This window comes from Molossus molossus, unplaced genomic scaffold, assembly GCF_014108415.1.
Source record: "Molossus molossus isolate mMolMol1 unplaced genomic scaffold, mMolMol1.p scaffold_m16_p_19, whole genome shotgun sequence".
In the NCBI taxonomy this organism is placed as follows: domain Eukaryota; kingdom Metazoa; phylum Chordata; class Mammalia; order Chiroptera; family Molossidae; genus Molossus; species Molossus molossus.
In genome coordinates, this window is record NW_023425354.1 from 29,855,205 (window position 1) to 29,926,040 (window position 70,836).

Here is a 70,836-nt window from a genome sequence, read left to right on the forward strand (position 1 = left end):
AGAAGTGCTCGGTAACTCGGTGGTGACGTAGGTCGGTCAGGGTGGGTTAACGGGTGCAACAAACAGGCCTGAGAATGAACAAGAGTCGACAGAAGGCTGTTCCGTGTTCCTGCAGTGGTCTCAGGAAATACCAGTGGGGCTCATGCAGAGAACAGGTTGCTGACAGCTGTGCCGTCCTCAACCTGGCTTCCCAGACCGGGTGGCATGTCAATATAAGGGGGTGGCAATTCGGAGTCAGGTGTGGCCTTCCTGCCGTGGGGTCCAGGGGAGTGTGTGGTCAGGGAGTAAAGGGGTGAGAGATGGGGAGGAGGAGGCTAGGAAGGAGAAAGGGAAGAGCGAGGGGCAGGCCTGGAGTTTGTGGAGGAGAGAACAGAAGAAATGGAGAAGGGGAAGGGAAGGAGTCATTGACTGACCCGATTTCTATCCTTCTCCCAGGGCCCCCAGGTCGTCCAGTGTCACCTGGCAGCTTAATTTCCCAGAGGTCTGCCCACTCGGGGCCCAGCCCTCCACACCCTTTGTGCAGGGAGAGGCCTAATCTCCTCTTTCTACTTTGCTTTCCTTCCAGGAAGGAAGTGGTTCCAGATGCTGTGGGTGGGGCCTCGCTCAGCTGTGCTCACTCTTCCCAGATTTCTCACGATTCCTGGTGACAGAGCTGGCACCTCTCACCAGCCTCAGACAGGGGCAGAGCCCCGCACCCCAGGAAATCTGAGTCACCCAGGGCTCTAGGTGCAAGACGGATCTCCAGAGAGATGCTGCCATAATTCCATTCCCCAGGCCTGTCAGGCACCCGCTGTGCGCCCAGGGCTGGCACCAGGCCTCGGCACTCAGGAGCTGGCGGGTAGCCCCGGGGAATGAGATGCACTCTGGAGAACTTTAAACCTGGTGAAGGAGGCCCAGGGAACGAAGGGACGAGTGCTGCTCGGAGGGGGTGGGGCTTGTAATGGGTCAGGAGGGAGAGAAAGGATCAGACAGATGTTGATGGCTGGGAGGGGACTTCTGGGGGAACAAAGAGCACGTGCAAAGGTGGAGGGGAAGGGAAATGCAGGCTTCACTGGGGAACACAGACCCATCCAGTTTAGCTGAAACAAAAGGAGCGACAGGAAGTCGTGGGGACGCTGAGGCTGGGTAGGTAGTTGGGATTAGACGGAGGAGGGCTTGTATGGGAAGTTTCTGTTTCATTGGCAGACAATGGGGAGCCCTGCAAGGTTTTTGAGCTGAGGAGGGATAATAGGTACCTGGTGGTCTGCTCTTTATGTGGGACACACCTGCCCAGCGGCCCGTGCCCTGGAGTGAGATCCCCCACAGCGGCACTGACCGCGTGCAAGGGCCCGGAAGACTTGGGAGCAGGAGACGCTCTTCTGGTCTGGAGAGTCAAGGCAGGCTCGCTCTTCAAGGACTGAGGTCCTGGAGGGAGAACCAGAGAGGCCTGGGCTTATCCAAACCTGTAAGAATTTTTATGAGTTTGTTTGAGCCAAACTGACAATTGCCGGGAAGCAAAATCTCAGCGGATTGAGAAAATGCTCCAGAGCATGGCAGTTGTTGTTTTCTTAATCCTCACCCAAGGATATTTTTCCACTGATTTTTAGAGAGAGTGGAAAGGAGGGAGGAGTGAGGGAGGGAGAGAGAGGAAAAGAGAAACATTAGTTGATTGGTCGCCTCCCACACGAACCCGGGACCCTGCAGTCTGTGGCAGTGCTCTGACTGCTGAGCCAAACCGGCCGGGGCAGAGCATGGCAGTTTTGCACCTTATTTATTTATTTATCCTCACTTGAGGATATTCCGTGGAAGGGAGGGAGGGGGACAGAGAGAGAAACATCGATGTGAGAGAGACACCTCAATTGGTTGCCTCCCACATGACCCTGACTGGGGCTGGGGATTGAACATGCAACCCAGGTACATGCCCTTGACCGAAATTAAACCCACGACTCTTCGGTTTGTGGGCCAAGGCTCTAACTGCTGAGCAAACCGGCCAGGGCTGCACCTCATTTTATACATTAGAAGCAAAGGAGGAGGTGTAAAGGGGGGTACATGAGGTCCAGGGGTGCTAGATTAGGGAGGCGGGAGAAAGCAAAGTGGAGAAACCTCAGGATTTGTGGGTGTAGGATGGTTAACAGTTAACACGAGAGCAACGAGGGGATTTGTGGTCTCTGCTCTGGTGGGTGGTTGTGCTTTGAAGGGTGGGGGCAGGAAGGAAATGACTTTGATATTCCAAAGGTATGTTATCACAGGTGTAAAAAAGACAACAGACAGGCTCAGTTAAGGTAAAGACTGACCTTTGTTAGAGAAAAACGCTGGCCCAGGTCATGACTACCCCCTAGGAAGTACCTTAGTTAGAAAGTTAATTTCAGACCATCTTGTGGTTACTTTCGGTCTCTGAGTCTGTAAGAGGGTCACCCAGGCCTCCCTGAGCTTGTCAGGGTTCGTATGTGGCTCCTTTTCTGTACACCACACTCAGCTTCAGCACCCACCAGCTGTGGGACTTCGGGGCCACCTTGGTAAACTCCTCTGGGCCTCAGTTTCCTCAAAGTGACATGGGTTAATAGCACCTAGCACTCATGGTAAAATTAGATAACCACCTTGGCTAATTTATCACTTTGTTCAGTAAATATTAATTTTCTAAATACTGGGCAAGGGGAGGGGGAGGGGCAGAGGATCAGCTATTCGGTGCTGCTGACGGCTCAGCCTGGAGAGGCCACCCCGGTCCTTCCAGCCTGTGCCTGCACTGGTTAAGGTCTCTCTACCTGCTTTCCTGCTTACCTGGTAGGAGAGAGATGGGGAGAAGCCTTCAGGAGGATCATTCTGTCAGTTTTTGTCCCAAGTCCATGATGAGCGACATGTATGAGCCGCCTACCTCCTCCAGCTGGTCTTCACCTCCACACCTGGCAGGGAGTGGGAGAAATGGACAGGTGTTGGTGCTAATCCCAGCTCTCCCACTTACCACCAGGGACCTTGTGCACATTAGTAACCTCTTCCAGCCTCAGTTTTCTTGACTGTAAACTGGGAATAATAATAGCATCAGGTTACAGTGGTATTGTGAGAATGGAATGAGCTAATGGTTACACAGTTTGTGCAGTGACCCATGCAGAGTAGGGGCCCCTTAAATATCAGTTTCCTTCCTTCCTTCCTTCCTTCCTTCCTTCCTTCCTTCCTTCCTTCCTTCCTTCCTTCCTCCCTCCCCTCCTTCCTTCCCCCCTTCCCTTCCTTCCCTCCTTCTTACCTACCTACCCACCTTTATGGAGAATATGATGGCTGCCCCGTGGGCAGGTGGAGGCAGCCCTCTCCTCCTGGAACCCTCTGCAATCCCAGAGCAGGGATGAGAACACAGGAGCCTGGAGACTTCAGCCCCAGGCCTAGGCCTCCAGAGTGGAGCTGCCCCTGCATGCCCTACTCCAGGCCCCGGGGAGGCTGCGACAGCAGGGGTGGCTAGCCTCCGGGCGGGGGGAGGAAGCTAGCTGGACCCCTGCTTTCTCCTTCCAGAGACCAGCTTCTCCTATCAAAACGGAACCGTCCAGATGTCTCATCCCACTCTCTGCCAGCCAATTTAAAAAGGACCAGTAACTAATTCACACTAAGATGTTACTAGTAATAAATAAATCAATGGTATCCACACCCTAGTGGTGTTGATAGTTTTTAACGGCTTTCTGGTTCAGCCAAGCCAACACTGTGCCCCTCCTTGAAGCGGGCTGGGGCTCAGCGGGAGTGCTGGTGGCCTCTGGAGGCCCCGCATGGCTGTCGTCTGGGGCTGGGGAGGCAGCCGAGGGGCTACGGACTAGGCTAACGGGCAGACACGAGCCACGGTGGCAGTGGCACAGGAGCAGGCAGCACTGGAGCCCTGGGGCACCTCTGTGACCACCAGCTGCTGAGAGTGGGTCAGAGAGAGTAGGTCGGAGCAGAGGAGACCTGGCACGTGGCCCACTGCCCCCCACTGCCCTTTGCTTCAAGAAGGGCAAAGTCTGGAAGGTGGAGAGGAGGTGGGTGAGAGGCAACCAGCGCAGGAAGCTTCTCCTCGCCCAGCAGGGGCTGTTGCATCCTGCCCATCCTCACTGCAGGCAGCGAGGACCCTCTGAGGTACTGACCATCAGACTCATCTGACTCCTGTGTCTGGGGGAGGCAGCCGGTGGTAGAGGCCGAGCTGGCCTGGCTGCACACTCCCTTGGGCATGGCTGAGCAGCTCTTTGGGTAGAACATAGCTCCTAGGAGGCCTAGGCCTGGCGGAGGAGTCTACTGGGATCTTGTCAAAATGCAGATTCTGATTCCAAAGGTCTGGGGCCCGAGCATCTGCGTTGCTTACACGCTCTCAGGTGCTGCTGGTGCTGTTGGTTCAGGACCATGCTAGAGCAGCGAGGGTGGATGAGTGGGGCTGGGGGGGCCAGGGACTTTCCAGGCCTCAGGCATGTCCCTAAGGAGCTGGGCTGCCACCTCAGTTGTCCCTTCTGGCTCTGACCCTGTGCATCTCGAAGACACTGGTAGGTGGGTGGCCCGAGTGCTGAGCTCGTCCAATCAGCCACTTCTCTGGGTGCTGTTCCCAGTGGGCAGAGGAAGGCAGCTGCCTTTTGACAGTGATCAATAAGAATAGTTACCCCTCATGGAGAACTTACCGTGGGGAGACCTCATCACTTATAAGTGGCTAAATGAGGCTGCAATATGTTTTTGAAGTCTGTGGGAACCTGGTTTTGGAGGAAGCGCAGGGATGGGAGACCTTTGTTTATTTGGCAAACATTTTCACCCAGGATTCTCAGGCAATGTGTGGGATTGAGGGTGTCATTAATCCCATTGTCGGGGCTCAGCACAGTGCCAGAGCTGAGGGGTCCTGGGGCCATGGCCCCACCCTGCCCGAGCTCATTGCCCAGGTTAGAAGCACTCCCGAGGGGGCGGGGAGCTGGGGCCCCCACCCAGGTAAACACTGAGCTTTGTACCGGCACAGAAGCGGCAGCCTCTCCCTCCCTCTCTCAGGGCTGGGTTCTTGTCAAGGAAACAGAGAAAGTTTCCACTGTATGTGTGTGTGTTTGTGTGTATGTGAGCGCATGCCGTTCGTGTAGAAGTGCCCTATTATCTTTTCCTTTTTGCAGAAAATCAGGTCAGTGGTTTGACTGTTGTTGCTAACCGCACACTGCCTTGGGAGGTGGCCCAGGGCAGGAGGGTGAGGGCGGGGTCTGCGGCCACCAGCCACCCGGCCTCCACGCTCTGGCTCCCAGGCCTCGTGTCCCCAGAAAGCAGCGGCTTCCAGTGTCTCGGGCCACATCCTGTTTCCCTTTCAGCATTCCTCTCCCTGTCCCGGGCCTCGGCCACCGCCCGCCCGCCCAGGTCTGCAGCCTCCTCGACGGACGTCCCCGATGGCCGTTGTCGAGTCGCCGTCGCCGGCATCTGGGCCGGAGGAGAGGCAGGCGCTCTGTCCTGTGGCTGGGGGCTCCGCAGTGTGGAGAGCTCCGGGTTAAACCAGGGTGGAGGGAAACTCCGCACAGATAATAATAACAACAACTACAAGGGCTCCAGCTGCTGAGCACTTTCACACCAGTTTCCCCACCTCGCCCACAGCACCCTTGGAAGAGGAGCGAGTGGGTGTTATTGTCATGCCCCAAGCTGCTGACACGAGTGTTCGGAGTGAGTGAGGTCAAGGACCCAGTTCAAAGGCCTCCAGGCTCGCGGCCTAGCCTTGCACTGGGGCTGAGGAGGGAACCCTCCTTATTGCCTTGCAGGTGGTGGGAGGCCAAGGCTGCAGTCACAGGGGCAGACATCTGAGCCGCTTAGCTGGGTCCTTTGGCTCTGAGTCTCTTGCAGGATGAAGTCACCCCTGGGCCGGGCTGGGGAACACCCTCCTCCCCAGGCTCTTGGTTGGAATGGGATGCGGGGCAGAGAGCTGGGCATCTTCTGGCAAGGGTAGTCCCTCCATCCTCTTGTCATTCTGTCTTTTAAGTTCACCATCGCCTTGTCCACCAGGCACCCCTCCCCTGGCCCCCCTCCCAAGCTCTTCTCCACTGGCGTTTGCTTCCCTAGCTGCTGCCTCAGAGGCTCAGACAATAGAGGCTGATGTTCCAACTGCCGAGAGCACAGCCTCCCCTCCCCCTGCAGCCAGAAATCATCTGTTACAGATCGCTGGGGCCCAGGCTGCCAGACAGACCTTTTTCCTCCCTCCCACTCCTTACTGGAAATGAGCCTGTCAGTCCCCCATTTCTCTCCAACCCCCCCCCACACACCTCCCCCAGGGAGGTTCAAGGACTCCTCTCTGGCTCCACCCCTCTGTTGGGCATCCATATGCAGTGGGGAGGCGGGCAGGGGACTGGCACCCACAGCCTCTGGAGGCCCCTTTGGGAGGGGAGCCTGTGACCCTCTGGGTCAGCTCAGCTGCCCTGCACTTGGTGCCACAGCCTCAGGGGAGCAGCTCCCCCAAGATTATGGGACTGGATGCTGACGTTGCACAGACTGTGCTGGAAATCACAGAGTGCCTCGGAGGGAAAAACAAACTGGGGTTTTGTTTCTTATGGAAACGGAATCTATTTGCAGAGGAGTCCATGTCAGAGCCTGGACCCTGTGCCTGGGGATGGGGGTGGACATTGGAGGACAAGGTCATCTGTTTACTGCCTGGGACTCTTTCATGTCTGAAAGAGCGCCCTTACCTTTAGCTTTGACTCACAGTTCTTCCCATAGAGGGGCCCATCTGTCTGGGCACGTCTCGGCAATGCGAAGTTTTTGGGTAGATTTTCAACTTATGAGTCAAGGGTGTGGGAAGACCCCAAATTCACCATTCATACATTTATCCTGCAAATGTTATTTGACCTATTCTGTGCCAGGCACTGGGCTAGGCCAATCAGGAGCTGGTCTGTACTTACTAAGTTTGGTGGCGAAAGTGAGCTTCCCTTCCCGGAAGGAGCTGTGCTCAGAAAGGGTGCAGTGAGGACCTTCTGGGGCCCACATGACACAGGCACAGCAATGCCACTCCCCTTGCCCTAAAGCAAGTGACCTCTGTTCTTCTGTGTCAGGGAGCAAATTCTTACATCTCTGGGGGGAAATTACCCCTAAGCGGTCATATGAGGGGGGATTACTCCGGTTACTGTCCGGGAGGGTGTCTATTATTACCCTGCCCAAAGACGCTGTCTAGGCTGGAGGCCTTTTTGTCTAGTCACCACCAATATAAGTCCCTTATTCTATGTTAATGTCCAAGTTGGATATCATGAATCAAGCCAATAAAAGAAAGAGTTTTTCTTTTCTTTTTTTTTTTTTATCCTCACTTGAGGACATTTTTCCATTTTTTGTTCAGATAGAGTGGGAGGGAGAGAGAGGGAGAGAGAGAGAGAGAGATCGACGTGAAAGGGACACATCGAGTGGTTGCCACCCGCACGACCCAACCAGGGCCGGGGACAAACTACAACCAAGGCACGTGCCCTTAGCAGGAACCGAACCCGGGTCTCTCTGGACCGCAGGCCAATGCTCCAACCGCTGAGCCAAACCGGCCAGGGCAAGAGTTTTTATTTTCACATCACTTCACTGTTACAAAGAGCTCCTGCATCCACTGTTCCATTTAATGTAATTTCCCCGACAGCTCTAAGAAAGCCCATTTTCAGATGGGGAAACTGAGGTTGGGGATGGAAGGGCACTCGTCAAGGTTACACAGATGGTGAATAGTGAAGTCAGTATGGGAATCAGGTGCCAGATTCCTTGCCCCCCAGTCAAGGGGCACCTGGTGACCAGACCGCCCCTGGCTGGCCTCCAACCGCCTGAGGAGTGGGAAGCAGCTGCGCTGTGGAGAGATGAGGTGGGTGGGGAAGGACGGCTCTGTATCCGGGCTCGTGTCAGCAACAGGGGCTGCGTGGCAGGAATACCACAGGCCCCAGCGCTTGCCCGTCATTCCACGCTTCAGTGCCTGACGCTCCTTCTCAGTACATTGAGGAAGAGTGTGTGGATCGGAGCAACCTATGCCCTAGTAAGAATTCCAGTGAAATCAAGGTTCTTGTTGGTGGCCACTCAGGTGGCGGTCCCGGTTCCCCCCTCCTTGTGGGTGACTGTAATGGGGACAGGGCATGGCTCACAGCAGACACTCCTTAGAGCTGATTTGTTTCCCGATTAACTCCTTAGTGTCTGGAGCCCCTAACAAATCATCGGAATCTCCCCCACCCCCGCACGAAGGTGCAGAGTCTGGAACAGTTATAAATAGGGGAGATTAGGGTTAGGAGGAAAAGTCGAGGAGGAAAAAAAGTTTCCAGGCCTTGGGTCCTGCTTGGCCTGAGTGTGGTGCTGTGGGATGAAAAGTGGGGGCTGAAGGGGTGGTGGGTGATAGACTGTGTCCACTCTCATGTGCTCATCTGGCTGGGAAGGGAGGGGAGAAGAAGAGAAATAAACACATCTGAACATCTGCTGTTAATGAGGGGTCTGGAATTTCTGAACCAAGGATCAGATTGCAAGGCCTGACAGGAGACAAGATGTCTAACAGAACCCAGGGGGCCAACTGCAGCATCCATGCACACCTCACAACCCCACAATGTCACGTCACACCCATGCACATCTCACATCCATGCACACCTCAAAACCCCGCAATGTCACCTCACACCCATGCACATCTCACACCCATGCACATCTCACATCCATGCACACCTCACAACCCCGCAATGTCACATCACACTCATGCACACCTCACATCCATGCACACCTCACAACCCCACAATGTCACGTCACACCCATGCACATCTCACATCCATGCACACCTCAAAACCCCGCAATGTCACCTCACACCCATGCACATCTCACACCCATGCACATCTCACATCCATGCACACCTCACAACCCCGCAATGTCACATCACACTCATGCACACCTCACATCCATGCACACCTCACAACCCCGCAATGTCACCTCACACCCATGCACACCTCACATCCATGCACACCTCAAAACCCCGCAATGTCACATCACACTCATGCACACCTCACATCCATGCACACCTCACAACCCCGCAATGTCACATCACACTCATGCACATCTCACATCCATGCACACCTCACAACCCCGCAATGTCACATCACACTCATGCACAATTCACATCCATGCACACCTCACAACCCCGCAATGTCACCTCACACCCATGCACATCTCACATCCATGCACACCTCACAACCCCGCAATGTCACCTCACACCCATGCACATCTCACATCCATGCACACCTCACAACCCCGCAATGTCACCTCACACCCATGCACACCTCACATCCATGCACACCTCACAACCCCGCAATGTCACCTCACACCCATGCACATCTCACATCCATGCACACCTCACAACCCCGCAATGTCACATCACACTCATGCACACCTCACATCCATGCACACCTCACAACCCCGCAATGTCACCTCACACCCATGCACATCTCACATCCATGCACACCTCAAAACCCCGCAATGTCACCTCACACCCATGCACACCTCACATCCATGCACACCTCACAAGCCCGCAATGTCACATCACACCCATGCACAATTCACATCCATGCACACCTCACAACCCTGCAATGTCACATCACACTCAGGCACACCTCACAACCCTGCAATGTTACATGGTTATCCCCATTCTGCAGAGGAGGAGGCTGAGACTGGGAAGTTAAGTGGTTGCCTCAGGCCATGTAGCTAATAAGGGGCAGAGGTGGAGCTCTTCTGACTACCCCATGGGAGTGGAAGGGCTGCGTGTGCAGGGGTAAGGGTGGGACAGGGCCACCGTTCTCACTTTTTGGATGCAAGACCGTCTTTGGGACCAATGTTCACCTGGAGACTCCATTCTGCCCTTGTCATTCTTTCTTGCTGTCATTCTCTGTCTATACCCCCTGTTCTGTCCTGTGCCCTCCCCATCCATCCCCCCACTTCTCACACTCTCCCTTTCTTCTGTCCCAGCTGCTGGTCAAAGGCGGAGGAGAAAAGGCCCTGTCACTGTGGGGGATGTTGGGAAAGAGAATCTGCTTTCCCACCATGCCCCTGCCCCAGGGTTTGTTCTATTGCCCCTAGTGTTAAGTCAGTTGAACTGTGCCAGTGGGTGGCAGGTGAGCAGCAGGAGTCTGAGCATCACTTGTGAGTGTCCACGACCCTTTGGCTCCTGTGTGTGCTGACTGACAGCGCATGAGGGGTGAGGGGACTGTGCTGTACCTGGGGAGGTGTGTGCATGGATTTGTACTTCCATGTGCGTGTGCAGTGCACGCACTCCTGTCTATAAATGCGTATTGTGAATGGGTGTACCTGTGAATGTACACCAGCAGGACTGGCTGCAGGTCCAGTACAAAAGGAAAATGCTGGGCCTCTGGCTCAAGAACGATAAAGGGTTTCAAGGCAGAGACAGCCAAGCGTTCAAGTGTGGGCCCTTCTGAGAGCAGGATCCCGTGTGACTGCAGTCTCAGGCCCGTGAAGCCAGTTGTACACGTGAGTGCGTGTGTTATGTGCATGTGTGTGCTGTGGTGTGACTGTGTGTGTGTGCTCTTGGGCATGAAATCTGAACACTTTTCTCACAACCCCAGGCCAGGCCCCGCAGCAGCTGCCAGAGCCCATCAAAGGAAAAGTGTGCCCTGTGCTTTATTTTTGGCGCCTTTGCTGCCTGCTCCCATAGTGCCCTGGGAGACTTCTGTTTTATTGTCTTTGCTGGAAGGATGACAAACACTTCCCTCCCCCTGCTGTCACGGTGGCCCCACCAGAAACCACAGCGGGGGGTGGGGCAGCTTTCTCAGCCCCTCACCCACTCACTCTGCACCCCTTCCAGGCATCAACCCAGAGCCCTGCCCCTGACCCCACCCACACAGGCACCTGCAGCACATCAAAGCTGGAAGGGATGACGAACCATTGGTCCAGCTTCCTCATGTCACAGCTAAGGAGATGGAGGCCCAGAGAGAGAAAGTGGCCCATCCGTGTGACCAGAGAGTCTGTGGCAGAGCCAGGACACCTGCCTCCCAGAGCATACAGCTCTGCAGGGCTGCCTGTGGGGGCCTGGCGAGAGGCAGGCCCGGAGGGGAGAAGGGGAGACTAAGCAAAGTCTCGGCTGCTGCCGGCTGTGCAGTCACATCCCTCTGTCAGGTGCAGCTGTATCTGTTGTCTGATTCTCCCTCCTCCCAGCTCAGAGCTCTGCATCCCAGAGGTTTGAAAAATGTTGGCTGGCACATTTTGAGAATGTTGGCATAATGCCTGCCACAAAGTAAGGGCTCTGTACACACATGGTAACGAATGAACAGCTGTGTAGTTGCCCCCTCGAGTGGAGTGGTAAGAGCACGAGCTGTAGGGGCCAGCTAAGAACCACTCTAAATCACTCGGTAGCTTTATCACATTGTAGCTGTGTGACCTTGGCAAAATTACTTCACCTCTCTGATCCTCAACTTCCTTGTTGGTAAAATGGGACTCCAGCAGGGTTGTTGTGAGGATTAAATAAGATATGGTACTTAGTACAGTGTGAAGCACACAGTAACATCCTAATAAGGTTGTAGTTATTCTTTCCGGCTGTTTTACCTCAGGAGAGTCCCATAAACCTTCGTTTTCGCAACTGTTGACCCTGGCACATCACAGGCGCTCAGTCAGCGAGCCCAGCCCCGCTCCTAAGCTGGGCCCCTCTCTGCTTCTTCAAGGTCTCTTCCACCCAAGGCTCTGGGATTCCCACAGTCCCTTCTGTGATACCCCACCCCTGCTGCCACCTAGACTCTGACCCTCCCAGCACGAATACTCGCAGACTCTTGGCAGTTCATGGTCTCCCCAAGTTTGGCAATTAGGGAGCACGGACAGGGGTGGGGTTACTGAAAGGAGGCTGGGGCCAGAGCAGGTGTAGTTCTTGGACAAAATCCAAGTCCTGCCTTTGACTAAGGATGGAAGAATTCCAGGTGGTCTAGGCCTGCGTCTTTTCTTTTTTTTTTGTGTTTGTCTTCAGATAGAGCGGGAGGAAGAGAGAGAAAAACATCGATGTGACAGAGACACATCGAGTGGTCGCCACCCACATGACCCCAACCGGGGCCGGGGACAAACTGCAACCGAGGTACGTGCCCTTAGCGGGAACCGAACCCGGGACTCTTTGGTCCGCAGGCTGATGCTCCAACCACTGAGCCAAACCAGCCAGGGCCAGTGTCTTGTTCTGAAGATGAAGACGAAGGCAGAGGGTGTCTCCATGAACCACCCAGGTTCAGAGCCTCCCATCGCTGTCCTTGCTCTTCTTTCTTGGACTCCCTCGTCCAGAGGTTGCCAGGAGCATCCCTCAGGCAGCTGGGCGTTCCTGAAATGGGGGTGTGAGGAGAGGCAGGTGGTGGAGGGGATGTCAGTGGAGGCACCATGGCAGTGCCCAGGGCGTCCGCTGTGAGGGAGGAAGCCCAAACTCCTGGGCAGGAGACAGAACTGATGCCACGTAGGTGACTGACTCCTGGCCCCTGGCTTGACCACGGGCCTCCAGCCACGCCATAGAAACAAGCCCCTTCCCCCAGCCCCGGGAAGAATGCACCACTGGGTCTCTGCACGTGATCACGTTCCTGCTTCAGTCACTTGAGTGCCGTTTGCGTAAACCATACAAGATGAATGTGCATGCGTTGCCAGGCCTCGTTTTAAACATTGGAAAAAGGCTTGGGGGCCTTTCATCTGTGGCATCTGTTGAATTTCACGTCAGCGATGTGCTTAGAACAAATATAAACTGTTCCGGCCTAAGTGAGCTCTGACACAGGCACGAGAAGACACAAGCCATATTTCCTCACCTGTCCTCTTGCCAGTACTGACCTCAGAGGTCTGACCCCGGGACCTATTGCACCACCAGGGAATGGAGCTGGTCAGAGCCGGGCAAAGCCTGCCGGGGCCCTGCGCCCCGTGCCTGCGGGGAGATGTTTATTTACACAGAGATGGGAACGGGGAGGCCAACTTTGTAGCGGTCACTGTGACACATGAGCAACCCAGTGAGTGAAATCCCTGGGGTCTGTGAACAATGGACAAAAATAAGGTTATATTTGTCCTCAAAGTAAATGTGGGAGAGAAGGAACTGACAGCCGCGGAGAAGTCCTAACCGGGCGGGGAGCACACAGGAGCCTGTGGGACAGTTCACGGCTCCTCCTCTCTGATTCCAGCAAGATCAGTTGAGTTGCGTTAGCCTAGGGCCTGGCTGGAGAGCGAGGGCCGCAGAGCCCTTTCTGCAGCGGGTCCTGGGTCTGGTCTCTTTCTGGCCCCAAGACAGTCAGTGCAGGGGCAGGGGCAGGGGCAGGGGCAGGGGCAGGGGCAGGGGCAGGGGCAGGGGTATTGAGGCTGCTACTCCCTGCTGCACCTCTGGGATGTCCGTTCCCATGGGGTGGGAACTGGGAGGGATGACAGGGTGATCTTCTGAGTAGAAGGAGAGGCCTTACCCTCTTTCCCCCCTGGGAGCTCAGACCAGGGCACCGGGCCATTTCTAGCCCCTTCTTGACAAAGAAGGTCATGGGCCCACGTGTCTCTGAGACGAATACAGCCCCTTTCTCCCTGCCTGGGATTGGAGGCCCTGGAAGCTGTGTGTGTGTGTGTGTGTGTGTGTGTGTATGTGTGTAGGTGGGGGCATCTTTCTACCCACTGAGCATAATTTCTAAGTCCCTAGAAGCCAGCCGTGTCTCACCTTCCCCTGCCTTCTGCTCCCCACTCAGAATTGCTCCCCTCCTCTCCCCATCTCTTTCGCCTTAACCCCCACCCCCGCTATCACCTCTACAGGTCTGTTTATTCTCCCTCCAACTGTTCACCCTCAGCACAGAAACACAGCTGAGAACTAACTCCCAGAGAGGATCCTTTCTTTAAACTCTCAGTTGTCTGACTTCCTTTGGGCCCACTGCCATGCTTCGGTTGCACTTTGTTCTCCCATGCCCAGTGGTGAGGAGGGGACTATGTAAGAGGGGTAGGCTAGGCTCTCCTGAGGGGCCTGGCCCCAGGACAAGAGGGACGTGCCTGCCAGAGAAGAGCTGGAAGGTCCCGGATGAGGTGCAATAAGCCAGGGCTGTGCAAAATAATGCAGGGGGTCCCGGGGAAGAGCTCTGGATGGGAGCTTGGAGCCTGGCTTCAAGTCCTAGTGTTGCCGCGAGCTCCTGAGAGACCTCAGGTGAGTCATTTCCCTCTCTGAGCCTCCTTGACTCACCTCTGCAGTTGGTGGGAAAGAGACTAATTAAAAAAAAAACAACTTTTTCTTTATTGGTTTTAGAAAGAGAGAAAGACAGAAACATTGATAAGAGAGAACATCAACGGGCCGCCTCCTGCATGCCCCCCACTGAGGATCAGGCCCACAACCTGGGCATGTGCCCTGACCGGGAATCAAACCAGCGACCTTTTGGTGCATGGGTCGACACTCAACCACTGAGCCACACCAGCCTGGCCAGACTAATTAATTTCAAAGTTGCCCTCCAGCTTGACTTATCAAGAGTATAGGGATGGAAAAGGGACTAAGGAATTGAGTTTAGTTTCCTTGTGGTTAGCAACTTTTTTTGCTTTAAGCTACTATTAAACATCTCAATGATGATCAACAATGCTTTTATAAGAATTCCTAAGCATTTTACATATATGAATTCTTTTACCCCTCACCACACCCTGGGAGCTACGTACTGTGGCTATCCCCATTATACAAACAGGAAACTGAGGCAGAGAGACTAAGTGACCAGCCCAAGTAGTGTAGCTGTGATTCAAACCCAGCAGTCAGCTGCACAGTCCGTCCTCACCACCACACTCAACATTCCAGGCACTGTGCTAAAGGTTTGCCAGATCCTCTCCATTTTGCAGTTGAGAAACCTGAGACTCAGAGCAGTTGAGCAACAGCTGAAGGTCACACAGCTGGGAAACAGGAGAGTTGAGACTGAAAGTCGGCTGGGCTCCAGAGCGTCTGTCCACCCCCCACCCCGTCACCTCCTGAGGTCCCGCCAGATCCTCAGGTCCCCAGAGCAAGTTTATCCAACATCCCTACACTGCAATGTCTTGATAAGCAAGTCAGTTCCTCCCTCTGAGCCTCAGTTTCCCACTCTAGAGAACGACTGGGTGTTGGATCAGCTGATCTTTGAGGTCGCTTGCAGCTCTGGAGTCCATGCTTCTTAAAGTGCGGTGCTTTTGGCTGAAATTACAGGTTTGTGGCCTGGGGTTGTAGCCAGGGAGGATGAGGGACGAGGGGCTGGCGATGGAAAGAAGGGGAAAGCTGCAGGACACATGGGGGGGCTGTGCGGGTGACGGAGCAGAACGTGAAGCAGGGAGACGGAGACACACACACGCACACACACACGTGTGCGTGCGCCCTGGGGTGGGGAGGGCTGCCTCAGTGAGTCCATTTCTTCTTCCCAGGGGTCCACCAAAGCTCAAGGCAGGCATGTGAGAGCATTGGACAAGGGAGCGGGGCCAGGCCGGCAACGAGCCAAGGTGAAAACTCCTGAGATACCGCAGTTTGGGGCATTAACATTGCTGGGGGCTTTGTTGTCTTTGTAAATACTTGGAGATATCCAGTTATTTTAGAAAAAAGTATCTGGAGCCAAGGTGGCCTGCTTGTGCGGTTGGCCTGGCTTCCTGGTCATGACTGCTCCGTTCCATTCCTCCCTTTCAGGAACAGAGGGGCTTTTCCCCATCTGTAACCTCATCAGGATGTGCATACCAGTGGGCACCGGGAATGTCCCTCTCGGGGCGCACAGGCACCCCGGGATTACCCCTCTCCCCACGCTCGCTTGCATGCATGCATTTGCAGCTGCCTTTAATGCGGCCCCTGCGCTGGATCGCTGCTCCACGCTGCCTGCGTCCTGCCAGGCTCGTCTGCTCAGGGCGCTGGTTCCCGGCTTCAGGCTGGCTGACAAATGGTGCCCAGTGCACCCCTTGGAGGAGGGTGATGTAATGTGCTTACGAGATTAGAGAATGGGCTTTGTTACCAGGCAGGCTCCATTTTCAACGAGGCTCTTTTCATTCCGGAAAATTGATGGAATCACCTTTTGCACGAGTGTCTCAGCCCCCACGCAGTCCCTGAGACCCATTACAGTGCTGGGCTCTTCAGATACCTCCTCATACACCACAGGTTGGACTAACCTCTCTGGCCTGAAGAAATCAAAGTTTTGGGCAGACATCAGGACACCCAGTGACACGGATCCTGGGCCTGAGTGGCGCGGTGGTTGTTCCTCATTCCTGCCCTCTGTGATGAGTATCCACACCATGGAAGGCCATTGCAGCAAGTGACCAGGAGGGAGGGTTGTGGGCAGACCTGGCTCTCAAGCATCCAGCAAAGGGTGCAGCCTCTCATATGGGTCCCACCCCGAGCCCCCTAATCCAGCATGCATGATCTCTGAGCCCAGGGAGAGGCCCTCCCTGGAAACACCGGCTTTGGGAGCCTGGGGAGACTGACAGAGGGTCAAGGGCTGTAGTTCCAGACTGGTTTGGGACAGATGAGCAGACCGGTTTACGTATGCTGCTAAGGGTCAGTGAATGTTCCCAGCCATAGGGTTTACAGGGACAAGTTGGTTCTTTCCAAAGCTCTGCTCAAATCAGTGTCCCTGGATCACAAAAGACCTCATTCCTGTCCCATGAGTTCTGGACGGCTATTTACAAGATGGACACACGGCATGTACTTCCGTCTTCTTACCTTTCAGTCCCTCGGGCCTGTGTCATTGGATGGCTGAGAGCTTACAGAGCTCAGTAGACCTCCTGGCTCTGAACAGCTCTGAGAAATGAAGGCTGGGAGAGGAAGAGGGAAGTGGGGGTGGTCAGGTGGGGCATGGGGGTTTGCAAAACAAGAACACACTCATTTATCATTTACCGAACATTTTCCCCCTTTGTTTGAAACCTGTTGTTTCCTCAAGGGAAATATTTTATTTGTGTATGAGTAAAATGTGCTCTCTTAATGAACTGAAAGCAGAACAGGATGACAGTATTTTGTCCCTGTGACAAAGAACAAAGAAGCAGCACGGTGGCCTTTGGCAGCCACCATTGTCACTCACACCCGGGCCCCTAACCTTGCTCTTGGCCCGCTCCTCCATCCTACAGACTGGAGACTCGAGAAGGTCTGGCCACGGTCATCCCTGCCCAAGAGCCTTGGCTGGGATGGCGGCTTTGGCCCCCGAGGCGGCCGGTCTGGCCTGCAGCAAACACCACGCCTCTCCCTGCGGAGCGCGGAGCGCGGGGAGGGCAGCAGCCTGGGGAGAGGCGCGGGCGAGAGGCAAGTGTGCTTTCAGGGAGGCTGGGAGGCTGCCGTCGCTTGCTGGCTCGGACGACAGTGGAAGAGAGATGGAGGAAGGGATTCAGAGTTAGTTGACCCACTGGCGTTTCCCTTTTCTTGCCAAGCCAAGAAGTCTCCCCACCACCTCTGGTCTTGGAGATACAGCCTTGCTTTCTGGACGACCTTGCTCAGCCCTTGAAGGTTCATTCTGAGGGCTTCCCAGGCCCTTGTACCGCCCTAGCTCTCACCAGTGCCTGTCCCTTCGCTCCAGGAGGTGTGAACTTTCTCGACTTTCATTTTTGGGGGATAATGGTTTTGGTGTTGGGGTGTTGCCGCATCGGGTAGTTTATCAGCCACGTCTCTGCAAACGTGGTTGAGGTAGCTAGGGTTGGGCTTCATCTGTCTTTTGAGGCATGGGTTTTCACCAGGAGATAAACCTTCAGGGCCAGAACTGCCTTTCCCTCAGCAGCTTTTGGGTCTGAGTCATGTCATCTGCTCCCTGTCCCCGACCCGGGGACTTGAGAGGTCCCTCAAGTCCAGGCAGAGCAGCCTCTATGGGGAGAAGGTGGTAGTGGTCTCGGCCTCCACACTCATCGAGGAACGTCGGGTGTGCCGGCAGGAGGACCACTGCCGGAGCTGCTCCTGGCTGAGGCAGCCCAAGTCCTTGAAGAGCTTGAAGAGGTCGTTGCGAAACTTGACGCCGATGAAGGCGTACAAGAAAGGGTTGATGCAGCAGCGGACACTGGCCAGGCTGTAGGTGATGTCGTAGGCGATGTTGAGTTGCTTGCTGAGCTCACAGCTGATGGCGGTGGCGTTGGCGTTGGCCACTGTCTGGGCCAGGATCACCCCATTGTAGGGCAGCTGGAAAGCTATGAAGACCACCACCACGGCGATGATCACCTTGATAGCCTTGTTGCGTTCAAAGTTTCGTGCCTGGAGCAAGGTGCGGATGATGACAAGGTAGCAGCAGCTCATGGCCACTAGGGGGAACAGAAAGCCCATCACCATCTGGGCCACCTGGATGGAGATCAAGGTCCCCGTTTGCTCAGCCATGAGAGAGCAGCGCAGGGCTTGCTCACTGCTGCTCTTCAGAATACCGCTGAACAGCATCTCGGGCATGGAGAGCACTGTGGCCAGCATCCAGATGCCCACGCAGGAGAGCTTGCTGATGAAAAGGACGCGGGCCCGGTGGCGGTGAGCCGAGACGGCCTGGACGATGGCCACATAGCGGTCGATGCTGATGCAAAGAAGTAGGAGCATGCCGCTGAAGAAGCTTATCTTGTAGAGGCTAAAGATGAACTTGCAAACGTGGACACCAAAGACCCAGGACTTGGCCGCGCTGTATGCCCAGAAAGGAAGGGTCAGGAGGAAGAGGATGTCCGCCAAGGCCAGGTTGAGCAGGTAGGTATCGGTCATGGTCTTGAGCCTCTTGAAATAGATGTAGGTCAGCACGACCAGTCCATTGCCCAGCAGACCCACAAAGCAAATGAGGGCGTACATGATTGGGAGGAACCAGGCCTTAAAGTTCCGCACGTCCTTCTTGAAGCACACGGTCTCGAACTGCGAGTAGTCCACCGTGGTGTTTTCTCCGATGTAATCGTCCGTGACCTCATCCTGGCACAGGCACACCTGCGGGGAAGGAAGGGGAACATGATCCAGCTTAGCTAAGTGGGTCAAAATCTCACTGCCCTGGGGTTGCCCGGAGCGGTGGTTTCAAAGTGTGGTTCCCATGGGCATCATCGCCATCACCGGCACCTTGGTGGCCCTCCCCTGATACCCACTGCACCCGAATCTCAGGGAGCCGGGCCCAGGAAGCTGTCTAAACTTTCCAGGTGATTCGTTGGTTTGAAATCAGTGCTTCTCAAATTTTAACACGGGCATGTGCTGATAGTGGACTGGAAATAGTCTGGGCTTTGGGCTCACGTGAGCCTTGAGACGGCTAAACACGCTTCACCTCTCAGAGCACGTTCTCGCCTCTCCTCTGAGGTGGAGATGAACACTTCTTCACGGGGTTGCTGCCAGGTGCCCCAGCTGACTCCACTCTCCAGCACGGAGCCTGCACACTACCGCGGCTTTCGAGAGAAAATCCACCTTGGCTAAGGCTGAGGAGGCCTGGAGTGCGAGGCGAGGAGGCCAGTGCTCGCTCAGAGACTGTATCTCTGGCCCTGGTTTGGGACAAGCTGCGGTGATCAGGGGTGGCCAGCACCGCGAAGACTGTATGGACCCCTGGGGCCCGGTCACAGTGCCCAGGACACCGTGGGACACAGGCAGCGCGTGCCCGGTGCACAGGACCCCACAGCCATCGCGGGGTAAGGGCCCGGCGCCGGCGCTTGGAGCCTCTGGAAGGGGCCAGCTTCTCCCACCACTTCCTCCCACCTCTGCCTGTCTCCCTGAAGTCTCCTCAGGCAGATCCCAATCAACGGACAGAGCTGCTCAGGGCCTTTGAAAAGCCTGTCAGGGTGAGGGTGAAGCTGCGGAGGGCTCCCCAGTCGGCTCAGTGAGGGCTGAGCCGGGGCAGGGTGGGGCTGGCGGCCCCTCCTCTGGGACTGGGTGCTGGGGGGCCGCAGGGCGGACTTTCATACAACTGGGGAGCTGGAGGGACTGGAAAGATGAGGAAAGGGAGGCAGGCACCTGGAGCAGCCAGGTGCTGCTCAAGGTTACATAGCAGGAAGTGGATCCAGTCTCCCCGACTTCCCGTGTCCTGTGTCTGTCTCTCTTTCAATCCTGGATTCATCACTGTCCTGGTTGGGGGACAGGATGAGGAAAAAATGTCCAGGAGCCTTTTCTTTGGGTGTTGTTACCTCGAAAAGAAAAGTCAGTGCATGACTTCCATCGGGCATGATTGCAGCCTGGGAGTCCTGGGGGACCACCCACGGTAAGGCCAAGGCCTTAGGTCTGGGGACCCTGGACATAGGGGGTCTGGGCTTTCCTGGAGAGCTGTCCACTCAGCCTCTGTAAAGTGTGCTCCCCACCACCCCTGCCCCTCTTCCCCCTTTGCTCCCCTGCCCCGCCCTGAGCCACCAGGCTTGCCGCCTCTGCAGCCCGAGGCCTCACCACATCCTGCCCCACGTGAGCCACCTCCAACCTTCAGTCAAGAGAAGAGTGAGTCTGGCTGTCCGCCCTCCCCTCCCCCAGCTCCCAGCCCCGGGGTAGTAATACAACCCCTCCAGAGTCCTGGAAACTGGGGAGAGAGGGGAGGGAGTGGTGACGGGGAAGAGGGCCAGGCTCTGGGCTGCTGCCCAAGCTCCAGGGGGCCTCTGGGATGGGGTTTTGGGAACAGTGCCCAGCTTGGGGCCTGCCTCTGGCCAGAGCTCCTGGAAAGCTGCCCCTCTGGCCTCCAGACCTGGGGAAGAGCCAAATCTGAAGTACTGCCTCTCCAGCTCTTGTCTCAGCTGCCCCCCACCCCCAGGGCAGCTCTCACCCCCAACAAACTGGGTGGGGGGTGACTCCATGAGCTACAGTTTCTTCTAACTCTGGCACCTGATGGGGGCAGCTTTTCTGTCTCCACTGCTGAGACCGAGAAGCAAAGCCTTGTAAACTGGAGGCCTTTCCTCCCGCAGAGTTTGGGCCCTGTAAAGTATGTGTACCCCTCCACCCTCTCCCAGCCCAGAGGTCCTGGCCCCATCCTCCACCCCTCCAGGGGGGTACAGATGGGTCTTCGTTTCACCAAAGGGAACTGGGCTTCTAGGGGCGCCTTTGGATGGCTGGGGAGGGAGGCAGCCTTGGGGTGATAGGATATATAACCAGCCAACAAAGGTTCTTTTCTCAGCTCACTAACATACGAAGTTTTACATGCATGGCCATGCACACATATGTGCAAAACTCAGTAACCAGACAGCCTTTGCTCTCTGCAGCTCCTCTCTCTCTAAGAGCTCAGCCAGAGTCCACATTTCTGTCTCTTGGATGGGGATATTGGAAGTGGGTGGGGAAGGTGGTGGTAACTTATTTCCCTCATGTTTTAATTTAAATGGAATAAAGGCTCTCCAGGGTCACTCAACAGATGGAGGGGGCGGCCAACAGCTTAATAAATGGCGAATGGGTTAGTGCCTGGATCTGCTTCTTTCCAGCAAATGACCAGCCGCTCCAGCAGAATCCTGGACTCGGGAGGGGTGGGCTTGGGGACGGGGTGTGGAGGAGGGAGCAGACCTCACCTGGAAAATGACAAGGAGAACCACCACCAGCACGCTTTTCATTGGCTTCCCTGCAGGAGACAAGGTGAAAAGTTATTGCTTGGCAGGGACAGCTCTTTGTTCGCAAAGAAAGCCGCGGAGATAGAGATGCTGATGGAGCTTTCATCACAAGCTCCAGGCACAGCATTTGCCAAAACAGAACATCACAACCAGACTGTGCCTCGCAGCACCTGGCCAGCTGCCCAGACTCCGCTGCCTTTATCTCCTCTTCCCCTTGCACTTCGAGGTCTCGGAAAGGAGCAAACCAGAATGCAGGGCAGCCTCCCCCTTCTTGGCCTCTTCAGGGCTACTTTTGGAGTTGGAGAGTCCATCTTGGCCCAGACCAACCCTTAAGGTTGAGCTTCAGCTGATCTTGACTCCTGGGTCTGAATGGCCTCCCGCTGTAGGTTATGCCCTGAGGTGTTGTGGAAGAGGGGTGTGTGTGTGTGTGTGTGTGTCCCCTACACTACTGCTCCAGTGCCCGCAGCCACTGGGGAGCATTTCTCCTGCCCCAGGTGAGTGGACAGCCACATATGAAGCCCTGGGTGTCTCCCGAGGGAGGCCGGCTGATTTCACGGGGCTGGGTAGAGGTGTGGCACGTACTGGTCTCTCAGGGATGGATGAGAGTGGGGCTCGCCAAACCCCTTCACTCAGCTGACATTCATCCAGCTCTGACTGGTGGTTTACCTGGCCCGCCCCGTAGCCTGCCTTCGGGGCAGGGACTTCTTCCCTTTCACCCAGTGTGGACCCAGAGTAGAGGAGGTGCCCAGGAATCGTGCGTCGATGAATAAATACAAGAACGAATTTCTTGCTGGCCCTTCAAGGGAGGAAGCACCTCGGTGTCCCGAGGGGACACTGTCCTGTGAAGTGTGGCAGGGTGGAGGCTATTTCCTGAGGTAACTGCCCTTTTGTTCCCCTTAACTGAGTGTGTATAAGCTTTCTTTTCTTTAAGTTGTTTCTAATTCAGAGTCTTGGGCTGTGGGTGAAAGGGGAACAGGGGTCAGCGGTGGGAAGAGACCCTGCTCAGAGCAGGGGTCAGAGCCTGAGTACATTCTGGAAACTGGGAGGCTCTCCTTGGGTCTGAACCGCGGGCTGAGACCCCAGGTTAGCACAAGGCCTGATGTGTCGCGGACGGAGGACAGGCGCTTGGCTGCTCTCTGCTCCGCAGCTGCGCCGAAGCTGGACTTGGCGCTCACTGCCTCCGAGGGCCGAGCAGGGAGGACCGTCCACAGGGTAATCTATGTAGACATCTCATCTGACCTAACGGGCTGGGAGCACCTGAGGAAAGGAACTTTTGTAGCTCCCTTTGTATCCCTCTCCACATTGCTCGACCCTCAGGTCTGGCCCTCAGGAAACAGTCTGTGATGCCACCAAAGAATGCTGAAGCAGGCTCGCAGGCCCGTTGCTCCTCTAGCCTCAGTGGGGACAGGGAAGTGGTTGGGACGCGGCTTTAAACACGTTCTGGAGGCTGGAGCCCCCTCCAGCAAGCAAAGGCTCCTGCTTCCCAAGAGGAAGCAGCCCATTCCCCGGGAGTCTGTGTACTTGGCCACAGCACCACCTGCTGGAAATCCTGCTGCATGACACCAAGTCACAGCGACTGCTTCCAGAGGGACTGCCTAAGGCTTGGGGGTCCCTGGGGGAAGGAGGACCAGCATCAAGCCACATAAATAGATAGGTATTTCTCCCTCCTCAAGCAAGTTATACTACGCATTACTGCTAGACACGTCTTCCTAAAGCATAACTTGGATGCATCCCCTCATCACGCCCTCCATCTAAATCCTTAGGACCTCTCTACCCAACCCGAGGGAGGAAGCCCCTCCCCGATGCTTCCTTAGCATGGCAGTCAAGCCCTCTGCTGTCTACTTGGACCTGCTTTCCTAGCCGTGCCTTCCATTTCTTGTGCCAGGCGGTCCCATGGTCCCCAGCTTGCACTTGAGTATTTGCAGCCCTAGGAGGAAATGGATCCGTGTGCAAAGTGATAGCTCCTCTCTCTCATTCCCCTTTCTTGCTGAATTACCCCTTGAGTCCCTGAGCTCCTGTCCACAGCTCTGCCCTAGCCACACTCTCTTCAGGGTCTAACAAACGTGCCGCCCAATCTCCACTGACTCATCTTGATGTGAAGCGCTCGAGGTTTCTTTAAACACACGAGCCTTTCAGTTACTCTAGAAAAAGCACGCTCTGACTGTCAGTGAGAACTGAGAAACCTCAAAGTTTTGATAAGTCACAATGGTGAAATATGAAGAGCCAGAACTGTGTTTCTATTTTACTCTGTGAACCCTTCTCCTGGGACCGGTCCCATTCCGTCTCACCGCGATCTAGGGTAGGGGGTAGGAGCTGGTGTGCACGTGCTGTGTGTGTGTTTGAGGGGAGTGATTTCTCATTCCAGGTGTGTGGGAGATGACAAATGAGCAGGGATCCTGTAGGACCAGGCTAGGCCCCGTTCAAGAAAGGTAACCCAGTGGAACTTAGGGGAACTCTGGTGTGTGGCAGAGGGGACCTGGTTGGCGGCCGTGAGTCAGATCATTTCTGTCTGTTAGAAAGTCATACAGCAACTGGCTCTGGGCAGCAGCTTGGGTGGGAACAGTGAAGTTGGGAATCTCAGGGGTTGAGGAGTGGTTTGCTTCTGTGTTGGGTATTTTCTGAGTTCTGAGTTTCTAGTAATGATCATAATGAAAAGAAAATTCCCTAGAACTCAGCAAGAGAAACTCCCTTCTTGTCTGGGAGGAGGGGATTGCTGGGTGACTTCTCCCCCAAGCCCTGAACCTCCATCTCCACATTTTCCAGGACCTTCAGGCCACCCAGGGGGTCATGGCTGCCCAAAGCCACCCCAAGTGTTTTCTTCTTTGTAATTTCTCACCTGCCAACACGACTTTTCTCTTTTTTGGGGGGCAAGGGAGGGGGAGGGAAGAAGCAGGGAAGTGGTAGGAATCTGGAGAGAAGGTAAGAGGCCTGCGGACTCGCTTTCAGACAATAGGCAGGGTCAGCTGGTTGAATCTTGAAATCACTGTGGTATCAACTGCTTTATCCAGTGATACAATTAATTTTTACTGAGCTCTCGCTAGGCACCAAGCTGTTTCTATGTACAATAATTCATCCTCACCAGAGCCCTAGGAGGTAGGTCCTGGGACACTGAAGCACAGTGAGATTAGGGACCTGCCCAGAGTCACCGCTGGCTAGCAGTGGAGACGGGCCTCGAACCTATCTGACTCCAGAAACGGCACTCCTAACCGCTCTTCTGTGCCTCTTCTTTGTCTTTATGTATCTCTCTCAAAACATCCTGCGAGTTATCCCTTGTTATTTTCATTCGCTATCTCAGAGAATAGAGGCCCAGAGAGGTTAAGCCACTTGCTTAGGGTCACACAGCTGCTAAGAGAAGGATGCGGGATTTGAATAGAACGCTCACCGGTGTAACCCTGTATTTCTGATGAGGCTGCCATGTCTGGGATCTCTGTGGAGCATGAGGGGCTCCTCACTCCACCACAAGCCACTGGTCACCCAGTTCTGTTGCTTCTCTCCCCCAACATCGCAGAGGCAGCTCCACCTCTGCCCTGACATATGGCTTTGCTGCCCCCTTGCTGTCACAGAACTCCTTCCGAAACGCGAAGCTCGTCCTTTAACTCAGCTCATTGAAAAAGAAAAACCTTCACTGGCTTCCCATCACTGTCAGGATCAAGCCCAGACTCCTTAGCAACGCCATACAAACTCTTAAGGATTGGCCCTGCCTGTCCCTCCTGCCTCCCTTCCTCCCTTCCGCCTTGGCATGGCCAGAGCTGACCATCTGGGAGCCTGCAGGCTGGGCCCCCAGGACACTCTGCTTGGCTGCATGGAGTTTACAAAGAAATTAGGTTTGGCTGCTTGCACCCTCTGGTTCACTCTGCTTCCCTCCCTTTATTCCATCTTATGCCCATTCCCACATTTACCTTGTTGGCCGCTGATGGCAACTGAGTCTGCCATCACTGTCCCATTCTGGGCCTCTTGTTCCTTTGCTGGTTTGCTAACTCCTATACACCCTTCAAAACCCAACTTAATCAAAGGGGAGGAGAATGAGGGAGAAAGACTTTTTAAAACTATATATTCTCTATGCCTTTTGAATTTTGAATCATGTGAATGTCTTAGCTATTCAAAAAATAAATACTATTAAAAAAACCCCCGAACTTAAATGCTTCCCTGACTCATGTTCACTATTCCTCTCTTTGAGTTTTATAAGCACCCTGCCCACTACCCCATCAGCACCATATCTCATTCTGTTGCTCTGACGTAGTGGCATGTGTCTTTCTCCCCACCAGACAGGTCATGCCTGAATTCCTCCATCAATGACAGTTGACTGCAAGAAAGTACCAAGCAAAGAGGAGAGATTTTCCAACAGCTCCTCAGGCTGCAGCCTGCCCCTCCTCCCCAGCCAAGCTCCCAGAAGGCCAGGCGGGATTGGCCCCAATCCCTTCAGCATTCCCCTCTGCTGCCATATCTGTCAAGCTGTGTGAGAGGAGTCTCTGGAAGGTTTGTTTATTTTGTTCTCTACTTCGGAGAATTCTAACTGAGATCTTAGGCTACATTTCTTGAAGGTGGGGAGGGGACCTCCAGACTGTTCATTCAAACTGTGAAAAAGACCCGCTCAGCCTGGGTTTGGGGTTTTCATTTCGTGTAATGGAAACTCAGCCCTCTCACCCACTCCTTTCTCCCTGCAGAGCAGATGAAGAGAGAAAAACAGACCTGCCCCAACGGTCCATAGCCTGATCTGAGCAAGCTTCCCCCCACCAGTATTTCAGGTTTGGCTCAGTATTTTGGGCTTGGCCGTTGGGGCTCTCTCGAATTGAGCAAAGCAGCAAGAACATCCCTTTCTCCTGGACCAGCGGTTGCCCTCCCTCCCCGCATCAAAGCCTGTGGGTCCAGCACCACCAAACCTAGGACCGGAGGAGGACCCTCAGTGGTGAGCTGGAGCTGGTTTCATAGGCTCGTTAGCCAGTGTTGGAATCTCTTTCTGAGTCTGTGTTCACTCATTTCATGGCTTGATATTGGCTGGAAGCTTGAAATCCACTAGAGTGGGAGAATTTACACTGTGGAAATTGGCAAACACTACAAATCAGGACGGTCGTCCACCCTGGGGAGTCAGTTTTCCAGCATGTACCAGCACACAATTGGGACACTGCGTGGCTCCCTTCACAGAGGTCAAACAGAGAGACAGGAGCAGGGTCTGTGGTGGGTGAAGACTGTAGCCTGTGACAGTGATCAGTGGGGTAGGTGGCTGGGGAGTGGGATTAAAGGTTAGGCTGCTGAGAGGAGAGGAAGTTGGAAGAGATTTTATAACACTAAAAGCAACTCGGAGTTCTTGACGCCATTCGTTCATTCCACATACATTTTCTGCTCACACCCCCAAAGTACCTGAGACTCAGAGACGCAAGAATCAGACCCTGCCTTCCAAGGGTTCATTCAGTGCCGGGGTGGGGTGGGGTGGGGGGTGTGTGTCTGTCACAGCTGTTCGCTGGGTCCACCCAGGTTTCTGGGAGGGTGGGAAAGGCAGTGTGGAAGAAAAAAGGCTGTAGTGTGGTGGGGAGGGTGGGGAGGACAGCAGAGGGTGCACCAGGGAACCTTCACTTTTTAAAGCCAACCCCTTGTGGCTTTGAGGCCACCGTGGTGCTTGCTTGCTGGTGAGAACAAGCCATCCAGGAACCTGGCCTTCGTAACCTCCGCGGGGTCTGGCTCCGCGGCTGAGATTTATAAACGGGGTACCTGGAGCTGGACACACCCCTCCGAGCCACTCAGGCCTCTCTTGCACTCTCTAGTTAAGACCAACGTTAGATGGGAGAACGGGCTTTTTAAAGGGAAGAGTCATCTGCCTGGGTAGAAAAAGTGAATAAGTGAGGCAGGGGACTGTGCCCGAGGCCTGGACTATGACTTCTCCAGGCCCCTTGCTGTTCCATTTTATGTTGCTCATCCAGCCTTTACCCTGCAAAAGGCACGAGCAAGGCTGGTGGGACATGTGGCAGAGACAGCCCAGGTTGCATTTGCATGGCATAGTACCATCTGCACAACACAGTCACCTTGAGTTTGCTCCTCCTCCTGACTGCAGGAGAGCGGAGATTCTAATCCCTACTCAGCAGGGAGAAAGGTGGAATGGGGGGAGTAAAGAGACCAGAGCCCTCTGAGGATCTCTGATGAGACAGGTCTGAAGCGCACACATCACCCACGCTGCGCTGCGGTGGAACAGGTGCTGTCCCGATCACCACCCATCCAGCCCTGCCACCTTCTTCAGTCCCACCGTCTGGGAAGACACGATCTTGACCCCTTTGTCTGTCCTGGAACCAGTGGCTCCCCCCTCCCCTAGGTCTGAAAGGTGCTCCCTCCATGCTTGGCGTTCTGGCTTCCACCAAAGCCTCTCCAGGAGGCTTCTCCACGCGCCATCCCCACCCTGCACCCCCACCTGCAGCCACCCCACAGAATCAGTCTGGGTGTCAGAGTCAGCGGCACCGCTGTTCTCCCACCCAGGGAGCCTCACTTACCTAAGTCCATGACACTCTCAGAACAGCTGAAACCACACAGGAAGGTGTGCCCGGGCTTGTGCTCCCCTGTCTGTGGAGGAAGTGGTATGAGCCCCTTTTAAGTTGTGAGAAGAGCCATCCTCTCCCCTGCCCCTCCCACACCTGCTCCTCCCTCCAGTCCAGTCTCATTAGCACTTTCTGGGTCCCAGAAGTGTGAGAAGTTGACAGAGTGCCAGCCTACTCACTGGTCATAAGGTCATGAATCATCAGGACATTTACATTCAAAAAGCCCCAGAGGAGCAAAGAAGGGCCCAGCCCAAGGCAGGGGAATAGAGGCCATTTATCGATTCAACAAATATTTATAGCCTGAACACCACGTGCGGGGAGTTAGAGAGCTGTGTCCCCATCCTTCCCTTGCCTGCTCTGTGTCACAGTGGTGGCATTGCCCACACTACTTTGCCCTCTGGCTTCTGGGTAGGTTTGGTCAAAGGGAGGCACTGACAGATGAGGGGCAGTAGAACAGAAGGGTTATGCCACAATGTATCCTTTCTTTTCCTTTTCTCTTCTTTCCCTTCTCCCCTTCCCACCCCTTCCCACCCCTCCCCTCCCCTCCCCTCCCCTCCCCTCTCCCCTCCCCTCCCCACCCCCTCCCCATCCCTCTCCTCCCCTCCCCCCTCCCCTCCCCACCCCCCTCCCCTCCCCTCCCCACCCCCCTCCCCTCCCCTCCCCATCCCTCTCCTCCCCTGTGCCCCCCCCTTCCCCTCCCCACCCCCTCCCCTCCCCTCCCCATCCCTCTCCTCCCCTGTTGCCCTCCCCTCCCCTCCCCACCGCCCTTCCCTCCCCCCCTTCCTCCCTCTCCTCCTCCCCATCCCTCCTCCCTCCCCTCCCCTCCTCACTCTCTACTTTTTTCTTTCGTAACAGCTTTCTGAGATAAAATTCACATATAATATTAGCCCTATTCAGATGTACCAGTCAGTGTTTTTTGTATATTTGCAGAATTGCACAACTATTCTAGTCCTTATTATTTCCTCCCTCCTGCTTCATTTATGTTTAGTTTGCTTTTACTCATTTCTTAAATTGAAAGATTAGGTTTTTTATTGAGACCTTCTTTCTTTTTTTTCTAATAAAGGCATTTATAGCTATACATTTCTCCCTGAGCACTGCTTTAGCTGCATCTCATAGGTTTTGATATATGTTGTGTTTTCTTTTTCATTCATCTCAAAGTATTTTCTAATGTGAGTCTTCTTTGACCCATTGCTTATTTAGGAGTGAGTGTGCTGCGATTCTTCAGATTTCCTCCTGTTATTGATTGTGGTCAGAGAATGTACTTTGTATGCTCCCAATTAAAAATATATATATATCGAGATTTGTTTTATATCCTAATATATGGTCTCTCCTGGAGAATGTTCCATGTACACCTGAGAAGATCGTGGTATTCGTTATAGAGGGGGAGGGGGGGGGAGAGAGAGAGAGAGACACATCGATGTGAAAGGGACACATCGAGTGGCTGCCACCTGCACGACCCTACCAGGGTTGGAGAAAACCTGCAACTGAGGTACATGCCCTTAGCAGGAACCGAACTCTGATCTCTCCGGACCGCAGGCTGATACTCTAACCACTGAGCCAAACCAGCCAGAGTAGATCTAGTTTCTTCACAGTGTTATTCAAGTCTTCTATTTCCTTGTTGATCTATTGCCTGGTGGTATCCATTATTTAAAGGGCATCAAGCCTTTTACTATGATTGTTACATTGTGTATCTGTTATTTCTCCCTTCAATTCTGTCAGTGTTTGCTTTGGATACTTTTGGGCTCTGTTGTTTAGGTGCATATATGCTTACTTGTCATGTCTTTTGGTGTATTGGCCCTTTTATCATTATAAAATGTCCTCCTTTATCTGTACAAATAATTTTTCTCTTGATGTCTATTTTGCTTGACATTAGGATAGCCTTCCCAACCACTTCTTGGGTACTGTTTGCATGAATATATTTTTCCCATCACTGGGTTGTTTCTTTCCTCTCTCTGCGTCCAGGAGCATCCCCAGCAAGCACCTGATAGGTAGGTAACGTCACCTTGGCTCCACATCCAGCCCTTGTCTCTGGGCTCTGGTACCACCACCTTCTCCCTGTATCCCTAGGAATGATGGAAACTTCCTGCTGTTATTAATCTCTGGGTAACCTGGCCAGCCTTTCTTTATCTGACTTATTAGCTCTTCCATCACCTGTATAACTGTTTCCCTACGTTAAATCCCTTTTGTTTAGAATACCTATGGGGGCCCTGGCCAGTTTGGCTTAGTGGTTAGACCAATGAGTCTCGGGTTTTATTCCGGCCAAAGGCACGTGCTTTGGTTGCGGTTCATCCCTGGCCTGATCAGGTCATGCGAGAGGCAACCGGTAGATGTGGCTCTATCACATCGATGTTTTTCTCTGTCTCTGTCTCTCTCCCTCCCTCCCATTCTATCTGATGATAAGTAGAAAAGTATCCTCGGGTGAGGAATATAAAATAATAATATTAAAAAAATACCTACAGGGGTCTTTTTGCTTCAACCCCGACTGATACAAGTGATTCCTGTCCCCAAGGAGGTTAAGGTACAGAAGAAGTTAAGGTTAGATTACACCCCTGTGGTCTACAGTTACGACAAAGACCAGGCACAACAAGGGAAGACAATCCAAGGTTGCACAGGGCTGGACGAGAGATGGACAAGTGGGTAGAACAGCTTCTCTTCTCCCCAGAGCTATGAAGTACATTCACTGGGGTGCAGTGCAGTGAGCTCAGCTCTTCCGGGCTCCCTACCTGATCTTGGATACATTGCCTCTTCTCTGGGCCTCAGCTTTCTCAAGTGTGAAGTGAAGAGATTGGACCACGTAGGAGATACCTAAGCTTGGGCATCTGAGACCTTGAAGTGCAGGGCTCTGTCATGGCATCCTGACCATGGCTTAACCACTGTGTTATTCCAAATTCCCCAATGGGGGCATGAGAAGCCCTCACTGAACTCCCTTCAGCCAAAGGTTTTGGCTGTTCTTATCGGCATGTGGAGCCCACTGACCTTGAGGACTATATTCAGTCTCTCGAACTAGGTGAGAAGGACTCCCAGGGGTTACGTCTGGGCTGGGTGCTGGTCAGAAAGGGCAGAGGGACTTCAGTTTGGAACTATTCCAGAAGCTTCCTCCCAGAGCTCTTCTCACATGCCAGATGCTGCTAAGAAAACATGGTCTTAGAGGCAGAAGACCGGAGTTTCAGTCTTGCCTCTGCTATCACTCACTATGTGACCCTGGGCAAGTCACTTCTGCTCTCTGGTTCTTGGATGCCCATCGAAAAAGTAGCGGAATTGGCCCTGGCCGGTTTGGCTCTGCGGTTAGAGCGTCGGCCCGTGGACTGAAGAGTTGCAGGTTCAATTCCAGCCAAGGGCACGTACCTCGCTTGTGGTTCAGTCCCCAGCCCCTGGTTGGGGTCATGTGGGAGGCAGCCAGTCAGTGTGTCTCTCTCACATCCATGTTTCTCTCTCCCTCCCTCTCTCCGACTCTGTCTGAAAAGAAATGGAAAAATATCCTTGGGTGAGGATTAAAAAAACGGTAGTGGAATTGGACCATATAAGCTCCAGGCTCTCTTCTCCGGATGGCTCTTGTTATCCTCAAGGCTTTTCTTGGTTCTTCAGCTGGTACAGGCCCCTAAAGAAGGTCCCAGATCAAGCGCGTCCGCAGTATCCAGGGCAGATGCTCCATGTTGTCAGGGGGATACGGGCCGCCACCGAGTCCAATCTCAGCAGCCTCAGCTTGATGCTCTAAGGCAGACCCTGCTCCTCTCCCCACTGTCCTTCCCACCCTCCAACACTGGTTGCACGGACACTGCACACTTTGGCCTGGGAACTTTTAGTTTTTGTTTCTTAGCTAGACAATGGGGATTCCCTGGTATTTCTCAACACTGATTGTGAGCCTCCCCCCTCTGTGTTGGCATTTAATGAGTGACTGTGAATCCACTCTCCACGAGAGGGACGGTGTAGGAGCACCCCAGTATGACTTTTCAAATCCCATCCCATCCTTCGAGGTCCAGGCAGGCCCACCTTCCCTGTCCTCCCTCCTCTGAACTCCCCCAGCACTTACCGACAGGACACCAAACTGGCATGTACTGCAACGGGATGCAACCCCTTTCTGTGCTAGAATAGACTTTGTGCTTCTTTAAGACATGATCGTGCCGTGTACTTTTATGGTAATCTTTTCATTGCCTCCAATAGTGCTATGATTTTATTTTACTTATTTATTTAAAAAATTTTTTTATTTATTGATTTTTAGAGAGAGAAGAAGGGAGAGGGAAAGAGAGACAGAAATATCGATGAGAGAGAACATCGACCGGTCGCCTCCTGCGTGCCCCTCAGTGAGGATCGGGCCCACAACCTGGGCATGTGCCCTGACCAGGAATCGAACTGACGACCTCCTGGTTCATGGGTCGATGCTCAACCACGGAGCCACACCAGCCAGGCTAGTGCTGTGATTTTAAAAACAGATTTGAAAAAATGTAGTTTGGCTTAGTTCAATAATGGGTGATGCCCTCTGTCGCAGAGGGTTCTGTCTCACCCATTTTGTTAAGAGCGTGTGTTGCTTGCCTAGCAAGGGACTAGAAACCAGCTCCTTGACACCGCTGCCTCTTCCCCCCTGGATAACCTTAGAGTCAGCAGGGACTCGAGAAATGAAGACCCTTATCGATGCTCAAGGGCTAATGAGAGTGGGCACCGTTGGGTCCAAGCTGTGCCAAGGAGGTGCTTTGTTTTCTAAGAAAAGGCGAACTCTCCGAGTTCATGTTCTCCAACTGGAGTGCCATGGATAACTCCCAAGTGTCTGAATGAAGGGCATGTCCATAGAGAGGCAAAGGCATTTTGCTTGCTCTTTCCTGGAGCATTTTTGAACCTCCTGGCCTTTGTTCTTTCAAAGACTGATTGCCTTTGCCTTGGAGGCTATTCAACACTGAATACCCACTAAGTAGATGCTTAATAAACATTTGATTGATGGATGATGTGACTTCAACTTTTTCCTAAGATGCCGCCACTTCCTCCAGCTCTTTCTTGGGGATTCCTTTCTTCCTTTTCCATTACTTTGTTGGAAGCTGACCTAAACTCTCGTCTCAACCACAGCTTGAATAGGACCTGCATCCATCATGGCACAGCATCCTGCTCTCCAGGAATGGACCCAAGGACACCTGATTTGCCTCTGCAGTGACTTCCTTCCACAGATATTTGATGAGCACTTATGTGCCAGGCACAGTGCTGGACTCCACAGGTCCAGAGATGAATACCCATGCTCCCTGGCCTCACCAAGCTCCCATAGAGCCAGGTGGGTGTGTTGGCCAGCTGGGGCTGCCGTAACAAAACACCACGGGCTGAGTGGCTTAAACAATGCAAATTCATTTTCTCACAGTTCTGACGTGAAAGGGACACATTGAGTGGCTGCCACCCACACGACCCAACCAGGGCCGGGGACAAACTGCAACCGAGGTACGCGCCCTTAGCGGGAACCGAACCCGGGTCTCTCTGGACCACAGGCCGACGCTCTAACCGCTGAGCCAAACCGGCCAGGGCTTACAACCTTATTTAACTTAACAACTTTCTTAGAGGCCCCATCTCTGAATGCAGTCACTCGGGGTGTCAAGGCTTCAACATAAGAATTTGAGGGGACACAAACATTCATTCCATAACCTTGGGGGAGATGGAAAAATAAAGAGGCAATTACTCATAAGCATTAAAAGCGAAGAACCATGCATGAAGAGGTGTACATTAAACTCAGGGTGGGGAAGGAGGAGGGCGAAATGGAGAATACCATCCAGGAGCTGAAACTGAACTGATTGTGCTTTGTTTGGGGTCGACAAAGGTCTCCTTGTATTAGTCTTTGTACCTTTATGTATTAAATATTTCATAATGATTACAAAATAGTGGAAGACAAAATTATAGAGCAATATAGTAAGAGCTAATGTTGGGAGCCTGGCAAAGCCCAACTTACCGTAGGAGCACATGGTGGGGGGGATCGGGATGGCTATGGAAAGTGGCATCTGCGGGAAGTAGGAGGGACCCAGGTGAAGAGAGGAGGGTAGTGGTGGGTGGCCAGTGGCCAGTGCCAAGGCAGACACTGAACAGGTTGCCTCCTTTCTCGGAACTGCTCAGTTTGGGAGTTCAGGCGACAGGGAGAGCCACACTGTTAAACCTGACCTCCTTGCAATAAGCCCTGGTCAGCAACTGGCCAAAGAGCATGTCAACCACTAGAAAACAATGTCTCCACGTTTGTTTGTCGCTTCCACATGTCTGAGCACATTCTTCAATCTTATCTCTAACCCACAGAGTTACTTTATTCGATGGGTTTCAATTTTCTGATGGAGGAAACCGAGACTTCAAAGAGAAGTGGCTTGACCTTTGACTCCAAGCAAAGGGGCTTTTCTCACCACACCAGGCTGACGCTAGGCATGACCCGAGGGGCTGTTCCATCCCCGCCTGGAAAACATGCCCTCAGACCAGGCTTGTGCACCCTGCCCTGTTGTCTGAGACTGTGCACACTGTCTTTGGTGAAGTCCTGCCCATGAGCAAAGGTTTCTGAGAAGGAGCAGGGCTCAGAACCTGGAAGAAATCTTCATAGTCATTCAGTCCAACCATGACAGCTTGGTAACCCAGGGAAAAAACCATCATGATTTAGCCATCATCAACTCAGCCTTCTGTTATTGTAAGACAGAATCGGGCAAGTCCTAAGCTGGGCCAGGATGAACAAAGACCTTCTGGAGAATGTCTTTGATCTGGAAAGACCGGACAGAAGGCAGCAGACCCAGATGCCCTGGAGGGAGTCAGGTCTGCAGAAACTCAGTCCTGCCTTTCCTGCCTCACATGGAGCCCTCGTCAAAGTACCAGTTTCTCGGCTCTACCCGGAGTGTCCTATGGCTGCCAGTCCCTCTGCGCTTGTAATTCAATGGGCAAAGTCCAAGATCACACCTCGTAACCCTGCGCCTACCATTAACCCCTGTTTTATTTCATGTGGGTACAATCTATTCTCCTGTGCTACCAAGGAGAGTGGCCTTCACCGGTGCTGGGCGACCCAGCAGGCGGATTTGGCATAGATTAGGCCCCCAGCAGACAGAGACACTCCAACTTCGAGGAAGGTTCTTCTTTGATTTTACCTAGAGTTTTGTAATCAGAAAAATCTAAAAAAGAAGCTCTTTGAATTTCAGCATATATGTACATTTCATGCTGGCTGATGAGTATTAGGAATTATAGCTAGAGAGAAAGACTACATAACCTTTTTAGGATTTACAATATTTAAAAAATATCTTTTTTCCTTTATTGATTTTAGAGAGAGAGGAAGGGAGAGGGACAGAGAGATAGAAGCATTGATAAGAGAGAATATTGATAGGCACCTCCTGCATGCCCCCCACTGGGGATTGAGCTCACAACTTGGGCATGTGCCCTGACTGGGAATCAAACTGGTAACCTCTTGGTGCATGGGTCGACGCTCAACCACTGAGCCACACCAGCCCGGCAGGGGCTGGCAGGGTTTATGATCTTTTTTTTGTTGTTGTTCAGATAGAGTGAGAGAGGGAGAGAGAGACACACACGCACATCAACGTGAAAGAGACACATCGAGTGGCTGCTACCCGCACGACCCAACCAGGGCCAGGGACAAACTGCAACCGAGGTGCATGCCCTTAGCAGGAACCGAACCCGGGTCTCTCTGGACCTCAGGCTGACGTTCTAACCGCTGAGCCAAACCGGCCAGGGCAAGGGTTTACAATCATTTAAAGTCTTCATCAGCTCTCAGGCCACCAAGAGAGAAAGGACCAACAGGCGTGAGGTGAGGGGCTGGCCAGGCCGCAGGGATGAAGGAGGCAGCTCTCCAGGAGGACGAAAAGGGAAGGAGGTCTGGGTGCAGGCTAGAGGGAAGCTTTAGGTCACCCTCGCACCTGTTGCCATGGCCCGGTGGCGGTTTCCTGCCATTTGTCAGGATGCATGCACAGAGAACAATGGGTTTGCCTTAACAAGAAGATGCTTCCTGTTTTGCTGCATTGGTTCATTTTGGGGCATCAAGAGAAAGGGTTTATAGGGCTGTTTTTCATGTCACCAAGCTCCCTGAGGCCTTGAAGGGGTGGGGGCAGGTGAGGAGGGGGTGTGAAGGCAGGTTAAAGAGAAGGCAGAGGGGCACGTTATTCTTCCAGAATTGCTCAGCAAAATATGCCATTCTGGTTTCCGCCAACGGGGGGTAGGGGGCTGGTCCTAGAGTCCCCAGTAGCTCCAAGCCCGAGACCCTGAGTGTGGCTGAGGGTTGCACAGTCCCCTGAGCTCTTTTTGTTCCTCAGTGAGAGCGGGTGTTGACTTCGGTGCAGAGGTGGTAAGTGCTGTGGAAAACTTTGACTAAAATAGCCTCTAGTGAAAGCAGGAGCAAGAAACGATGACACTGGTCTCGTGGCAAGTGATGAATGAGAAACAGAATGCCTGCGCCCACCCCAGGCCGAGAGTGTCGCGGAGCCAATCCCGCCTATTTCACAACGGAGTCTGCACCTTGTGACTGTCAGACAGCCCAGGTGTCCTTGTGCTTGCTTAGCTTGAGACCGTGGGTCGCGGTGGAAGAGTGTGGGGTTCCCGTCTCAGCTCCGCCTGCCAAGTTTCCAGAAGCCCCTCTGCTCCTGTTTCCTCCTCTGGGCGTTGAACCAGATGCTCCTGGATGTCCTCTCTGGTCACACGTTTGGGGATGCTAGGGATCAGCTCCTGGAGACGCGGTAGAGAAGTGTAGACTGTGCACGTTTAGGAAATTCTGGTAGAGCTTTGGCCAGAAATAAAAGCTTGGGGGAGTCCCGAAACCCTCCTGCTCTTTCTCACGCCCAGGCTGCTGCTTCCTCCTCCGGGCCTCCCCATGGCACGCAGAGCTCTTCTGGGCCCAGCTCTCCACCGGCGCTGGCCTCGGGCTTCCCGCCTGTATTCATGTTGTGCTCCAGCCATTCTGGGCCGGCTTTGGGTACCCCGCAGAGCACTGAGCACTTCCATTCTCCTGGGCGTTTCCACATCCTCTTCTCTCAGGCTAAGACGGCTCTGGCTCCCGGATCTCCCCCTGTAAGATTCTAACTCCTCATGGAAGGCCCAGCTCAAGGAGCCCCACCTCCTGAAGACTTCCGGACACCCCATGGCCACAGCGTGCTGTTCATAGACTCTGACAGCATCTCAGGCGAACCTGTGTCAGATCATGTGTCCATCTTTCTCCCTCCATCAGGTTACAATGAAGTGGCACCTTGTTTATTTCTTAGACGTTCGACATGGCACCTGGCATATTTTTGGTGCTCAACCATTGGGTATTAAATTAAATGAAAGCATTTTTCTGTCGATTTGACCACACACAGGCTCTACCTAGAGCTCATGGAAGAGTGGTTACCTCTCGGTTCAGTTAAGGAGGAGCTGGGCAGAGGCAGGAAGCTTAATGAGTGTATCTCTACCTGCCTGCATGGCCATCTGTGCCTGCTCCCCAAAGCTAGTGTCAACTTTGGCTTCTGAGTAAAGCTCATGGTGTCCCTGTTCTGGGGAAGCTTCCAGGCTGATAAAGCAGGTCACCAATTTCAAGGATCTTACCTAGTGTTTGAGGAAGGACAGGAGCTAATGCTTTCTTTCTTCTTTTTTTTTTTTTTCTTCAGGTTAATCCTCACCTGAGGTTATTTTTCCATTGATTTTAAGATAGAATGGAAGGAGGGAGGGATAGAGAGAGAGAAACATTAATGCGAGAGAGACACATCAATTGGTTGCCTCCTGCACGACCCTCACTGGGGCCAGGGGTCAAACCTGCAACCCAGATATGTGCCCTTGACCGGGAATCAAACCCAAGATCCTTGGGTCCTCGGGCCAACACTCTAACCACTGAGCCAAACTGGCCAGGGCAGGAGCTAATACTTATTTAGCATCTACTGTATGCTAGACCCTGAATCAACTAATTTAATCCCACAACCAAACTGTGAGGTAAGCACTATGATGCCCATTCTACAGATGAGGAAATAGAAACTTAGAGAAGTTAAGAACTTTCCCTAAGGAGGCTCACAGCCAGTAGCAGAGAACAAAGAATGGAACTCCCCTGTCCCTCCTCTTTCCCTTCCACAACACTGGTCAGTAACCAGGAACTCAACTTCATAACCAGTGAAAGCCCCAAAGTCAAAAGCCTCTGCTACCACCACGTCAGCAAAAATGGAAGTCCCAGTGCAGCCCTGGTGTCCGTATAGTACTCACTTCTGAAGCAAAGTCTTCACGCGTGCTTCTGATTGGTGGAGAGTAGGTCACATGCCCATGTCCTAGCTGCAAGGGAGGCTGGGAGTTTGAGTTCTTGATTTCTACTTGGGGAGGCAGGACCATAACAAGGGGGTTTCCTCCAGAATGAAAAGCTGTCCATCATCTATGGACAGCCTTTCATTCTGGAGGAATGAAAGGCTGTCCATAGATGATGGACAGCTACGAATGTGACAAATGTCCACTACACTGACTCACCTTAGATGCCTGAACACACTCCTCTTTCAAATCCTGCTCCTTTCTTAAAATGCAGTTTGAGGAAATAATTTTTATTACATAATTTTTGAGATATAATATACATACAGTAAAAGTCACCTATTTTCAAGTACATTTCTAGGGGTTTTTACAAATGCCTACAGTTGTGTAACCACTACCACAAGCAAGATACAGTGTGTAACAGTTTTATCCCCCGCCCAAGATTCCCTCACACTCATTTGTAGTCGGCCCCTTTCTCCACCCCCAGCTCCTGGAAACTACAGATCTGGTTTCTGTCTATAGTTTCTGGAGCAAAGACATTTTAAGCAAAGAACAAAAACAGAGCCGAGGAAGTTCTGTGAGTAAATACCAATGCATGGAAGGCAGAGGCTCCTTCTCCTCGGCTCCCTTTCAGGGGTGGCGAAAGACACGGATCACTGCAAATCCAACCACATGGTTCAAAGGATAACTTCATTCACATGTCAAGTTTGGGGCTTTGAGCAGGAGGAAGGTGTAGGCAACTGTTATTGCTTCTAGCTCACTGCAGGAATTGCCAGTTAGAGTGACAGGCGAACAGCACCTCCAACAAATGCAGGGCTGCCCTAGGTCCAGGTCAACGGGGGCCCGTCTCTAGCCTTCCACCTGCATCCCTCTGGCCAGGCAGGTCTGTGTCTCCACTTCTTTGTCATGTTCCAGGTTCCAGGATCCAGAAACCCCTCACTCAAGAAGTGGCCAAAGGTGGCTGTTATAGGGGTGGGGATGCAGACAGAGCTTAGCTGGCAGTCCAGGGACTAGGAAGAGAAGCACAGTGAGCTACAGGCCCAGGCTGGGGCTAGAGGCTGGGTAGAAGCTCTCCAGAGGACTCTGAGAATTCTAAATGTAAACATGGCCTTCTAGGCCATTAGGAGATATATTTTTTGTCATGGAATCATATATTTTCAAACTAGGATAGAGCCCATTTTATCGAACAATTTATTAGCTTGGTTTGAATGTAAATATCTGGGCATGTGGTATGTAGACCACGGTTGGTGCTCTTGCCTGGGCCCTGCAAATGTTCAAGCAGGTCTCAGTGGAGCCACTGAGCTTCCCCAGAGACGGGCACCGAAGTTTCCTGCAGGCCAGGCTCCCTGGTGGCAGCCCTGTACCCCTCTCTTGAGGAGGTGGGAGAGGAAGGGGAGGAAACATTTACTGGGTGATGCCTATGTGCCCGAATCCCACCTGGGCCCTTTCACAGCATCCCGTTCGGGTCTCTCAACTGCCCTGCCAAGTGGGTATATTGCTGCCAGTTTATAGACGAGGAAGAGAGACTTAGTGGCATTTACGTGCCCCAAGAGTTCAAACTGGGACTCCAGCGCAGATCTGAGGAGCTCCAAGGACAGCGGTCTCCCGTGTGGCTTGCTAGGGGGTCCCAACTCGCCTCTCTCCCCCGACCGGGGGTCCCAGGGGGGAGGAGCCCGGCACCGAAACGGGTCAGAACGAGGCCTGTGCCACTGCTTTGGAGTGTGTGGACCCTTAAGTTTCCAGAACCTTCTCTCTGGTTGATCCTATCTTTATTCCAAAGCAGGAAAGGAAAGGTGCTGGTACCTAGGGCAGGAAGAGGGCACATTCTCAGGGAAAGAAGGTGAATCTGCTGTGGGAGCAGGAGGAGGACAGAGAGGGAGGGAAGGGTTCAGTGCAAAGAACTTTAGCTTTTAAGTAAGTTCTGGTTTCAAATCCAGATCCCACCACTGACTAATTGCTTAATTTTCTTTTTTTTTTAATCCTCACCCAAGGGTATTTTTCTATTGCTCTTCAGATAGAGTGGGGGGTGGGGGTGGGGAGACAGAGAGAGAGAGAGAGAGAGAGAGAGAGACATCGATGTGAGAGAGATGCATTGACTGGTTGCCTTTCACACGACCCCAGCCAGGGCCGGGGACAAACCACAACCCAGATACGTGCCCTTGACTGGAATTGAACCTGAGACTCTTTGGTCTGCAGGCCGACGCTCTACCTGCTGAGCCAGACCGGCAGGGCTAATTGCTGAATTTTGACTGAGTCGCTTAACTCCCCAGACCTCAGTTTCAATATCCGGGAAAATGCGATCGATGATGGGGTTTTCTGAGCGGCTGTGAGGACGGAGAGGAGCCGGGAGGCACCTGGCCTGACAGATTTGTCGCCGCGGTCGGTCTCCCTCTCCTTTCTCCTGTTGACTGAGTCACCCGGGCCCATTTTGTCAATTTTTACAGCTGAGAAATCTAAAAATAAAATAAAATGATGGTGGGTTTAACGAAGAGGTCCCTGGTAGGCACTTCTGTATAAATAGCAGAAGTGAAAAATAAAAAAGAGGCCTTTTCATTTCTAAGCATTTGAAACTCGACTTGAAGAACCTGGTCATGTGGGTGTCTCACAGTGGAGTGGCGGGGGTGGAAGTGGGGAGGTCTGGTGTTTTTTCTTTGTTGTTTTTGTTTTTGTTCTGTGAGGATGTGGGGACTCTCCAGGGACACGTGTCACAGAGCTGGAAGGAGGAGAGGGAGAAGAAGGCACAGCAGGTGGGAACACGGAGCTGGGAAGAGAAGGCAGGAGGGAAATTTGATTCTGTCCATGACACAATAGGACAGAATTAGGGACAGAAGGAGTGTAGGTCAACAGGTGGAAAAGGGAACCCAACACGCAAAGGTCCCATGGTTGTCATGCCCATCCTACCTCCCCATTCCGAGTCACAGTTGGGCAAGTTCCTTAATTCATTTTTTGTGAGCTTCTGAAGAAAGGTCACCCTTGGGGACTTGCCTTATTCCTGAAATGCTAGTACGTCAGAGTCTCAGTTTAAAGGGTGTGCTTGCGTGTATGTGTTTGTGTTTGTGGGTTATAGACACTCATGAAAAGAGAGAGCAAGACGCTGGCTGGCTTGACGATAAGCCCACATTAACGGGAGTCACAGGTTCTTCTTATTGTTATTTTTAATGTTTTCCCATCCCTCAAATCTAATTTTTCATTGTTCCTACTATTTATGTTTTATAGGCCCAATGAAATGAAATGAATTCCCCCCCTGGTCCTCAGTGGGAGAGGCAGGACTCGAACTGGCTGTCTCCTTTATATAAGGCTTGCATTAGCCATCCTAAGAAAGGTGTGTAAGTTGAACTTGGGACCTGAAGCCTGGGGAATCCAAGTCTCCCCAACTTTTGCCCTGTGATCTGGACTTCTGCAATTCTGTGTTTGTTTGTTTATTTATTTATTTGGTCAATCCTCACACAAGGATATTTTTCCACTGATTTTTAGATAGAGTGGAAGGGAGGGAGGGAGAGAGAGACAAACATCAATATGAGAGAGACACATCGAATGGTTGCCTCCTGCACGACCCCGATGGGATCGAACCCGCAACCCAGGTATGTCCACAGGCTGAAGCTCTAATCACTGAGCCAAAACGGCTAGGGCATGGTTGTAATTTTTTTAAAGGAGTGAATAATCCAAATAAAAGTATAGTATATCCTTCTTGGTATTTGTATTGCTGTAGAAGTCTCCGAAGGTGACTTTATGGAGAATGGAACCAAGTTGTTTTCTGTTCCCCCTATAAATAGCCAGAGGGAAGGGATTCAAGCTGCCCTAAGAGGCAGTGGACAAGCTCCCTGACCGTAGTGGGTTGATACATGCAGGACTTGTAAATAACACCGTTCCAGTCCCGAGCCTCCAGCGCCTTGTGGTGTTCCCCGAATATTTCATCTCTTACCATTTTCCTGTATTGATCCTTCTGGAGTCAGCGCAAGTGCCTCCCCTCAGACTGCCCAGCACTGCTGTGAGGAATCATGGACTTTATTTCCCTGCTCCACAGTGACTCTGGTGCCTCTAGTTAGCGCCCATGTTCTTCCTACGTAAAGCCAAGTCCTCGAACTCCGTTCCCTGAGATCTCAGAGGGCTGGGATGTAGTCCCTCCTCTATCACCAACGCCTAAGGCAGCACTGGTTCCTGCCCGTGCTCACGAAAGATGTGCTGAACTTCGCAACAATGAGTTCTTGGTGGCTTTTAAACCTTGTTAAATTCGAAAAGCTCAATCTCCAGTGTCAGCATGCATAAACATAGGTACTCACACTCTGTTGGTAGGAGTGGAAACAGGCTCAGCTTTTCTGGAGAGTCATTTGAGTTACTTAGAATTTCGTATGCCTTTTGAGCATACTATTTTATTTTCCCTCTCCTCCCCCCCCCCCTTCTTCTTCTTCCTAAGAGGTTAATGAACGGCTTTGCATAAACATATTGCTATTGTTATGTTCATCGCAATGTTTTTTTTAAAAAAAACAATAGCAAAATTGGGACCAATATTAATATGGATTTGTTTAAATTGCGGTTGGTATATGTAACAGAATATCAGGTGGCCATTAAAATTGATACTATATAGATACTTGTTAACCAAAAAGTAAAGTGACAAAAGCCAATTATAAAATAGAAAGCATGATCCCAACTTTATTTATTTTTTATTAATTTATTTTTGTTACAGATGTTTCTCCTTTTTCCCCCTTGACACCCTCCTCCCGATCCCGCACTCCCCTCCCCGGCCCCACCCGCAGCATTGTTGTCTGTGTCCATGGTTACTCATGCGTGCATATAGGTTCTGTGGTTTATCTCTTCCCTCCCCCCTGTCCCCTTCTTCTGAGGTTTGTCATTCTGTACCCTACTTCTGTGTCTCTGGTACATCAGCTTGTTTTGTTCATTATATTCCACAAATAAGTGAGATCATGTATTATTGGTCTTTCTCTGATTGGCTTGTTTTGCTTAGGATAATATTCTCCAGGTCCCTCCATGTCATCTCAAAGGATAAGAGATCTTTCTTACAGCTGCATGGTACTCCATTGGGTATATGTACCACAGCTTTTTTCCCCAGTCAGCATGATCCCAACTTTGAAGAAAACCTAAGGCTATATCCACAGGGAAACCCCTGAAAGGATTTACATCTAGGGTTAAATAAAGGATTAAGCCTTTATTTGGGTGGTGGGATTTTACCTTTCTTTCTTTTTGTTCTCTGAATGTTCTACAATGAACGTGTATTCCATTTAGAACATCGGAAAACATTTTAAAGTTGAGTCATGAAGTAAACTCCTTGATCCTCAAATTTTGAAAATTGTAGAAACCAAATCAAAGTGTCGGAAGTCAGAACTGCAAGGACTGTTGGAAGTCCTTTGGGCCACAGGTACGCAGTGTGGCTGCAGATTAGAATCACCTGTGGAGCCCTGGTCCTTTGTCTCGGCGGTCAGAGCGTCGGCCGCGGACCAGAGAATCACCTGTGGAGCTTTCGAACCTCTGCAGCTCAGTCTGCACCCGATGCCATAACTCGAAATGGCCAGGATGGATCGGGGCACCGGGTGCGTTACATCTCCCCGCCGATTCTACTTGGGGAATGCTGCCGTCCAACGCAGCAGCACCGGCCACGTGTATCTATAATTAAAATGAAGTAAAAGAAAACGAAATGAATAATTCAGTTCCTTGGTCGTACTAGCCACATTTTAAGTGTTCCGTGACAGTGTGTGGTTAGGGGCTACCACAAGGGACAGTGTAGCTCTAGGTCTATCCCTCAGTTTTCCGGAGAGGGGACCAGAAAGGCGCCTGGCGGGTGCGTGCCCTCCTTCTAGCAGGCCTGATGCTCAGGGAAGAAGCCGGTCCCTGCAGAACAGACCTGCCCAGGCCATCGGTAACCGTGTGCCTAGAAAGCTCCTTCTGCTTGCTTGTGTCCACCCTGCTCTCTTCCTTGAGCCCAGGAAAGCTTTGTGCCACAGTTATTTTCAAGGGCTCAACAGGCCCAGGCACTCCGGACCTCTTCAGCCTGGCCAGGCCGGCGGGGGAGCTGTTTACATGGGATCTGGGCGCTCAGCGGACAGCAGAACGGGGCTCAGTGTTTTCCACGGCTGCTGAGAGAGGCGAGTGAACAGAGACAGAATAACAAAAAGCCACTTCAAAAACACACCAGAAGAAGTCAGAAAGCAGAGACAATCAGAGGTTTGAGACACCCCCCCAAAAAAAACCCTGACGAGAATACAAAAACAAGTCGGGGGAGCCTCTGGCCTTGATGGTTTCGAGACTGTCTGTCGTGGTTGCTGACTTGAGAATGGGCCTGTCCCAGTAGTTCTGAGAGGAGGTGGGGGCTGAGGCTGTGGGGGCTCAGAAACCTCACCTGAGTTCTGAGAACTGTGTGACTTGGGTGGTGGGACAGTCCCTGAACGCTGTGACTCTGGGAAGACAGAGGTGTGTGGGGATGGCAGGGCCAGGCTGTCTGGATGAGAGTGTGGGGAAGCAGAATCCTATCTGCCTGGGCTCCTGGGACCTGTGGCCATCGTGCCCCAGGGAATTCGAAGGCATACGGCCACTCAGGTCCGGGAGGACCCAACCATGAAGACGCCCAGCCAGAAAGGGAAGCCTGGGGCTCCCTGGCCTCACCCCATTTCCCAAAGCCCTGGAGTTGCAGGACGGGAGCGCAGATCCCAAGCACTGTCCCTTACCTGCTGCGTGACTTTGGGCTGGTCAGTTTACCCCTCTGGACCTTACTTTCTTGACCTGTAAATTGTAAGGTTGGGCTAGACCAGTGATTCACAACGGGTGTGCCGCGAGAATTGTTAAAACGTGCAATACCTAACTATTGAGTCAGGGGCATTGACTTCTTTTTCTTTAGACTGTCAAATAAAAAAATAACAACAGCCAACAAATAATAGCTGTCCAGTGTGAATGAATCAAATTTATACCTAACTTTTTGTCAGATGGGCAAAAAATATATTTTTCGGTGTGCCATGAGGTGAAACAGGTTGAAACTTGCTTGTCTAGACCAGTGGTTCTCACCTGGGCTGCATATTGGAACAACCTAGTGAGCTACAAAAAGAAATACAATTCTCATTGTTCTAGGACACACCCTGGGCATCAGGATTTTTATTTACTTATTATTATTTTTTTAAATCCTCACCAGAGGGCATTTTTCCATTTATCTTCAGATAGAGTGGGAGGGAGGGAGAGAGAGAGAGAGAGAGAGAAAGAGAGAGAGAAACATCGACGTGAGAGGGACACATCAACAGGTTGCCTCCTGCACAACCAGAGCCGAGGTACGTGCCCTTGGCCAGAATCGAACCCCCGACTCATTGGTCTGAGGGCTGATGCTCTAACCACTGAGCAAACCGGCCAGGGCAGCATCAGGATTTTTAAAAGCTCCTTAGACGATTCTTGTGTATGGCCAAGATTGAGAACCACTGGTCTATCCGGCGCTTCTCAAGTTGAGCATGCATAGGCATCACCATGTTAAAACTCAGACGGTGACTCCTTAGTTCTGCAGTCAGGTCTCAGGTGATGCCCACGGGCCACACGTGAGTGAGTCCGTCTAGACTGCTCACTTCGCTCTAACCAGCAAGCTCGACTCTGAGCTCCAGCAACTCCATCTATGATGGCTTTTTGTTTTGCTAGCTTGTGGTAGTTGCATATTTCTGCCCATAGACATCATTGCTTCTAAATTCTTTCCTCTTCTCCCCTCTCTCGCAGGAATCATTTAAATTCTCGCCCATCACTTGAATTCTGACTGGATGCTATGGGTGTGAATGGAACAGGGACCTTCTCTTCAAGGGCAGAAAATGAAAGCTAAAGCCAGACTGTGACGTGAGTTCAAGGCGAAGCAGAGGGTTGGGAGAGATTCCTTGTAGCTGATAATAATAGTTAACAAACATCGAGCTTCCACTTCTGCTGGGCACTATCGACGTGCTTTACACAAGTTATTGACCCTCGTGACAGCCTATGGTAAGTACTGATGCTGTCTCCCAGTTTACACACAGGGAAGCTGAAGCTTAAAGAAAGTCAGGGGTACCCGGCCGGTGTGGCTCAGTGGTTGAGCGATGACCCCTGCACCAAGAGGTCGCTGGTTTGATTCTCGGTCAGGGCGCACGCCCAGGTTGAGGGCCTGATCCCCACTGCGGGGCATGCAGGAGGCAGCCAGTCGCTATTCTCTCTCATCGATGTTTCTCTCTCAAATCAATAAAGAGAAAAAAGGGGTTTTCTAAGCAAGGAGCAGTGCTGGGACTTGAACTCAGGTGCCTGTGTTGACCGCTAGTTCACATAAGGGCATGGGTATGTTTGAGTTGCATGTCTGACCAGACTAGACCAGACCTGACCAGACCCAGCCTCTTGGTGCCAAGTTGTTGTCAGTGGGGAAAGGGGTGGGAGGGGGTTTGCCTGAGTTTATCCTACTTAAGCAACCTCTCTGCTCGCCTTCCATACCTGTGCAACCAGAAAAGGGCAGGTGGCAGCAGTCCCCCGCGCCTGGGCCTAGGGCTCAGCGTGCTTGCACAAGGGCTGCCGGCTGGGTTCATACTGCTCCACGTGGCTGCCTGTCCCAGCCTAAATCTCTGGTGCCTGCAGCTTTTTCTACTTGCATTATTTCATTCTGTTTCTTTTAATCCTCACCCAAGGACATTTTTCCATTCTTTGTTCAGGTAGAGTGGGTGGGAGAGAGGAAGAGAGAGAGAGAGAGGAACATCGATGCGAAAGTGACATATCGAGTGGCTGCCACCCGCACGGCCCAACCAGGGCCAGGGACAGACTGCAACCGAGGTACGTGCCCTTAGCAGGAACCAAACCCGGGTCTCTCTGGACTGCAGGCCAACGCTCCAACCGCTGAGCCAAACCGGCCAGGGCGCATCATTTCATTCTTTTCTCGAGGGGAGCAGGCAGAATATCTAGCTTTGTGACTGTTTTATCTTTTTTTTAGAAAGAGAGAGAGGAATGGAAAGAGAGAGAAACATTGATGTGAGAGAGAAACATTGATTGGTTGCCTCCCATATGCACCCTGACCGGGAATTGAACCTGCAACCTCTTGGTGTACAGGACGATGCTCCGAAACACCGCGATACACTGACCAGGGCCATCTTCTTTTTATAAGCTTGTCCCTTACTAGGAGCCTAGACTATAACTCCCCCCCAAACAGTGCTGCATAGCAGGTCCTCTGAGGGCACCGCGGTTGCCGCTTTGACCTCTCTCCTTAACACTAGACTCACATTGCTAACAACAATGAAATGCGTGAAAGAGAATGGAAATTGCATGTAAATGATTGAAGTTAGCCTACGGAAGTCACTCAGCAGTACACATTTAGTGACTCCATTTCCAAGGGCCGAAGTTGAGGCCACAAGCTGGGCTGGGATTTGCCTAGAGTCTCAGAACATCGGAGGCAGCACTGGGACCAGGGCTTTCTCCCCAAGACCCTGGATAGAGCCTTAAAGCCACGGCAATGTATCCCTTCATGTCTTCTCAGGTTGTTATTATGGGCACAATCTGCCTTCTCAGAAGACTGAACTCCTCGTGGGCAGGGACCTCTGCTGTGTCCCTGCACCTCCCAGACCCCTGGCTGGCATGTCCTTGGGGGCACAGATGGGTGTGGGAGTTGAATTGGGTGGTTCAATCTGACTTTCAAGACTCTTTGCAGTAAACAGCATTGAGGCAGTTTGGCCCCACCCCAGCCCCTCCGCTCAACTGTGTCCAAAACGGAGTAGCTCAGCTCTCGCCTTATTGAGGAAGACTTTTCAGACCATCTCAGCCTCTGGGTTTTGGAGCAAATCCTGTCTGTCCCACTTGCACTGAGCACCCTTTAGGTACTAATTTATGTGGGATGGGGCCAGGGTGGCATGTTGGTTCTGAGTCTATAGGTATAAATTAAGCCCCAGGCCCACTGTTTTCTAGATGTGGGATCTCAGGCAACTCCTCTGAACCTTAATTTTCTTATCTGCAAAATAGGTCTGGTACTAATTCCTCCCTCACGGGCTCATTGTGAGGATTCACGGAGACAAGTCACGCAGCGTGTCGAGCGTGGGGTCAGGCACTCGGTGCATTCTACTGTTATTCTTCTACGTTTCCACAACTAAGTGTTTTGTCTCTGCACCTTCTCTAGGGATGGTTACCTCACCTGTGAACTGGAGGAAATAATATGCGATCTTGGTGGATTGTTATGACAACCAAACGAGAGAGTACATATAAAAATGCTTTGTAAATGATTAGGGTTTGGGTGTGAAGTGTGACTGCCCCCAAGATCACACAGCTGGCGCCCTCCTGGAACAACCACACCCACCCACAACACACACACACACAAACACACATGCACAGAGCAGCGGCGGCACCACCCGGAAACATCTGACCCCTACTGGCCTTCTAGGGAAGTTGACTTTTGGATAGTTCAATAACCACTCATTGATGAAATCCTCCAGGCTATCTGAGCAAAAATGGGTGAAGTGGGGAAAAAATGAATGAGACGTGGACTTCATCCTCCAGAAGTTTACAGCGTGGCAGGGAGACGTGTGAGCGAATGTTCTAAATGAGGCTGAATGACACAGAAGAAGTGCTGCAGAAGGGCCGAGGAGGGGAAGTTTGGGAGCAAGAGTTTCATGGTGGGGCTGGCATTTGAGCTGGTTTTTGAAAGACGAGTAGTGTATTCGTTTGCTCAGGCTGTCATGACAACATATGGTGCGCCCAACAGAAATGTGTTTTCTCAGAGCTCTGGAGGCTAGAAGAAGTTGATTTCTTCTGAGACCCCTCTCTTTGGCTCACAGGTGGCTGCCTTTCTCACTGTGTCTTCACGTGGTCATCGTCTGGCTTGTCTGTGTCCTGATCTCATCTTCTTATAAGGACACTAGTCATTTTCGATTAGGGCCTACCCATGTGACCTCATTTGACTTTAGTTATCTCTTTAAAGGCCCTATCTGAAATACAGTCTGAGCTACTGGGGGTGAGAACTTCAACATGTTAATTTTTTTTGGTGGTGTGGGGGGGGCACAATTCAATCTATAATAGTAGGATGTTAAAAAAATCCTCATCTGAGGATATGTTTATTGATTTTGGGGCTGGGAGAGAGAAGCATTGATGTGAAAAGGAAACATCAATCGATTGCTTCCCATATGTGCCCTGACCAGAGAATGAACTCGCAACCTAGGTGTATTCCCTAACCGAGAGTCGAACCCACAACCTTTCCTTTTCTGGCATACATGATGATGCTCCAGCCAGCTGAGAAACCCGGCCAGGGGATTTTTTTTACATGTTTTTATTTGTTGGGTTTTTTTTAGATAGAGGAAGGGAGCGAGATTGAGAGAGAGAAACATCAGTTTGTTGGTCCACTTAGTTACACATTCATTGGTTGATTCTTTATATGCCATGACCGGAGCGCAGATGGAGCTGCAAATTTGGCGTGTCGGGTGATGCTCTAACCAACTGAGCTACCCGGCCAGGGCCTTTACATTTACTCAATTACAAAAGTACTCCTAAAATGAGAAATGTTGAAAAGCACACAAAGGAAAATAAAACCACTAAGAGATAACCATATCTCTTCAATCTTTTTACAAAATGAATATATACCTTTGAAAATAACTTTATACTTGATGGCACCTGTTATTTTGTAACCTGCTATTTTCACTTGACAAATAGATCACGAGCTTTTCTCCTTTTCATGAACTATTATTCCATAACGTCACTTTTAATGACTGCATCCAGTTTATTATAAGGATATATTCAATCGATGGATGGCGGAATTTTGACTAGCCGAGACTAGGCTAGAGAAGAAATAGCCTTATGGGAGGGACAGATATGAGCACCAAGAACACTTCAGCAAACTGGAACCAGCCAAAGATTTCTCAGAATCAGGTAAATTACGCTTATAAAAATGTATACTTGTTTTGTTCTGTGTGTGGGGAGAGACTGTGGAAGTGAGGGTGCTCCTAAAAGTCCTGCAAGGTCCCTAGAACTAGGCAGCTGATGAATTAGCATCTCTATGAGACCCTACAGGGCAATTGAAAGTCAATATTTAACTCTATAGGGTGAGACTGAACTTGATAAACACTTAATAATTTTAATTGAGATGCTGTTTTTTTTATGGGTGACTTTAGTGATTAGTGATGGTGACTTTTCCCATCCCTCACTCCCTTCTTTCCTTCCCCAATGTTCAACCCTGATGAGGAGAAATCTTTGGTGAAACAAAGCTGAGAGACAGGGACTTAGTTGGTGATAAAGATTTGTTTTATTTCACACTTAGGATTTTGAAGGATCCAGAAGACAAGTTCAAGTTGGACCAGGAGGGCTTCTTGGAGACAGAGGACACTCGGGGAGTGGGGAGGGCGTATGACTCCAGCGTGCCTACAAACCCAGCGTGGATTTCAAGCAATCCCGAGGGCCATTCAGTAGGGAGAATATGCTTATCCCTATTCATTTTAATAACCAAGACTTCGACATTGTGTTTATAAAGCTGGCGATGTCTTAGGTTTCATTTGCTCCACCCTGCAAATGGGAGAGGAAGAAAATGCTAATGACTTGCTTGTGATTTGACAGAGAAAGCCCCATTTAGGAATGCAGAGATGTGGCAACAGTGTTATTTCTAAGACAACCACTCCCGAGGGAGAAATCCAGACACCAGGTGTCTTTGGAGGTTCTTTGTGTAGAGCATGGCAGTCATTCATGTCTAAAGCCTGAGGAATCCCCCCAGACCCTTTTGTTGAAGGAACACAACCAGGGAGAGATTGGTTTTAACCAAGTCCAGCTTGGGATGAATATTCACAGGAGTCCACACAGGAGAACAAGGTTTATATTTTGGTAAAAGGCTTCAGCCTCTCATCACGACAAATCTGGTTCTTTGAACTGGATTTCTGATGGAGAGTGGCACCTGTCCCTCCCCAGCTTCGGGGCAGAGAGTCCATTTTCCGAAATTCCCTCTTGGGGACATTTTCTTTTGGGGGGGCGATTTTATCAGTTGGCATTATAAGGACAAAAGCAGGCCGGCTGAACTCAACTTACTGGCAGGAACAGGAAAAGAATGAAGAGGGTATTACAAACTACAAAATGCAGAGCATATATCGTTTCTGCTTGCCAACCCCGTTCTTGGAGTTCCTGTGATAGCGGAAATTTGGCTTTCTTCTGGGAGGGACTGTACTGACCATCTAGCACTGTGGGCATGCAAGGGCACGCAAGCGATGCTTACTTTTAGGAGCTGTAAGCCCTGAATCTGAGAAGGACGCCCCTGGCTTCAAGCCTTTAACAAATCCGCACCATGAGAAGCCCATTAACATCATTTGCTACAAAAAAAAAGGTTATCGTTCTGCAACAATTCTCCACGTGAGGCTTTCAGTAGACTCTTCCCGAGTTTTGTATCTTTTTAAAAAAGAATGAATCTTTGTTGAGACTGCACTGTGTGCTTAGCTCTGTAGGAAAACGACGCAGGCCAGGTCTCCAAGGCGGGCGCGCACCCCTCATTCTGTGCAGGTGAGCTGTTCGGTATTGTTCAGCACCCACTCCCAGTGCCTAGAGGCATGCCGCCCAGGAAAGTGGGGGATGCTGCCTGGGCACGGCGCCCACCTCCCACCAGACAGTCATCCTGGAGGCTGGCAGCCTCTGCAAGTGCTTGCAAAACACGAGCGAGGCTAACAGGCTTCTTGCTCAAACCAGGTGGCTGGAGAGGCGAGCGACGCACCTGAGGGGAACCTGGGCCAACGACACACGAAAGGCCCAATATGGGCAAGGTGCCCAGAGGGAGGGTGGCCGTCAGGACAGTTGGTGTCATCCATTTATCAAAGCAGATTCTATTTAGTTCACTTGAATTAAAACAGGAGGGCCAGCTCCACCCCAAGGTGGGAGCTGCTGTCAGTGGACACAGGGAGATGTGAGAACCAGGAAGCAAAAGTGCCAGCTCCTCCGGACCTGACACTGATGACTGGGAGGGCACCCTTCACTCTTCCAGTTACGCCTCAGAGTCACTCGGCGGCTGTCCTTTCTGAAGAACAGTTTCTCCTGGGAGGACGCGGGGCAGCACTAGTGCCTGACGGTGCCAACGCCCGGGGCCCTGGGGTGGCGAGGAGACGCCATGAAGGGAAAGGACCAGTGTGTGCACGACACAAAGACAGTTTGTCTCCTTCCCCCTGGAATGTAAACTTCAGAGCAGCGGGTTTTGTGTTTTGCTCATTGATGTATCCCCGGCACCTGGAACCCAGCCTGGCCCATCGTAGGAGCTTGGGAAATATTTGTTCAGTGAGTGATTCTCCAATGTTGAGTTGAGCTAGTCCTTCTAATGAAGCTTTCCTGTGAAGCTCTGTGGGGAATAAAAGTGGGGTAAGTGTAGGGTGGGGTGGCTGTCCTTAGGTCTGGCCACATGCTTGGCCTATAACGACTTCCCATTCATTCATTCATTCATTCAACATTTACCCAGCCCTTCTTCTGGAATATACTGTATGTATTAGTCCCTGCAGGCACCAAGATGAAAGTCACTAAATATTTCTTTAAACCCATCATGAGCCAGGCTCTGGGGATACCGCGGTGACCACAGCTGTTGGTAGGAGACACAGACTGTTAAAATCGTAGCTGGGGAGCATCTCCCTCCCTCTGGAAGTAGAGGTGCTAGGAACAGTTTCACAGAGGAGGCAGGTGTGGGCTGTGCCTTGGTGGCAGGTAGGTATTCATCAGGCTGGGACCGGGGGGCATTAGGCCACGTGTGTCAGGCCGTGTCTCTCCAAGGCACCCTGGGGCCACCTTCCAGCCACACCTCACTCATCGCTCCCTGCCTCCCAAACCCACTGAACATGTCCTTCCTTCTCGCTAGTCTTTCACTGTTCACTCCCAGAGTGGGTCACCCCAGGACCTGGCACCCTAGCACAGGTATGTGTGGTTATTAATCCCAGTAAGTGGAAAAAGGGTTCCTAGAGCTTGGTGACATTATTGGTGCTGGTATGGCCAGGGGCCTGTGACCCCCATTTAGCTGCTGTTCCCTGGTCTGGATCCCTTGGGAACTTGTTGTGTGAGGGGGAGCAGGATCAGGGCGTTCCTGGGTTCTCTGTGCCACTGACATGCCACCTGGGCCCCACTGAGGACTGGGGAGCAGGCCCGTGCGGGGTAAGCGTAACAGAGGTGACGTCTTCCACGGCCGGCAGGCAGCGGCCCTTCATACGGAGGCTCCTTCACAGGGCATCTTGGTGGCTCAGGGGACGAGAGGGTATTTCCATCCACACAACTTGTTTCGACCTAGTCATTCTTTCAGGCCGTGAGCCTGGAAACATCGCCACCCAAACCCATGTCCGCTATGAGAAGATCATGTTAAAAGGCAACTAGCATCAGAGGGTTCTGTTAAAACATCAGCTGCCAATCTTCGGAGGATTTTCCCCTTCCCAGGGCCAAGAGAGCGAAGAGGAAGTGAAAACGCGAGGGGAGAGTTTTCTTTCAGCACCGCTCGCCCTGTAGACAACAGTCAAAAACCCCCTCGGGGTTGAGCGGCGCCCTGTACTTTTGGTCACTTGTTCCCTTGCACGGATTGTCGTCTGATTCTCAGAGCTCCCCCCGGTGGGGGCAGACTTCAGAGCTGCTCCGTTTTTGCCCTCCTTTGTAGACAGAAGGCACTCCTGGGGCTGGGGACCGGCCGTTCAGGAGAGGTGCTGGAGGTTTCTGAGTTTCTTCAGGGCGGGTGATCACAAGCTCATCCATGTCGGGGGAGAAAGGCCCGGTGGACTGCAACCTGAGCTGACAGTCCTCTGAGTGCAGCCCTTCCGTCACAGAAGGCAGGACCTGGGTCCCTAGCACTGTGTCACCATCTGCTGATCTCAGCCCAGCCACGGGACTCTCCTGGCTGCTGGGGATGCCCCACCCCAAAGTCCAAGGACCTCGAGAGCTCCTGCTGGCAGTACCTGTTGCCAAGAGAGGCGTCTTCCTTGCAGCCCATTGCTTTCCCAGACCTCATGCCGACTCGGTGTGCGCACGGGCAGGGCAGATGGGAGGATGCGGAGGGACTCGGTGTGCGCACGGGCAGGGCAGATGGGAGGATGCGGAGGGACTCGGTGTGCGCACGGGCAGGGCAGATGGGAGGATGCGGAGGGACTCGGGTGCAGCCCGTGTCCTCCAGGTGACTACGGTGCGGGCAGACAGGGACACAGACACCCTGTGAGGGCTGAGTGGAGGGGCGGTGGGGAGGGCAGGAGGGCCAGGGGAGCTGAGGCAGCCCGGGTTGGAACCCTGATGCCCTGGACAGAGTCCTTGGCCCAGTGCCCCTGCTCGGGCACTGAAAACCAGCACCACGTGATCCCCACAGGTGGAGGCCCCAGGGGGCCAGAGGGTCGACCCTGGGGTGGCCCCAGGGAATCAAGGTTGCCATTCCCATTGCTCTTTGGAAAAGCCTGTAGCGTGGCTTAGCTGAGCTGAGAATAAGGACCTCATAACAGCCCTCTCTTGCCTCTGATGAGCTTTGGTTGGGTTGGGGTTTGGGAGCTTGGGGCCCAAGGAGAAACCGGGGATTGGGGTTGCTTTGTTTGACAGAGATCAAAATGCAGGACCACTGGGCCTCGCGGCAGGACTGAAAACCAGAGTGTCGGAACAAAGAACAAGGCTGTAGGATCGTGGCACACAGAGACCCCCTTACCCCGCCCCCACAACACCTTCCCAGGCTGGTTCTTATGCCTCCCAGGCAGGAGGGGTAGGTTGAGGCTGAGATTCATCTGGGCTGGAAGTCAGGACCCTGTGGACCAGGCCCTCCGAACAGTCCCCACACCTCTGGCTTTTCTCTGCTCCTTTCCGGGTGGGCTCTGCTCTCCCCCCAGGGCCCTCTTCCCCTCCCACAGCTGCTCTCCACCTTGCACTACCCTTTCAGAGCCAGCTTAGAGCCAGCGCCTCCAGGAAGCCCTCCCTGCTGCCCTCACCCAGGAGCGCTGTCTCCCTCCCCTGGGCTCCCCTGGCTCATGGGACCCGGATGTGACCCTGCCTGAGATGTCGGGTGCATTTCTCTCCTGTCTCTGAGATGTGAACTCCGGGCCTGGGCCCTGGTCTTCCATCTCTGCGTGGGCCCGTCTCCGACACTAAGCTGTCACCGATATTGAATGAACGTGTACAAAGATCTATTGCTGACCCCTCGGCCTCTGTCCACCACCTTCTTTTCTGGAGAAGAGGCAGTTTGTTGCCTGTTTCTGAGGAAGAGGTTGGGGAGAGAGCTGGGAAGGGACAGTCACAGCAAACTCCCCAGGGGCCTGGGCGAGCTGAAACCTCATAAGGGTCAGGGTTGAGGCTCAGGGGCCGCCCAGCCAGGGCAACTAGGAATGACAGAGCAGTTTTCCAGTCTGGGGCAGAAGGAAGGGGGCGGAAATCTTTGCCAACACGGTCCTGGCATTGTAGGAATTTACCCAGCCGAGAGGCTTGGCAGGGGGCCGGTTTTCGGGTGAGGCCAGGAGGGCTCTACCCCGGTATATTCCAGCTTCTTCTGTCTCTCTAGCGTGGGGTGAATGACAAGGAAGCAAGGTGCTGGGCAACCTCCAAAGGTGGCCACCTTTGACCCCAGAACCATGTTTCCAAATAGATAAAGCTCAGGTACAGATTTGATTCAACAACTATTCACCTAATTTCTTCTCCTCAATCCAGGGTTCCCCAGGGAGAGGCCCCAGGTCCTGAGGTAGGTGCCGGGGAGAAACGTAATGCGATGGGCTTCTCCGGTGGCCCCGGAGCCTAGCATCTGGACGAACAGGAAGCATCCCGTTTAAAACTTACACAGACCATCTTACAGCTTTACCGAAGTACCATGGAGAGGCGGTGGGCGGTGCGTGTGAGGGGCTGCGAGGGAGGGAGCCCCTGCCGGGTGGCTGCCTGTCTTTGGCACTGGACCCCCTCTGATGCCCAGAGCTGGGCCCTCAGCAGCTGGGAACCTGTCCTGGTGGCCTGTCGTCCCTCCTTAGTCATCCGCACACACCTGGAGTGCTGAAGGAAGCCACCACTCAGCCCAGCCCGGCTGTTGACTCAGTCTCCATCTCTCCATTTTGATGGCGGCCTAGATTCATTATCCTTCAAAGATCACCTCTTATTACCAGCCTCTTATTACGTCTGCCTGCCTGGGGCAGCTGAGCTAATCCACGTTCTCCGGCGGGTGCACTCACCTCTGGCACCAGTAGGGTGGGAAGAGGGACAAAATAATTAAGCCCCATGAGTTGAAAGGAGACTTAATATCCCTGTATAAACTTTTGGGACTTTTCCTCTTGGGTAAGTTCAAATGTATTAATCTGGGATTATTCTTTTTTTCTTTTATAACAGGTTTAATCTATAGCAGTAGTGTTTTGTTTTTTTTTAAACTGTATTTTTCATTAGAGTGTAGGATGTTTGAACTTTATAACATTAAAGATATTTTTCCTTGTTTATTATAAAATGATGATATATATTTAAAATGTTTTTGTTTTTAATCCTCACCCGAGGACATTTTTCCCTTTTTTTTTTTTTCAGATAGAGTGGGAGGGAGAGAGAGAGAGAGAGAGAGAAACATTGATGTGAAAGGGACACATCGAGTGATTGCTACCCGCACGACCTAACCAGGGCCGGGGACAAACTGCAACTGAGATACATGCCCTTAGCAGGAACCGAACCCGGGTCTCTGGACCACAGGCTGGCGCTCTAACCGCTGAGCCAAACCAGCCAGGGTATATTTAAAATGTTTTAATTGATTTTTAAAAATATGTTTTTATTGATTTTTTTTTTTTTTTTTTTTTTTTTTAGAGAGAGAGAGGAAGGAGGAGGGAGAGAGAGAGAGGGAGAGAGAAACATCAGTCGGTTGCCTCCCATACGCACCCAGACTGGGGACAGAACTGGGGCGTGTGCCGGGACCGGGAATGAACCAGCGAGCTTTGGATGCACGGAACAATGCCCAACCACGGAGCCACACTGGCCAGGGCTAATGAGCTATATTAAAACCGGTCTCGAATAGAGAAGAATAAAAGATCACCCCTAACTTCCCACCAACACACTGGACCCAGTTTCTGTGTTTTCTCCTCCAGTCTCTGGTGCACAGCAACTGTCCACGATCTCAATGCACATTGACATTTTGCAAGAACCTAATCTGATAGCAAATGCCTTGCCCCACGCTGCTACATAATTTTTCTCACACACAAAATACGCTGAGCATTATAATCCAATTAGCACGCCTCCTGTGGTTGGAAATTTAATTGTTTCTTCCAACCAAAGTGTCCTTTTCTGGGGTCTGTCAGTCCCTGGGGGGTCTAGCAGGTTCAGACAAACAGCTCATCTTCCTGTGCCCCCCTCACCTAGCCTGGGCCTGACTCCTGCCAACCGGTTCCTGCCGTGCTCAGGTGCCCAGCAAAGGGCGCTCCCTTCCACATTTTGTGCAAAGTGTTTCATTCCTGTGGGCACTCTCACTGGACTCTGGTCGGTTTTACAGACGCCTCCTTTATCAAACGGACAGCAGGGGCCAAGTCATACCGAATCCTTATTACTGGTACCTAGAAGAGTTCTTAGCGCAGGATAAACACTCAGTAGTTGTTGAGAGAATGAAAATCAAAAGAATGATTCACAGCTCTTAGGAAACAAGTCATCAACCCCTGCCCTTTCCCCAGCCCGCCGCCGTATCTGACACATTGCCCTGCTTTAGGGTCCAGAGCCAGGGTGCGTTGACTCAGGGCAACGGGCCTTTTCAGTCAAGAGCTTAGTTCTCTCCCCTGGCGGGCCCCGCACCTCTTTCCTGGGAATCCGGTCTCTGTGCGCTCCACTCCCCCACCCCCACTTCAACCACAAGGTGATGACGGATTCGTAGGGTAGGGTGCCTTTCCCATCTGCTACATGCCCCTTTAGGTCACTATTTAGTGGGGGGCCAGCTTGTCTCAGCTTGCCTGGGACTTCCCGAGTTTGAGCACTGAGTCTCCCCTCAGTCCCGGTAAAGGGACAGTTTTGTCCTACTTCCCTGCTTCCAGTTCTTAACAGCGTCCTGTAGAGGGCGCTGGAGGCACACACAGGAGGCAGGCGCCTCGGAGACCCGGGCCTTCGCTGTTTTCCCAGGTGGGAGGTAATATCACCCTCTCCGAGGCTCTGATTCTGCCTCCGGCCCCAGTGAGTCACAAATCAGCCCATCTCCTCCCGCTCCGGCAGGGAACGCCCATGTCACAGAACTGACACCTGTTGGAGAAGAGGGAGGTACCTCGTCCCACGAGCAGGAAATCTCTGTTTCTTGATCCTGAGAAGGCCTATCATGTATAAATAAATTGCAGTGTGTTCTAGCTCTAACCAGCCTCACAGCAGGACACTCCAGCCACGTTGACCTAGGCCACCTTAGGCCACCACAGAACAGATCGGCTTGCTTATTTTCTTTCTTTCTTTTTTTTTTTATCCTCACCCGAGGATATTTTTCCATTTTTTTTTTTTGTACAGATAGAGTGGGAGGGAGAGAGAGAGAAACATCGACATGAAGGGACACATCGAGTGGCTGCCACCCGCACGACCAACCAGGGCCGGGGACAAACTGCAACCGAAGTACGTGCCCTTAGCGGGAACCAAACCCGGGTCTCTCCGGACCGCAGGCCGACGCTCTAACCGCTGAGCAAAACTGGCCAGGGCTCGGCTTGCTTATTTTCAAGTGTATTATCAACTATCCACCTTCTCCTGGTTTACAGACCTACCTTGGGAAATTAAATGGGAAGTCACAAAATTTACATTCGAAGTGGGTGGCGACAACGAACTCCAGCAATTCTAGGAAGAGAGGAGACCCACACAGATCCCGCTTTTGGCATTAGCCTGGCCGCTGCCAACAGCAAGTCAGCTGCTCTGATTTGCACAGGTTTCCTGGGCTCCACACGCATCGGCCCCTTGCTTTGCTGCCTAAGGGAGTCTTGTTATGTGTTCAACTGGGTTGCAAGATGTTTGGAACAGATACTATCACGGTGGGATCCTTCACCAATTCCCTTGCTTGCTCACCCTTTGTTGTTAAGCTGCATACTTGGGGCGATAATTATAGTTCATTAAGTATGCTGTGAGAACTGTTTTGTAAGGAGGGCCTGGCGAAAAACACCAAGGAAAGGATTTGAAAACCCAGAGCTGCTATTTACATCTTGAATGTCATCAGCGTGGATGTTTCCATCTGCACAGATGTCTGGAAAATGACTAGAGCATGCCGGTCTCTGTGCTCTGTAAAGAGATGTTATTTGCTTCTAAGTGCTTCTCCCTCTTTAAAAAAATCATTTTAAAAACTGGAGGGGTTATGAGAAAAGTGTTGGTGTTCTTGAAGAGTTGTGGAAGAGTTGGCAGTGAGTTTGAGTTTGTATCTCCCAGGTGAAGGTGTCTATCACCCACAGCCTGGAGTGAGACAGATCTGGGTGGGGATCCTGTCTCCAACATAAATTGTGTGATCTTTGGCAAGTTATTTAACTTCTCTAAACCTCAGTTTCTCCATTGTTAAAACAAGGATGATGTTCACAGGAGTCCCTCATAAGGGTTCAATGAGATAATATATGCAAAGCCCTTAGCTCTGAGCCTGGTACCTGGCAGGGGTTCAACAACAATTTGTGGAAAGATTCAGTAGCTCCTTTTTTCTGAACTCCAAGCTGACTGCCTATTTTGTTAACCCACTATTGCTGCAGCTAGAATTACATTACGGTTGGTTAAATGATTGCTTCCTTTGTATTTAGTTAGATACACTCGTTGAATGGGTTTGGATGTTCCCCAAGTTTTCTCAGGTATCTATCTCTTTTTTTTTAATGTATCTTCATTTTTGAAAGTATTACAGATGTCCTATTTTTTTAAATTTCAAGAACTTTTTTTGTTTTAAATTTTTTTTTTATCCTCACCCGAGGACACTTTTCAATATTTTGTTCAGATAGAGTGGGAGGGAGAGAGAGAGAGAGAGAAACATCGACGTGAAAGGGACACATCGAGTAGTTGCCACACGCACAACCCAACCAGGGCCAGGGACAAACTGCAACCGAGGTACGTGACCTTAGCAGGAACCGAACTTGGGTCTTTCGGGACCGCAGGCCGATGCTCTAACCGCTGACCCAAACCGGCCAGGGCTCAGGTATCTATCTTGAACTGTGATCACCACCACCACCATCATCAAACAACACCAGCTAGCATTTACTGAGTGTTTACTATGAACCAGGCATTGGGCAAAGTTTTTTTTTTTTTATGCAGCTGTTAACAAACAAAGGTGATGAGTTTGTGCCCATCACAGTCAAAGACGTCAGAGTGAGGGAGCAGGTTTTCCCAGAGAAACAGAGATGTATTCGTCTGGCCAGCTGAACAAGATCGGAGATGAAGCTCAAATTAGTCTCCCGCAACAAAGGCTTGGAATCAGTTTTAAGAGGCGAGGGTAAGGAGAGTAATAGTGTGTAATAAGTATGATACATACTTATTATTTCTAATTCAGGGAGTCTGGATATTCTTGGAACTAAACCATCTGAGATTAGGGATGTGGGAGGAGCCACAGAGAACAAAGACATTCCAATCTGGCAGAGTTGATCAGTCCTGTGTGTGTCCAAATTTGGTCCCTGCACCAGATCTTTCTTATTGACAGACCCCTTGCTTCTTAATGAGCTCCGGGTAGTAAAAGCAGCATCTCTTCTACTTGAGTTCCATGAATTTTGATTCCGCTGTGCTCTTGAGGTCGGTTAGCGTCAGTTAGCAGCTGATTGTGCTCAGGCCTCTGGGACCAGTCTGATCTGGCCTGGTGGTCTCTGGAGCGCTGTGAGGAGGTCTGTTGCTATCTCCTGAAAGACACAACTAGGAAAACGAAAATTATTAGGGTTTGTCCGGCTGGTGTGGTTCAGTGGTTGAGCGTTGACCCAGGCACCAAGAGGTTGCTGGTTCAATTTCCGGTCGGGGCACATGCCCAGGTTGTGGGCCCGACCCCCAGTGGGGGGCATGCAGGAGGTGGCCAATCGATGTTCCCTCTCATCGATGTTTCTATCTCTCTCCATCTCACTTCCTCTCTCTCTAAAATCTATAAAGGAAAAAAAAATTATTAGGGTTTGGTTTCAGTGTTACGGCCTGGTTTCATAATTTCTCGTTTCTTTCTCACAACTACCTGGGGAATGGAAAATGGTAGTTTTATCCCCTTTGGGCAGATGAGAGAACCGAAAAGGCAAAAGCACACTTGAACCCAGAATTGCACTAAAGCCTCTGTTCTTAACCGCCGCTCCGCAGCGCCTCTCTCCACGCGTCTAGCTTCATCCTTTCGGGTTGGATTTTACAAGTTTGGGTTTTGGAAAGCATATCAAACGCTGGGTTCCCGGGTACTGCTGCCTACTGCTTTTGGATTTCTGGGGCTGCTGGCAGTGATAAGAGAACTCGTGTTCGGGGAGAAAAGTGGAAGGATTTCATGGCAAGGAAAGTGCTCCTGGTCTAAATAATTAGGCAGAATGGGAATCATTAACAAGTATCCCATGGTGAAGGGTACCCTGGCTAAGTTCAGCCCAGCTAGGTTTGAACAGGTCTTTGAATATCCAGATGATCTGCTCTCTTTTTTTTTTTTATCCTCACCCGAGGATATTTCTCCATTTTTTGTACAGATAGAGTGGGAGGGAGAGAGAGAGAGAAACATCGACGTGAAGGGACACATCGAATGGCTGCCACCCGCACGACCAACCAGGGCCGGAGACAAACTGCAACCGAAGTACGTGCCCTTAGCGGGAACCGAACCCGGGTCTCTCCGGACCGCAGGCCGACGCTCTAACTGCTGAGCCAAACCGGCCAGGGCTGATCTGCTCTCTTTACAAGAGGCTGTAAAGAACAGCTCTAGTCCAGGCTCTGAGACCGTTGGAGCTACATGAGTCACTCACTTCTCTTCTCTGGGCCTCAGTTTTCCCTTTTGCAGGATGAGGAGATTCAGCTAAATCGGTGGTTCTCAAAACTTTGATGTGTGAGATTCCTAGGCTCCACCCTGGTGACGTGTAGGTCCATAGGCTCGGCGGGGCCCAGGCAGTCTCCCTGGGGACGCCCAGGAACCAGAGAACGGTCCACCTGGACAGGGCCTGGCATTTGATTTTAAAGCTAAAGCCCCAGGGCATGTGGAATGTTTTTTTTGAGGAGGAGGAAGATACATCCAAAGCACCCACACAGGAAGAGGTGGGCAAAGTTCAGAGAGTAAGTAACACTGTACCACAGCCTTCTGATGTTAGTACTTCCTGAAATATCTGAGTCTCAACCAGGGAGGTCTTTGAAAAGGTTCCCCAAGGCTCACAGATTGACAGGAAACCACAACAGGGGTAAAATGCAAACATAACACACCCCATGAGACACAAGGACAGTTCTCTATGCAGCACAATAACTTGTGTCATGGAAAAGTTTATAGGTCGTGCATTTTAATCTCTCTTTCTTCCCCCCACCCCCACCCTGTGTATTTTCACTTTGGTGGCATGGAGAACTCTGGAGGAAAGGAGGTGAGGATTCAACAGGGAATAATTTTTACCGGCACACCCCTCCCATTACAAGAACAGTGATCTCCAAGTAGATTCTTTTGTCTTGAATCCTTTGAATTCTTTAAAAAAAAATTTTTTTTTCCATTATTGATTTTAGAGACAGGAAGGGAGAGAGAGAGACAGAGACATCAATGAGAGAGAACATCAACTGGCTGCCTCCTGCATGCCCCCCACTGGGGATCTGGCCCACAACCTGGGCATGTGCCCTGACCGAGAATTGAACCCGAGACCTCTTGGTACATGGGTCAATGCTCAACCACTGAGCCACACTGGCTGGACCCTTTGTATTCTTGATCACAATGATGAAATCCTTGGGACAAATCTTCAATCTCCATATCATTTAGTACCTTGTGTTATGACCTAAGGCTTTTTCCCCTCCAAGAAAAATGGTTTGTAGGAGTTGATTGATCAGCTCTGGCCCAAGATGATCTAGATTTCCTTGGTAAAGTGTTCTACTCAAATAGTAATTTCAGGAATTAGAAAATATGACTCGAAAGGATGAAAATGGGCATATAGTAAGTGCTCAACAAATGTTGCCTTTTATTATTATCAGGTGATCATGGGATTAACTTCCATTAATTTGTCCTTGAGTTCTCAACTGCTGTTGCCTCAGGGACAGTTTCTAAGAAGACAAGGTTCCTGAAGCTCCAGGTAGCAGGAAGCATGCCTTCCTGTTAGTGCCCTTTCCCCCAGAAAGCTTTCTCCAGGCTACTGTGTGGAACACTTCAGATGATTTTTAAAATAATGTTGTTGCCCTGGTCAGTTTTGCTCAGTGGTTAGAGCGCCGGTCCGTGGACCGGAGAGTCCCGGGTTCGGTTCCCGCTAAGGGCATGTACCTCGGTTGCAGTTTGTCCCCGGCCCTGGTTGGGGTCGTGTGGGTGGCAGCCACTCGATGCGTCTCTCTCACATTGATCTTTCTCTTTCTCTCTCTCCCTCCTTCTCTATCTGAACATAAGTGCAAAAATGTCCTCAGGTGAGGATAAAATATATATATATTTTATATATATTATATAAATATATAAATTATATATATATAATGTTTTTAAAAATAGAATGCATTTAGGTATAAACATAACCAGTAAAATATCTGTTTAAGAGTATTCTTTTTATGATGAAAGACAATCGTTTTGCATTTGTGCTGATATAAAGTTTCCTTTTAAAATAAATTATTAAAGTGGAATATATAAGCAGATTCAAAGAAAGCTGTTGAGTAATAATGGAACAGGTGGTACCTAGAAATGGTGAAAACTGGCGGCAGTATGCCAATGACCCAGCTTTGAGAAGTACTGTGTGCTGAACTAAACCCGCCTGCTCCCCATTTCCCTCCATATGAAAATGTTAATCAACACTCATTTTATGAAGTCTGCATTGCTCATACAGTTATACAGTTTTTGTGCTCGACAAGACCTTGAGATCATCGTAGAACAACCCTCCTTGTTTCAGACAGGTGGTTTCTGAGGTCTAGCGATGTGCCCTGATTACATGCAGCACATTGCGGAAGAGCTAGATTTTACTGTTAGACTACACGAGTGCTTTCTACTGGTCTAGACCTCAGACGTAGACAAGGGATAGTTCCTTACCTCCAGTTCATCAAAAGTAATGTGGGAAGAGCTGTTCTATGGCAGGGTGTCAAGGGACACCTGTCTTGAAATATACCAAAGTCTTTTAGGGGGAAGAGGATTCAAGTTGTTCTATTTGACTTCAAGGCGTAGAAGCAGGGCCAGAGGATTGAACTTACAGGAAGACAGATTTTAGCTCAAAGAGAGGATATATTTTAGTTATTTAGTCCTGAACCCCAAGGAGTCTGAGGTGGCCTTTTTTGCCTATATAAATAGTTTATTCTTTATTGATTTTAGAGAGAGAGGAAGGTGGACAGAGAGAGAGAGAGAGAGAGAAACATCGATGAGAGAGAACATTGATTGGCTGCCTCCTTCATGCCCCCTACTGGGGATCGAGCCCGAAACCCAGGCATAGGCCCTGACCGGAAATTGAACTGGGACCTCTCAATCTTTGGGAGGATGCTCAATTTACTGAGCCACACCATTTCATATATATATATGTTTTCTTGCCTTTCAAATGGCTCATCATAGGGGCCCATTATCTGCAGTTATTGTCAGTTTTATGTAAAGAGCAATGATATCATTCAGAAATTTTCCCTCCCAACTTAACACTTTTTACTCCTGAATACATGCAAAAGAATTGCAACAACCTTTTTTTAGTGCTAAATGAGAAAACATGTGAACATAAGCCAGCTAGTTTAACTATCTCTTTACCACAATGTATATTTTAATCAGGCTGTTACATACTTAGTAGTCTTGATTTGCATTTTAATCAGGGTTTTGTTGAACAATGTGCAGTAAATATTAGAGAAGTATATAGGTCAGTCTGACAAATTGAAAGTTCCCTTATTTCACACTCAGAAAGCTGCTATTAAGAGTTCATAATTGGGGCCCTGGCCGGTTTGGTTCAGCAGTTAGAGCGTTGGCCGGAGGACCAGAGGGTCTCCAGTGCGATTCCCCGTCAAGGGCACGTACCTGGGTTGCAGGTTCAGTCCCCGGCTCTGGTGGGGTTCGTGCAGGAGGCAGCCAAACGATGTGTCTCTCTCACATCGATGTTTTTTCCCTCTCTCCCCTTCCACTCTACCTGGAAATTAATGGAAAACTATCCTCGGGTGAGGATTAACAACAACAAAGAGTTCAAAATTTGGACTATAAGATGCAGAATTATTACGGTGAAGCAGGTGAAACTATCATTTTATAGAAAAACCTACATTGGCAATTTCATCTGGTCCAACCTAATATTAAGACATTTATTAACAATATTAAAATTACTAATACATTTAGACATTGTTTCCTACTAAACTCTTGAGTTTTCCTTACCATACTGATCAAAAAGAAACTTTATTACCGTAAGCCAAATTATAATTCAAGTTATGATTTCTTCTAAGAAGGCTTGAAGTTTGATTTAGTTTATTACCCAGTGGATTTTTCATTTGTAAAGCCGTTAAGCCCTCCGATGTGCAAATCATTAAGTCAATTATTGTTCCAGCCCGGTTTGCCCTGCAGTGAAAACAACTCCTGAACCCAGGTGGGTGGACTGTGTGGTAGTGCTTGGCAGTGGAGGGGAACTGTTTCTGAAATGGGGATTTAACCAAGTACAGTCCCGGCTTCACTGCTCGTTCACCTGAGAAACCGGAGCTACAATTTAACTGCAGGCAACACGAGTTTCACACTGTCAGCACCAACTGTCTGAAACCACAAACTAGTACCTAACTGGGAAGGCCCAACACGATGCATTTGGACTTCATTAGTTAAACTTCAGTTTCTCTGGTCAAATATAGTGAATCAAGTATTGTATCTTTTTCACAGGACATTCACATATCCTGTTCAAATGAGAGCTCCCGGTAAAAAGCTCTGCTTTACAGAAGACATCCTGTTCATGTTTTGTAGGAGAGCCACTTAGACACGCTTGTTGACAGACTGAGATTCTAAATTGAAACTCCTGTAAGAAGACTCGGGGACCATGGGGGATCCCCCTCTCTACCATTTGTTGTTAAAAATTAATATAGCCCTGGCTGGTGTGGTGCAGTTGGTTGGAGCAGCATCCCCTACACCAGTAGGTGGGGGGTTTGATTCCAAGTCAGGGCACACACCCAGGTTGCAGGCTTGGTCCTCAGCTGAGGTGTGTGTGGGAGTTGTTTCTGTCTCACATTGACGTCTCTCTCTCCCTTCCTCTCTCTAAAAAAACCCCAAAAACCCACCAATAAAATCTTTTTTAAAAAAGCCATTATCTTAAGAAAAATTAATATAAATTTAAGCCCTCAAACTGTATGCATTCACATTAAAAATAAATGCACTAAAAATCATGGCTATTTAAGCAGTAAGGGGAGAGACAGAAAGCTGTTCAACCCATTTTATACGTGAAACAGGCTCAGAGTTTGAGACTTGCCCAATGCCTATGAGTAAAGGAAAAAAAAAATCAAAGATTTCAATTATATCCCACATTCTCAAAGATACTAGGAAACAACTTAAACACTGGTAGTTTCTATATATATTGTTCTGAGAAGGGGGAATTTTGATCAGTCCCCCCACCCCCTGCAGTTATGAGCTGTCAAATGCCATCTGATTTAAACGTGCCCTTCAGCCAGCTGCCACCGCATTGTTAAAGCCAGATATGCTTGCTGTGCATGCCAGCTCCAGCTTAGCAAAGGCACCGCTTGCACCTGCTTGGACCGCAGCACCAAAAATACCATCTTGCTCGGGCATGGTTTTCCATCCGTATCGTCTAACAACTTCTTTGCCCGGCTTCAACTATTATAGGGAACGTACCAAAGAGAACATCCCGTTTGCTGGAAATGAGATGGCTGACATTCTGAGCCCTTCAAAATCTCACTTACCAAATAGATAAATCAGTTCTTTGATTCTCAAAGAAACAGTAGAAAGATTCTGTGCATTGGTTAAAAGAACGTTTTTTCCTACCCAACATCATTTCCTTTCTTTCTCTCCCCTCTGGAGGTTGACCAAGTGGAATCATTCAGTCAGTGAATTCGCTCTAAACTGTTTTGCCCCTACAGAGAAGTTATTTCTATGTAAACAGAGGGCTTACATGTATTTATTGAGCCAAATTTTTTCAGATAACTAAATGTCATAAAGTTTTTCATATTGCTCATATGTAAATGTAGAAACATTTACTTTTGGAGTCAAAGACCAACCTCCTGCCCCGCTGGTGTGGCTCAGGAGATTGAGCATCGTCCCATGGTTCGATTCTCGTCAGGACACATGCCTGGGTTTAAGGCTTCATCCCCAGTGCAGAGGGCGTGCAGGAGGCAGCCGATCCATGTCTCTTTCTCACATTGATGTTTCTCTCTCTCTCTCCCCCCATTCCGTTCTCTCTAAAAAAAAAAAAAAAAATCAATGAAACATTAAAAAAACAAACCAAGAACCAACCTCCCTATGTGACATGACTATAACGTAAGCACACTAATTTTCACAAGTGTCTTGTACAAATGAACTTGCTAGGGCAGCAGTTTGGGTGAGATAGGACATTGAGTATGCAATGGCATAATGGCCGAGTGACCACGGTCATTGTGTTGTTACAGTCACAAAATTATTTGCTTGTTTTGCATATAAATATTTAGTGCATTAAAAACACTGAGACTTTTTTTCCTTTTTTATATTTTTATTACATTTGGACCTTTAAGAAACATATACCATCAGATATACCACTATTTAGTAAAAATCTATTCTAGTTTTTGGGAAGCATACGTGTCACAAACTATCTCGCTTCTAGTCTCTAAGACTTTACTAAGTTTATCAAAAGGTAGGCTCTGATCTATGGGATCCTGAGCCTTGAGGTTTTCAATGTTTTGATTATTGTAAAACAATTTCAAGTGGTTGAACTTAATTCCCAGCTATTTTTCTTCTAGAATGGGCCAATCATTTTGAAGTTATATACTCCCTTGCAAGAATAGTCAATTCCTTAAGCTTTGTGATCTACTCTGTCTTTGGAAAACTTGATAAAAAAGTAAATTTTTTTCTGTACAATAGAGATGAATTTACCAGAACATACCCAATATTAATTATAACAAAAAGCAGAATAGTGTGTATGTGCCATGTTAGCTTTAATGACTATTTCATACGCTAGTAACTACTCTATGGAGACTATTTCTTGATCAATACGATCCAAGTGTAGTTGCAGGTACACTCAACACTTTAACACAACTCTTGCTTATCTGACATTGATTACAAATAAAAAAGGGTAAGTAAACAAACATATACTCATACATGATTACGTTTTCAAGAAGCTACTCTTTGTGGAAGTAAACAGGAAAGGGAACTTTCAGGAAGCTGTTGATGGGGACTGAGAAGATTTAAAGCTATGGCTTTGGTAAGCACCCCAGTGAGCTATAGGAAGGCATTTGTAAGAGTAGATTCTGCAGCATCAAAGGATAATTCTCTAAAAGAGGTGGGCATTTTCTCAATTAATTTAAAGTCTGAGGCTGTCAGCAGTCAAGGGCTAGAAACAAGACCCAACGGAGAGAACCGTCGTCACAACCACTTGAGAAAGGTGACTCTGCCACTGGCTCATGATGCTATATGGTCCGAAAGCCTCTGGTGCTGTGATATGGACAAGAAAAGTATTAGCACACAAACCACATAACACCATTAAAACTCAAAAACATTTCTTTCATTTAAAAAAGCATTTAGAATACATAAAACAAGGCAACATTTATTCTTTTTTCTCGTCCTCTGGAAGGGGGTCTGTTGGCGGTTCCTCCACTGTTGCGCTGTTGCTCTCCGAGCCGGTGTTACTGTCGCTGGTCCCTTCCTCTGCCATACTGTCCACCCCCTCCTGTCCACTCTCCTTGTCCTCAGGAGTAGACGTGCCTTCTTCACCGTTCTGCTGACTTTCTGTCGTTTCTTCCAGGTGTGTCTCCTCTGTAATCACACATTTGTCACTGTTAGTGCTCAGACAAAACGCGCTCTTCTAATCACGCCGACAGTCAGTCGCGAGCTCCACGTTCCCACCCGGTAGCCGCTCACCACGTGCGGCTGTGAGGCACCTAAAATAAGCTAGTGTGACTGAGAAACTGTTAGCGTGTTTGAAACAATCTGGGGTTTAAACATCTATTTTTTAACTGTAAATTTATGAACTCTAAATACAGGCCAAGTATTTCTGATGAAAATTTAGCCTCCACATTTAAAAGATGTGCTGTAAGTATAAAATACACTTCAGATTCTGAAGATTTTATGAAAAAAGAATGTAAGAGATACTTCAAAAATGCTAATTGCATATACACAGGATGTAAAGTACAACATGCAAAAACAGTCAATAATACCGTAATAACTATGTATGGTGTCAGGTGGATACCAGACTTATCAAGGGGGATCATTTCATAAACTATATAAATGTCTAAGCATTATGCTATATACCTGAAGCTTATATAAAATAACACTGAATGTCAATTGTAGTTGAAAAAAGAAGTTGATTATATGTTGAAATGATATTGTTTAGGATAAATCGGGTTAATTAAATATACTATTAAAATTAATTTCGCTTTACTTTTATTTATTTATTTATTTATTTAATCCTCACCCGAGGACATTTTTCCATTTTTTGTTCAGATAAGAGTGGGAGGGAGGGAGGGAGGGAGAGGGGGAGAGAGAGAGAGAGAGAAACATAGACGTGAAAGGGACACATTTGAGTGGCTGCCTCCCATACGACCCAACCAGGGCCGGGGACAAACTGCCGCCGAGGGAACCGAACCTGGGTCTCTCTGGACCGCAGGCTGACGCTCTAACCGCTGAGCCAAACCAGCACTGTTTTGGCTCAGCGGTTAGAGCGTCAGCCCGTGGACCGGGGAGTACTGGGTTCGGTTCCCGCTAAGGGCACATACATTGGTTGCAGTCTGTCCCTGGCCCCAGTTGGGGTCATGTGGGTGGCAACCAGTCGATGTGTCTCTCTCACATGGATGTTTCACTCTCCTCCTCCCTCTCTCCCTCTCGCTCTATCTGAAGATAAATGCAAAAATGTTCTCGGGTAAGGATAAAAACAAAATTAAAAAAATAAAAATGTCGTTACTAGAAAATTAATAATTACACAGTGACTTACATTTATTTCTATTGAACAATGCTGTTGTAGGGTGCTTTGGATTTAATGAGTGAGAAAGTGTGTGTGGAAATGACATAAAGTCAGTATTTTAGGTACCTTATTAGTAGTCATGTTGGGCTGTTTTCTGTAAGAAATTAAGAGCATGAGGTTTTGCCCTAATAGATTCAATTTTCTTCAGTTTTTTTCCTTAGGCTAGAAGGATAAAAATTTGAGTAACGACCTATAGGCATGTCTATTCATAGATGACAAAACAGAGGCAAAGGTCGGAGTGTTCTGTTTAGTTGCAAAATGAGCAAAGAACTATATACCACACTCTAGCTCTTAAACTCTTGCATTAACCACAAAAATGTGCTCATGTTCCAAATTTTGTTAAGATAAAAAACATGTTCACACAAAACAGAAAAAGGCTCAAATAATGAAACTCAAAATCTTACTATCTGAAATGTTAATCTGCTGAATTACATTTTGTGGAAATATCCGGTAACAGTATTTATATTTCATTAAATGTTTTCCAGCTGTCAAATCGGAAGTTGTCAGTTGAGTACTAAGTATGACTACCATCCTTCCCACTTCTTGCAATGGTCCAGGAGACTTTCAGCTCTGTTCCCATAATACTTTTGCTTTGTTCTGTTTATATAGTGCGCTGGTCAGGGACAAAACCATGCCAGAAGGTAAGGTCATCTCAAAATCTCAAAGAATCATCAATTTAATCAGTATTTTATATAAGTTTTTCATGTTATTTTTTTTTGCCTTGAGGAATGCTTTTAATCAGAAAAATAAGTCCACCTGGAAGGAATAATTTTTCTAGGATGGGGTCAACAAATTTCTCTGTAGAGGTGTAG

At 50.6% G+C, this 70,836-nt stretch overlaps 2 protein-coding genes across 4 annotated transcripts in view; both read right to left on the reverse strand.

Annotated features, from left to right (window-relative positions):
• Window positions 1-15,238: 15,238 nt before the first annotated feature.
• Window positions 15,239-27,841, reverse strand: CCR7 (C-C motif chemokine receptor 7). The gene is made up of 3 exons (XM_036268895.1): window positions 27,771-27,841; window positions 21,256-21,305; window positions 15,239-18,733 (listed from the first exon to the last, which is right to left on the reverse strand). Exons 1-3 carry the CDS (start codon window positions 27,778-27,780, stop codon window positions 17,657-17,659), a joined length of 1,137 nt encoding a protein of 378 aa, XP_036124788.1. The 5' UTR covers window positions 27,781-27,841; the 3' UTR covers window positions 15,239-17,656.
• A 39,717-nt stretch (window positions 27,842-67,558) lies between these two features.
• Window positions 67,559-70,836, reverse strand: part of SMARCE1 (SWI/SNF related, matrix associated, actin dependent regulator of chromatin, subfamily e, member 1) — a 22,441-nt gene continuing 19,163 nt past the window's right edge. The window contains exons 11-12 of one of the 3 annotated variants that reach the window (XM_036269052.1): window positions 68,610-68,820; window positions 67,578-68,499 (exon numbers count right to left, since the gene is read on the reverse strand). In XM_036269052.1, coding sequence (XP_036124945.1) covers window positions 68,612-68,820 — 209 coding nt within the window. In that variant the 3' untranslated portion in view covers window positions 67,578-68,499; window positions 68,610-68,611. Of the gene's footprint in view, window positions 68,821-70,836 lie in introns of all 3 variants that reach the window. The other 2 variants (XM_036269051.1, XM_036269053.1) reach the window with 2 other exon arrangements.

Coding starts and splice junctions, on each gene's coding strand:
- CCR7 (XM_036268895.1), bottom strand. Junction 18,734..21,255: donor TTCTCCTTGTCATTTTCCAG/GTGAGGTCTGCT, acceptor CCTTCCCCGCAG/GTGTGCCTGTGCCAGGATGA.